At 41.2% G+C, this 60,948-nt stretch overlaps 1 protein-coding gene and 1 non-coding gene across 5 annotated transcripts; both read left to right on the plus strand.

The window, feature by feature from the left end:
- Positions 1–7,988: 7,988 nt before the first annotated feature.
- Positions 7,989–56,340, plus strand: LOC133091248 (zinc finger protein 791-like). 4 transcript variants are annotated; one of them, XM_061190317.1, is made up of 5 exons: positions 8,040–8,109; positions 11,960–12,004; positions 53,612–53,738; positions 53,924–53,984; positions 54,385–56,340. In XM_061190317.1, exons 2-5 carry the CDS (start codon positions 11,987–11,989, stop codon positions 56,036–56,038), a joined length of 1,860 nt encoding a protein of 619 aa, XP_061046300.1. In that variant the 5' UTR covers positions 8,040–8,109; positions 11,960–11,986; the 3' UTR covers positions 56,039–56,340. The 4 variants fall into 4 exon arrangements, with proteins under 4 accessions (XP_061046299.1, XP_061046300.1, XP_061046302.1 ...); XM_061190316.1 differs by lacking the exon at positions 11,960–12,004 and having other exon boundaries at positions 7,989–8,109; XM_061190319.1 differs by lacking the exons at positions 8,040–8,109; positions 11,960–12,004 and adding an exon at positions 19,130–19,213.
- On the plus strand, positions 15,201–15,307 carry LOC133091563 (U6 spliceosomal RNA). The gene has a single exon (XR_009700907.1). It is a non-coding gene; the product is annotated as a U6 spliceosomal RNA (small nuclear RNA).
- Positions 56,341–60,948: the final 4,608 nt, after the last annotated feature.

Raw genomic sequence — 60,948 nt, forward strand, 5'->3', positions numbered from 1 at the left:
AATGCAGGGGACACGGGTTTGAGCCCTGGTCTGGGAAGATCCCACATGCCGCAGAGCGGCTGGGCCTGTGAGCCACAATTACTGAGCCTGCGCGTCTGGAGCCTGTGCTCCACAACAAGAGAGGCCGCGACAGTGAGAGGCCCGCGCACCGCGATGAAGAGTGGCCCCCGCTTGCCACAACTAGAGAAAGCCCTCGCACAGAAACGAAGACCCAACACAGCCATAAATAAATAAATAAAATGAATAAATAATTAATAAAAAAAAAATTTTATAAGGATTCATTCATTAGTTATGGGCTAGGCTACCATGAAGCAACTGTATCCATTACACTAGGCTACCATAAAGCAATCATATTGCCATTTCTTCATTATCAGTGCATGAATCATTATACTTATAATTCTGAATTTCTTTTTAACATTATCTTTTCATTTTTGGTGTCATAGTAGTAATACATATAACATCACAGCGTTTTGTCTCATATAAGACAATATTGATGGAGGTACTGATAGACAATTCATCTTGTAAACAGAAGACATAAACTTATGGTATTGATAAATACAGTACAGTACTGTAAATGTATTTTCCTTATGATTTTCTTAATAATATTTTCTTTTCTCTTGCTTACTTTCTTGTAATAATACAGTATACAGTACATATTACATACAAAATATGTGCTAATCAGCTGTTTATGTTATGTGTAAGGCTTCTGGTCAACAGTAGTCTATTAATAAAGTTTTGGGAAAGTCAATATTTATATGTAGATTTTTGACTGCCTGGGGACAGCACCTCTAACCCCTGCATTGTTCAAGGGTCAGCTGTATTTGACAACCTCCAACACCCTCTCATGATAAAAACCCTCAGCAAACCAGGTATTGATAGAAATTTCCTTCACATGAAAATGAGCATCGATGAAAAAAATCACAGCTGATATTATATTTAATTGGTGAAAAACTGGATACTTTCCCCTGAATATCAGAAAGGAAACAATGATATCTGCTCTTATCATTTCTATTTGACAATACCCTGGGGGTTTTAGCCAGGACAATTGTGCAATGAATAAATGAATGAAAAGGAAATAAAATGAATCCAGGTTGGATACGAGAAAGTAATACTGTCTCTACATGTAGATGATGTATCCTGTAAATAGAAAACTCTAAGGAATCCACTTTTTTAAAAAAAAACTATTAGAAATGATAATCGAGTTTGGCAAGGTTGTAGGGTACAAGATCAATATATTAAAATATATTCTATTTCTAATCACTTGCAGCAAAAAATCTGAAAATGAAATTTAAAAAACAAATCAATTCACAAGAGCATAAAAATGAATAAAATAGGGGAGAGGGATAAATTGGGAGATTGGGATTGACATTTACATGCTACTATGTATAAAATAGATGGCTAATAAGAGCCTACTGTATAGCACAGGAAACTCTGCTCAATACTCTGTGATGGCCTATATGGGAAAATAATCTAAAAAAAGAGTGGATATATGTATATGTATAACTGATTCACTTTGCTGTACACCTGAAACTAACACAACATTGTAAATCAACTGTACCGCAATAAAAATGAATAAAATAGTTAGGACTAAATTTAACAAAAGAGATACCAAGCAAAAACTCCAAAATCCACAAAACATTGTTGAGCAAAATTAAAGATCTAATTACACGGTATAACCTCCCATGTACGTACATTGGAAGAAAATATTTTGAGATGGCAGTACTCCTCCAAATGATCCACAGATTCAGTGCAATCTCTGTCAGAATCCCAACTGACTTCTTTATAGACATTGTTAAACTTTCAAAAATTCAGATAGAATTGCAAGGTATCCAGAATAGCCAAAACAATGAAAGCAAAAATCAAGTAGGAGGACTCAACATTTCCTTATTTCAAAACTTTCTGCTGAACAATGGTAATGAAGGTAGTGTGGTAATGACACAGGGATGGACATATAAATCATTGGAATAGAATGAGATTTCATAAATAAACCCATCCGTCTGTGGTCAACTGGTTTTCAAACACAATGCCAAGAATGGAAAAAGAATATTATTCTTAAAAGTTGGCACTGGGACGAGTGGTTAGCCACATGCAAAAGAATGAAGTGGACGTTTACATCACACCACATACAGTAATTTACCAAAATGGATCAAAGACCTAAACATAAGAGGTTAAACCTTAATACTCTTAGAAAAAATGTAGGGACTTCCCTGGAGGTCCAGTGGTTAAGACTCTGCACTTCCACTGCAGGGGGCACAGGTTCAATTCTTGGTCCGTGAACTAAGATCCTTGCATGCCCAGTGGCGCGGCCAAAATATATATGTATATGGAGGAACATATTCATGACCTTGGATTTGGCACAAAATTATTCAAGATGACACCAAAAAAAAAAATGACAACTTGAATTTAATCAAAATTATTAACTTTTGTACTTCAGAGTATACTATCAAAAAAGTGAAAACACACATTGGGACCCAAGTTTACTGTTGTGGGAATATAGAATGGTGCAGCCACTTTATTTATTTTTTATTTATTTATTTATTTACTTATTTATTTTTGGCTGCATTGGGTCTTCCTTGCTGCGCCTAGGCTTTCTTTAGTTGCGGCGAGCGGGGGCTACTCTTCGTTGCGATGTGTGGTCTTCACATTGTGGTGGCTTCTCTTGTTGTGGAGCCCAGGCTCTAGGCACGCGGGCTTCAGTAGTTGCGGCACTCGGGTTCAGTAGTTCTGGCGCACAGGCTTAGTTGCTCCGCAGCATGTGGGATCTTCCCGGACCAGGGCTCGAACCCGTGTCCCCTGCATTGGCAGGTGGATTCTTAACCACTGTGCCACCAGGGAAGCCCGGTGCAGCCACTTTAGAAAACAGTATGGCATGGGAATTCCCTGGTGGTCCAGTGGTTAGGACTCCGCGCTTTCACTGCTCGGGGCCTGGTTCGATCCCTGGTGGAAGAACTAAGATCCTGCAAGCTGGGCGATGCGATCAAAACACACACACACACAAACACACACACACACACATACACACAAAACCCCCACAAAAACAAACAAACAAAAAAAACAGTATGGCAGTTCCTCAAAAATTATATTCAAAGTTACCATGTGATCCAGCAATACTGCTTCTGGGTATATACTCCCAGGACTCAGATATTTCTACACCCATGTTCACAGGAGTGTTATTCATGAGCCAAAAGGTGGTAGCAACTCATGTGTCCATCAAAAATGAATGGATAACAAAATTTAGTATATACATAGAGTGGAATTTTATTCAGATTTAGAAAGAAAGGAAATTCTAACATATGCTATAACATGGGTGAAATGAGAACATCATGCTAAGTGAAATAAGCCAGTCAAAAATGGACAACTACTATATGAATCCACTTGTATGAAGTACCTAGAATAGTGAAATTCATAGAGACAGAAAGTAGAATGGTGGTTGGTAGGGCCTGGAGGAAAGGGAAGTGGGGAGATGTTGTTTAATATGTATAGATTTTCAGTTTTGAAAGATGAAAACACTTCTGAGATTGATTTCCCAATGTCAGTGTACTTCTCACTACTGAACTGGACATTTAAGATGTAAACGTCATAGTATGTGTTAAAAGTTAAAATTTTAAAGCAAGAGAGGGAAAACACAGCCCACAGAATGGAAGAAAGTTTTGCAAATAAAATATCTAAGGGATTTGTATTGAAGGTATATAAAGAACACTAATAACTCAATAATAAGTCAACTAACCCAATTTTAAAATATGAAAGAATGTCATTGCAACAAAAAGAATAAAATATCTAGGAATAAACCTACCTAAGGAGACAAAAGACCTGTATGCAGAAAATTATAAGACAGTGATGAAAGAAATTAAAGATGATACAAATAGATGGAGAGATATACCATGTTCTTGGATTGGAAGAATCAACATTGTGAAAATGACTCTACTACCCAAAGCAATCTACAGATTCAATGCAATCCCTATCAAACTACCACTGGCATTTTTCACATAACTAGAACAAAAAATTTCACAATTTGTATGGAAACACAAAAGACCCCGAATAGCCAAAGCAATCTTGAGAACGAAAAAGGGAGCTGGAGGAATCAGGCTCCCTGACTTCAGACTATATTACAAAGCTACAGTAATCAAGACAGTTTGGTACTGGCACAAAAACAGAAATATAGATCAATGGAACAGGATAGAAAGCCCAGAGATAAACCCACACACATATGGTCACCTTATCTTTGATAAAGGAGGCAAGCATATACAGTGGAGAAAAGACAGCCTCTTCAATAAGTGGTGCTGGGAAAATTGGACAGATACATGTAAAAGTATGAAATTAGAACACTCCCTGACACCATACACAAAAATAAACTCAAAATGGATTAAAGACCTAAGTGTAAGGCCAGACACTATCAAACTCTTAGAGGAAAACATAGGCAGAACACTCTATGACATAAATCACAGCAAGATTCTTTTTGACCCACCTCCTAGAGAAATGGAAATAAAAACACAAATAAACAAATGGGACCTAATGAAACTTAAAAGCTTTTGCACAGCAAAGGAAACCATAAACAAGACCAAAAGACAACCCTCAGAATGGGAGAAAATATTTGCAAATGAAGCAACTGACAAAGGATTAATCTCCAAGATTTACAAGCAGCTCATGCAGCTCAATAACAAAAAAACAAACAACCCAATCCAAAAATGGGCAGAAGACCTAAATAGACATTTCTCCAAAGAAGATATACAGATTGCCAACAGACACATGAAAGAATGCTCAACATCATTAATCATTAGAGAAATGCAAATCAAAACTACAATGAGATATCATCTCACACCGGTCAGATTGGCCATCATCAAAAAATCTAGAAACAGTAAATGCTGGAGAGGGTGTGGAGGAAAGGGAACACTCTTGCACTGTTGGTGGGAATGTAAATTGATACAGCCACTATGGAGAACAGTATGGAGGTTCCTTAAAAAACTAAAAATAGAACTACCATACGACCCAGCAATCCCACTACTGGGCATATACCCTGAGAAAACCATAGTTCAAAAAGAGTCATGTACCAAAATGTTCATTGCAGCTCTATTTACAATAGCCAGGACATGGAAGCAACCTAAGTGTCCATCATCGGATGAATGGATAAAGAAGATGTGGCACATATATACAATGGAATATTACTCAGCCATAAAAAGAAATGAAATGGAGGTATTTGTAATGAGGTGGATGGAGTTAGAGTCTGTCATACAGAGTGAAGTAAGTCAGAAAGAGAAAAACAAATATAGTATACTAACACATATATATGGAATCTAAGGGAAAAAAAAAAAAGACCATGAAGAACCTAGTGGCAAGATGGGAATAAAGACACAGACCTACTAGAGAATGGACTTGAGGATATGGGGAGGGGGAGGGGTGAGATGTGACAGGGTGAGAGAGTGTCATGGACATATATACACTACCAAATGTACAATAGATAGCTAGTGGGAAGCAGCCGCATAGCACAGGGAGATCAGCTCGGTGCTTTGTGACCACCTAGAGGGGTGGGATGGGGAGGGTGGGAGGGAGGGAGATGCAAGAGGGAAGAGATATGGGAACATATGTATATGTATAACTGATTCACTTTGTTATAAAGCGGAAACTAACACACCATTGTAAAGCAATTATACTTCAATAAAGATGTCTAAAAAAATATGAAAGACTGTAAATAGACATTTTTAAAGGAAAATGTACAAATGGTCAAGAACACATTAAAAGATGCTTGCACTAGCCATCAAAGAAATTCAAATCAAAACCCCAACGAGAGGGACTTCCCTGGTGGCGCAGTGGTTAAGACTCCATGCTCCCAATGCAGGGGGCTGGGGTTCGATCCCTGGTCAGGGAACCCACATGCATGCCACAACTAAGGAGCCCACCTGCCGCAAATAAGAGCCGGTGCAACCAAATAAATAAATATATTTTAAAAAATGAGATACCACTTCACAACCACTAGGATAGCTAGAGTTAAAAAAGTGAGATAATAAAAGTTTTGTGGATGATATGAAAATTGGAACCCTCAACCACTGCCGGTGGGAATATAAAATGGTGCAACAACTTTGGAAAACAAATCTGGCAATTCCTCGGAAATTAAACCTAGAATTACCATAGGACCCATCAATTCATTCCTAGATATATGCCCAATAGAAATGAAAATATGTCCAAACAAAAACTTGTACACAAAAGTTTATTGCAACATTATTCATAATAGCCAAAAGGTGGAAACAAACTAAATGTCCATTAAGGAATGAGTAAATAAAGACAATGTGTTTTATGCATACAGTGGAATATTTTTCAGCCATAAAGATGAATGAGGTATCCATACATGCTACCACATAGATGTTCCTTGAAAAAGTTATGCTAAGCAACTGAAGTTAATTACAAAGACAATTCTTCATATGATTCCATTTGTATATAACTCCAGAACAGGGAAATCTATAGAAACAGAAAGATTAGAGGTTGCCTACAACTCTGGCTTGGAGGAGGAAGATGGGAAGATAGGGAAGCGATATCTAAAGGGTACCGGGGTTTCTTTTAGAGGTGACAAAAATGTTCAAAAATTGTGGTGCTGATTGAACATATCTGTGAATGTACTGAAAACCATTGACTTGTACACATTAAAGGGATGCAGTGTATGGTATGTGTATTTTACCTTAATAAAACTATTCAGATAAATAAATGCATTAGAAGTTTTGAACCAATGTGTTAAGAATATTACGTTTTCAAGTATATCCCACATTTCCAAAACTTACTGTTTTTTTTTTAATATATAATGTTCTTTGTCAATTATACCTCGTTTTGTTTTTTTTTTTTAATTTATTTTTGGCTGCATTGGGTCTTCTTTGCTGCCTGCGGGCTTTCTCTAGTTGCAGCGCACGGACTTCTCACTGCGGTGTCTTCTCTTGTTGTGGAGAACGCGCTCTAGGCGCTCGGTTTTCACTAGTTGTGGCAGGTAGTCTTCAGTAGTTGTGGCGCAGGGGCTTAGTTGCTCCGCGGCACCAGGGATCGAACCCGTGTCCCCTGCATTGGCATGTGGATTCTTAACCACTGTGCCACCAGGGAAGTCCCCAAAACTTGTTTTTTGTTATATTGGTAAAAATAGTAACTAGGGGCTTCCCTAGTTGCACGCAGCACCGAAGACCCAATGCAGCCAAAAATAAACAAATAAATAAATTTATTTAAAAAAATAGTAACTGGATTGCCTTAGGGATATCATAGCCATTTAATTTCAAAATTTCTAGGCACACACTCTGAAACTAAAATAAATTTCCTTCTAGCGTAAAATGTATACCTGAGAGTATTGTTGAACACATCTCACAAATTATGATTGGTGGGAGAAGAGTCCCTGTTCCCAGGCAAGGGCTGCAGGGTTCAAACTTCCCACCAGAGTCAAGTGCTTGGGAGGCCAGGGGATTCTCTAGCTAAAATACCACATGTGTGGAGAGGGAAAAGTGACGGCCTCAACGCTGTCAACAAAGATAAAAATGGAGCCAGACTCTTTATTACACATGGTGAGGTCATTTTTCAGTGTGTCTGTAAACAAGGGTCACAGTACCCTGAGTGGCCTCACAGCCTGTGCCAAGTATTGCCCCGTGGAGGACCGCAAACCCTCTTTTCCCAGTTGGCCTGACCAGGGCGCCCCTCTTGCTTTGGATAAGGACGTCGGTTGTTCCGGAATCTGACTCTGGAATTCCCTGAGCACACCTGTGTCCCCACATTCTGAAAGATCTGAGGAAGACGCCACTGTCCCTCTAGGGCCAGTGACAAGTGTGGTTTAAAGGCAAACGTCGCTGGAAGGGACAAGTTCCCGCCCACTTGTGGAAACTAGTTCTGCTCAATCATGTGACCTCCTGACCCGTTGTCACTCAGCAGAAAGGGGGGGGCGGGTGCTTGCGAACTGTCCAATCAGGGGCGCAGCAGGGGAAAGTGGGTGGGACACGCTCTGCAAACTGCGTGGACGCTTGTGGCCACGCTTTGCGTGGAATCTCGTCTGCGTTTACGCGCCTCAGGTGTGTCCGCTGAAGCTTCAATATGTGCTGCAGGGGCCGCGGGAGTCTGTGGGAAGACGCCGGAGGAGCCCAAAGCCGGGAAATGGTGAGTGTGCTGGGCTAGGTGTCCCAGGACAGGGAGGAGGGACAGTCTGAACCGGCCGTGGCGGGACGTGGGCCTCCCGGCGCGGTAAACTCAGGAGTCTGCGGACCCAAAATCGCAGGGGACGCCGTTCAGACCTCATTCCCTCCGGCTGTCGCAGTGGGGCGGCTGGGTCGGCAGCCGGGACCCCGGGCGTCCTGTCCCGTCACTGCAGGCGGTGACTTAAGCCTGGAGCCTCTCTGGGCAGCTCTGCGCCCGCAGCCCCGCGACTCCTCTAGAATGTGTGGTAACCACGGGGAGGGTTATCAGGGCACAGTCGTGACTCCGTCTCCGTGGTTCGTGCGTGGGAGGAGCTGTGGTCTGTGGGGTCCCAGTTTCTCCTTTCTTCCCAGGGGGCACTCGTTTTCTCCTGAGTTTTCCAAATGTTTGGAGAGCAGGGTCTCAAATCCAGGATCCAGACTAATTCCCAGATTAGCTCTTCCTAAAACTGGCAATAAATCCCTAAATTTCCACATCCCTCCCTCATTCCCACAGCCAACTTTTCGTCTTCAATTCAGAGCATCATTATCAACTCTTTGTTCTCCCTGGTGTATTTCAAACAGACCCAATATTTTAATTGTTTATCCTTTTTCTTTGTTTAAAAAAAAATTATTTATATTTGGCTGTGTTGGGTCTTCGTTGCTGCACGCGGGCTTCCTCTAGTTGCGGCGAGCGGGGGCTACTCTTCCTTGCGGCGCACGGGCTTCTCATTGCAGTGGCTTCTCTTGTTGCGGAGCATGGGCTCTAGGCGCACGGGCTTCAGTAGTTGTGGCTCACAGGCTCAGTAGTTGTCGCTCGCCGGCTCTAGAGCACAGGCTCAGTAGTTGTGGTGCACGGGCTTAGTTGCTCCGCGACATGTGGGATCTTCCCGGACCAGGGCTCGAACCCGTGTCCACTGCATTGGCAGGCGGATTCTTAACCACTGCGCCACCAGGGAAGTCCCAATCCTTATTCTAAAGAGTCATGGGTGGCTCTTCTTTAAGGATTTATATTTGCTGTGGATATTTTCCATGAGAGGAAATCTGAGAATAAGCACCTGGAACTGAAACCAACCACCTGGAACTGAAACCATGTAACTCAGATTGGGACTTGAACCCACTGTCTTTTAACTGAGATCTCACACCTGGTCTCAGGACTTAATGAAGCTCAGGTTCTTGATGTCTCATCGCAGAAAGAATTCAGTGAGAGACAAAGTGATAGGTAAGAAGTGGAGACAGACACTCCACAGACAGAGTGTGGGCCATCTCAGAAGGTGAGAGTGGCACCAGGGTGTGGGGTTGGCCGTTTTTATAGGGGTGGATAATTTCATAGGCTAATGAGTGGGAGGGGTATTCCAGCTATTTTGGAGAAGGGGTGGGGATTTCCACGAATTGGGCCACCGCCCACTTTTTGACCTTTATGCTCGGCCTTGGAACTGTCATGGCACCTGTGAGTGTGTTACAATGAGTGTATACTGAGGCTCAAGGTCTAGTGGAAGTCAACTTGTCTGCCATCTTGGACCTATTCTGTTCTAATCAGTTTATGTCGTGTCCTCAGGCTATGTCATTCTTTTAAAGGTTGTGCCGTGACCCCTTCCCTCCTGTTTCAGAACTACATTGTATGAAATCCTTGTGCCTCTCCTCGAGGGTCTTTCCTGGGCACAGACATCCTATGGGTAGTCCTTTGGGTAGAGTTTCCTCTTTGGAAACGTTCCTGGGTGTTCTCTCCTGTCAGCACTTCCCCTCCCTGGGTTTGTCACCCTGGAAAGATTTATTCATGTATGTGAGCCTCAGTTATTCAAAAAATTAGAATTTATGTAAGCAGTGGAGCTTGAACGATAGCATTTTCCAAAGAGGCAAGAAATAGGTGAGTTTCAGAAAAAAGAAAATATTCTTGTATTACATTGCGTTAAAAATTCTTGTTTCTTTTTTCTTCCCTCCCTGAGCAGGTGTAGTAATATCCTGAGGTCTGTTCTTTTTGTTTTGGGTTTTTTTGTGGGGGCGGGGGATTGTTCAAATGCAATTCCAGGGTTTAGGCTTGAGGTGTTCAAGTACAGTTTTTAAAATTTTTTTATTGAAATATAGTTGATTTACAATGTGTTAGCTTCAGATGTACAGTCAAATGATTCAGTCATATATATACATATATATGTGTATATTTATATGTGAATGTATGTATATATACTTTTTAGATGCTTTTCCATTACAGGTTATTGATATTGAGTATAGTTCCCTGTGCTATACAGTAGGTCCTTGTTAGTTATCTGTTTTATATATAGTAGTGTGTATATTTTAATCCCAAACTCCTAATTTACCCCCCCCAATTATGTTTTTATAAAACAATTTCTTGCTGTGGAAATAATAATTAATTAATATCATTATTTTCTGAGATAGATACTTATGCGTTTTCTTGTTGAACTAGAAAAATGCCTTATAATTTTCTTCCCTCCTTTCTACATAAACACGAGGTTTGTGTGATTTTGCTGGATTCTTCAATCACTGGGGTCATTTAAAATAGCATCGTGTGGTCCAAAGCAATGTGACTGGGAGCAGAGGCCTGAGGTCAGTGACTCAAGGTGAGGCCCCCTTGGGGCTGCAAAGGGAAGTACTTGAAGGCCCAGCTGGTTCTTCCTGGAGAGCCCAGCAGGTGTCCTACCTGCTCACACCCACCATGGAAGGAGCCTTTAAGCTGAGAGAAGCTACAGAGCCCTGGAAAGTGGGGGATACAAGTGCACATGGCAGAAAGGGTTTGGGGGGAGATGGGATGGTGATGCCCCTTTTGAGGTTGTAACCGTGGTTCCCCCGGGTCTGTTTCTAGGTATAGGCTGGAGTTGTTGGGGTTTTTTAAAATATAAATTTATTTATTTATTTATTTATTTATTTTTGGCTGAGTTGGGTCTTTGTTGCTGCACGCGGGCTTTTCTCTAGTTGCGGCAAGCGGGGGCTACTCTTCGTTGTGGTGCACGAGCTTCTCATTGCGGTGGCTTCTCTTGTTGTGGAACACGGGCTCTAGGCGCATGGGCTTCAGTAGTTGTGGCTTGTGGGGTCTAGAGTGCAGGCTCAGTAGTTGTGGCGCGTGGGCTTAGTTGTTCCACGGCATGTGGGATCTTCCCGGGCCAGGGCTCAAACCCGTGTCCCCTGCATTGGCAGGCGGATTCTTTTTTTTTTTTTTTTTTTTTTTTTTGGCAGGCGGATTCTTAACCACTGCGCCACCAGGGAAGCCCTAGGTTGGAGTTTTGCATCCACAGTGTAGCTGCGCTCAGAGTGTAATTTGTTTACATTGAGAAAGCCTGTGACAGGAGTTCTGTGTCATGACCCCTAACGGTCATGAATTTGGGAGTTCTTTTGGGTCAGAATCTTAAATTGAATTCTGCTGAGAGTTTTCTCACTGTGGGAATGGAAGCCTGAAAAAGGGAGTGGTTCCATTATTCCCCAGGGAGAGGAGGGCGTGTGGTGCTCCCAGAGTCCATCCCTGTGGCTGCTCAGGTGCCCCCACCCTCCTTTACCAGGGACTGACCTGGTCCATTGGTTCTATCTCAACCAGGAGAGCCTAGTGTGTGTTAAACTTTCATACAGGCTCCTTCTGTCCTGTGGGACGCTGGCTGCTTGTCTGTGCTGATTCCAATATTTGTGTCTCTTTCCTCTGCATTCTTTTATCCATTGAATAGTGCAGCCCTTTGGCTGTAGTTTCCCTTAGCACTTTGTAATTAATTCCCTGTGTGGGAAATAACATTTTTAGTTTCTTGGGCTTAAAGAAAAATCTAAGTTGATTGAGAGATATGATGTCGGTAAGGCAAGAAAATTGTGGAACTAAATAGAATTTTTGTTCCTTTTAGGGAAGAGAACCTCAAGATGTGAGATGAATGTGTTTACGTTTTCAGGTACGTGTTCCATTTTACATCAGTGTTTGTGTATGTCCTTAGAGAATATTGAAATTTAAAAGGCTAAAGCAGGGAACTCCCTGGCAGTCCAGTGGTTAGGACTCGGGGCTTTCATTGCTGGTTCAGTCCCTGGTCGAGGAACTAAGATCCCGCAAGCCGTGCAGCACAGCCAAAAAAAAAGCTAAAGCAATTGATGTGAGGACAGCTAATCAAAGCTTACATAAATCTTTGAAAATTCTACTGCATTTAAAGAACTAAACCCAAACCCCTGTTGCATTATAATGTTATATTGATTTCTGAAAATACCACCCTCCCCCATGTGAGATATAGGGAAGGGACAAACTAGGATGCACCTTGTCATTTTAGTTAGCAAGGGATTTGAAAATTATGGTTTATACTTTTGTAACCATTCGTGTTCAAAGGAATTAAATCTTAACAATAGTTTCCTATGTACAAAAGTTAAAATTAAAGAAAGACTATTAAATAGTAACACAGGGTGTATATACTTTGCTTATTTTCAATAAATCTGTGAGATACAAAAGCCTAACTTAAGCAAAGTCACTGCCCACCTATCCTGGTCCCCTCCAGCATTGTTACTCCAGCCACTGCAAATACACAGTTTTAATCATTTCTTGAGATTCCTGTTAATGTTTCTTTATATAAAAACAAGCCATTGTGAATTCATGTTTTTCATACCCAAGTTTGTCCTTATAATGAGTAGTCAGACTCCACATTTTTAAAACTTGATTAAAGTATAGTTGGTATACAATGTTGTGTTAATTTCTGCTGTACAGCAAAGTGATTCAGTTATACATATATACATTCTTTTTCATATTCTTTTCCGTTATGGTTTATCACAGGATATTGAATATAGTTCCCTGTGTTACACAGTAGGACCTTGTTGTTTATCCGTTCTATATATCACAGCTTGCGTCTGCTCATCCCACACTCCCAGTCCTTCCCTCCCCCAGCCCCTCTCCCCCTTGGCAACCACAAGTCTGTTCTCTGTGTTTGTACAGACTCCACGTTTTTTGATGTTTACCGACAGCTTACGCCTCCCTTCTCTCTTCCCCTTGTGTCCACGCCCGGAAAAGCCAATAACAAAGTCTGTAGTCCTCTGGCATTAATTTCACATTCTAGCCACACAAGCCCCTGTCTGTGTGCAGAACTCTTATCCTGGCCCAACCCCCAACAAAGATTCTTTGCTTGACCAGAGAATCTTTGGTTCTGGCCCTAAACCTTCTCCCGGGCCTATCTGTGTAGTTCCTCGTGAAATCCAGTTTTACCAGAAACCCTGCTGCATCAGTTAAACCAGAACTCCCCAGCTCCCCATGTCTGATCGCCTTCTGTATCTGATTGGGTTCCTACACTCCCGCCATTGCTCAGGTGATGTGTGATCACCCTGGCCTGACTTCAGTAAGAATCCTGTTAGGTCAGTTTATCCAGACCCACTAATCCCTGGTTTTTCTTTTAGTAATTTTCCATCCACTGACCCCACCCCCCCCGGCACCTTGCTCTCTGGCCATGAATTCCCACTTCCACATGCTGTATTCAGAGTTGAGCCTAGTCTCCTTTCTCCCCGGCTGTGAAATCCCATCATAGTGGTCTCTGTACCTGTCCCAGGGGTTCTGGATAAAATCTGCTTTACCTCTTTGACAAGTGTCACTGAATATTTTTTCTTTAAGGTCCCCTAGCCATGATAAAAATCCAGGCCAGGCTCCTTTCCTTGCTTTCTGAAACCATTTCAGAGCTGCTTGAGAGGCCAGCCCTGCCCTCCCGCCAAGACCTCAATTACGTGGGTCATAGACTTTTTTTTTTTTTTTTTGGCCTCACCGGGTGGCATGCGGGATCCTAGTTCCCTGACCAGGGATCGAATCTATGCCACCTGCATTGGGAGAGCGGAGCCTTAACCACTGGACCACCAGGGAAGTCCCAGTCATAGGCTTTTTCCTACCCTGAGTGTGTGTGTGTGTTTGCATGACACACCAACATCAGTCTCAACATGGAAATCACACCTCTGCAGGTGGCAAGAACAATTGGTGTGGTGAGCAGCATGGCCAGACATGACCACCACCCATGGGTCTGTCTTCTCTTGCTCTGACTTGCTCACCTGCTGTGTTGTCTGATGGCGGCCGGTGCTATGGGCTGCTAGGTGCCAGGGACCTCGTGCTGTGAGCTGTGCTGCCTGTGTTGCATTGTTGACCATACCAAGCCTCAGTTTTAGATTCAGCCGACAGAGTTGGCAGTTTCAAGAATTCCTAGGCTTTGGGGAGCAGCAGTATGGGATGGGCGCCCTCCTTGTATTAGTCCTGGGTTGATAGCTTTGCCAGGATTTATCTGTGTGTTAGAGTGAAGCTGTGACAGAGGCAGGCTTGGCCCCGACATACCCCAGTGAGGGGTGAGAGAGAGAGACTATGCCCTGTGCAAGAGGTGGCTCCATTGAGTGTTGCTTTTGAAAGAACAGTCATTTAAAAAGACAGAAAAAAAGAAGAGAGGGGGAAAGGCAGCCAATAGATGGCAGGCTGAATCCGCCCTCCTAATACCAGGGGGCGCACCAGGACCCTTAAGTACCTCGCTGCTGCCCCTGTCTCTACTGCAACAAAGCTCCTGACCCTCAGAGTTACAGGGGGCAACACCCATGGCATCCTTGTGGCACAGCCAAGGGATTAGTTCAAACTGACTTAAACCTGGGGTCCTTAAACCCTATAAAGCAACCCGTTGTCCTGGAGGAGACCCCTATTCCTCATGGCACTAATGTGAGGCCCACTGGAGGGAAAAATTTTATAAATACCAGGGTAGAGAGGTCACCCTCTCCCCCGAAGTATATACAGTGACCGAAAAACTAAAACAGGGAAGGACAGGAGAGAGGAAATAAGTGAAAAAATACTGAAACAAAGGTCCACAATTTAACCCAACTGGAAATCTAAAATACAGTAAAAGAATTTACACAACAGAAAAGATAAAGGGGCACTGTTTGGTTTCTGGGGCCTCTACAACATAGTTTCTGAATTAATTTTGTCATCTGCTATATTGCATTGATTCACAAACCTTCATGCACATAATACTGGGTCTCAAGTTACAGTTATATTAGGATCCCACTAAACTTAAGCAAGGTAAGATAATCTCTAAGATTATCTAAGATGATCTAAGATGCCCAATAATCTTAGAGGAGTTACTGAATATAAAATAGGGGACAGTGCTCGCTTCGGAAGCACATATACTAAAATTGGAATGATACTGAGAAGATTAACATGGCGCCTGCGCAGGGATGACACGCAAATTCATGAAGCATTCCATATTTAAAAAAAAAAAAAATTATCAAAGCTATAAGACCCACTGATAGACAGTAAACTTTACTATGTTAATAAAAACTACATGTGCTATATCGCACATTTTAAAAATATTTTGATAACTATATTTCTACATAATTTGTTTCCTTTATAATTCTATGTATTTTTTGCAATAAAAACATTATTCCAAAAATATAAATATAAAAAAAATAAAATAGGAGACAAATAAGCATGTCTCACCTTAACCATCAGCCAACTTGCCTAAAGACCCCATGGTCATAGGATTCATTTGTCCTAAAGTATCCTATAGTGAACAGGAAAGCTCTGAACTAATGATTCACAAAATAATTTTTTTTAAATAAATGTATTTATTTATTTATTTTTGACTGCGTTGGGTCTTCGTTGCTGCACGTGGGCTTTCTCTAGTTGCAGCGAGTGGGGACTACTCTTCGTTGTGGTGTGCGGGCTTCTCATTGCAGTGACTTCTCTCGTTGCAGAGCATGGACTCTAGGCACACAGGCTTTGGTAGTTGTGGCACACGGACTCAGTAGTTGTGGCTCTTGGGCTCTAGAGCGCAGGCTCAGTAGTTGTGGCACATGGGCTTAGTTGCTCCATGGCATGTGAGATCTTCCCAGATCAGGGCTGGAACCCGTGTCCCCTGCATTGGCAGGCAGATTCTTAACCACTGCACCACCAGGGAAGTCCTTAAATAATGTTTTTGCCAATTCCAAATTGGCTTGACAAAATGGGACCCCACAGATTTATCCCCCAGGTAAATAATATAATATGTGCCAAAGTAAATTAAACAGGGCTTTGAAGGATTGAAAACCGTTACAAAAAATTATTTCGTGAAGAGGTGATTACTCGCAGCGCTTCTCCTTTACACAGCTGAATTTGGCCTGTTCTAAAACATGAAAAGAAGGAATGGCACTTGGTACAACCACTATGGAAAACATTATGGAGGTTCCGTAAAAAACTAAAAGTACAACTAACATATGATCCAGCAACCCCATTCCTGGGCATATATCTGGAGAAAATCATAATTCGAAAAGATACATGCATCCCAGTGTTCATTGCAGCACTATTTACAGTAGCCAAGCCATGGAAGCAATCTAAATGTCTATCAACAGAGGAATGGATAAAGATGTGGTACATACATACAGTGGAATATTACTCAGCCATAAAAAAAGAATGAAATAATGCCATTTGCAGCAACATGGATGGACCTAGAGATTGTCATACTAAGTGAAGTAAGTCAGACAGAGAAAGACAAATATAATTTAATTTTTAAAAATGATACAAATGGAATCTAATTTTTTTTAAAATGATACAAATGATACAAACAGAAACAGACTTACAGATATTGAAAACAAACTTAGGGTTACCAAAGGGGAAACGTTAGGGGGAGGGATAAATCAGGAGCTTGGGATTCACATACACACACTACTATATGTTAAGACAGATAACCAACAAGGACCTACTGTATAGCACAGGGAACTCTACTCAATACTGTGTGATGACCTATATGAGAAAAGAATCTGAAAAAGAATGAATATATCATATGTATAATTGAATCAACTTGCTATACACCTGAAACTAACACAACGTTGTAAATCAACTATACTCCAATAAAATTAAAAAAAAAAAAAAGGAATGAATGACACCTCACAGTGGATTACCTTGAGTTTGTGGTCTCACCACACAAACCCCTGTACCCAGTCCCCAACATTATGGAAATTACTGACTCTATCCAATCAGCAGCTGGTAAATATCCTGCTCTCACAGATTTGGTTAAGTCTGTTGTGTTCAGTGCCTGTTTCAACAGTCTCTCAGCTTCAATTGGCCTTCACCTCTTAAGGGATGTGATACACTTTTACCTGGTTAACCTTGGGGAACCTGAACACCATTGTCACTGCACACAGTCTCTGCGGGCAGGATGTGAGCTGTATCGACCTTGCTCTGGGAGCACAGGTATGACATTACATTAATGACATTCTCCTCTGAGGAAGTTCATTTGGGGACATACAAATACTGAAAAAAGGAGCTCATGGAAAGTGGATGGGTCATTAGCCCATCCATAAATAAGGCCCTGACACTGGTTAAATTCCTAAAAATTACATGGTAAACAAGGGGCTGTTCCCTCCCTGACACCATGAAGAAATAGCTGTTGTCCCTCTTAGCACTCACAGCATCTCCTAGGTTGTTTTTGTGTTTGGAAGGCAACATATTCTTTCCTTACAAACTTTACTTCTATGCAAGGAACTCCCCTCCTTGGCCCACACTTTATGCCATTAGAGCTGTAATTACCACCAGGTACTGGGCTGTCCTGAAAACAGAGGCTCTCCCAGGACCTGAGCATGTGGCCCTCCACCCAGCTGTCCATTGTGCCTTCAGTCCTGGAAACAGCCCCCCATGAGCTCAGCACGGCTACTGAGACCTCCTTGAGACATGATGGAGCGCAACCTGAGCCCTCTGGCATAGCCTGCCTGCAGGAGGGGGCACCCTCCCCCTCAGTCGCTTTCTAGATGCCACAGTTCTGGAAGAGGTCTCTTCACCATTCACTATGATGTTGCCTATAGGCTTGTCATGTATGGTTTTTATTATGTTGAGGTATATTCGTTCTATACCTAATTTGTTTAGAGTTTTTATCACGAAAGGATGTTAAATTTTGTCAAATGCTTTTTCTGCATCTGTTGAGGTGATCATATAATTTTTTTCCTTTATTTAGTTAATTTGGTGTAACACATTTATTGATTTGCATATGTGGAACCATCCTTGCATCCCAGGGATAAATCCAACTTGATCATGTTGTATAAGCCTTCTAGTATGCTGTGAATTTGGTTTCTTTTATTTTGTAGAGGATTTTTACATCTATGTTCATCACGGGTATTGGCTTGTTATTTTCTATTCTTGTAGTGTCCTTGTCTGGCTTTGGTATCGGTAATGCTGACCTCATAAAATGAGTTTGGAAGTGTTCCCTTCTCTCCAAGTTGTTGCAAGAGTTTGAGAAGAATTGGTATTAATTCTTCTTTAAATCTTTGGTAGAATTCAGCAGTGAAGCCATCTGGTCCTGCACTTTTCTCTGTTGGGAGGCTTTTGATTACTGATTCAACCCCCTTACTCCTTATTTAGCGGTTCAGATTTTCTGTTTTCGTGATCCAGTCACAGTAGGTTGTATGTTTATAAGAATTTATCTAATACCTCTACATCAGGGATCCCCAGCCCCCGGGCCACGAACCAATATCGGTCCGTGGCCTGTTAGGAACCCGGGCCGCACAGCAGGAGGTGAGCGGCGGGCAAGCGAGCGAAGCTTCATCTGTATTTACAGCCGCTCCGCATCGCTCGCATTACAGCCTGAGCTCCGCCTCCTGTCAGCATTATGGTGAGTTGTATAATTATTTCATTATATATCACAATGTAATAATAATAGAAATAAAGTGCACAATAAATGTAATGCGCTTGAATCATCCTGAAACCATCCCCCCCTGCCCCCAGTCCGTGGAAAAATTGTCTTCCATGAAACCGGTCCCTGGTGCCAAAAAGGTTGGGAACCGCTGCTCTAGGTTATCCAATTTATTAGCATATAACTGTTCATAGTAATTTTTTATGATCCCTTATATTCCTGTTGTACCCCATATAATTTATCCTGTTTCATTTCTGATTTTATTAATTTGAATCTTTTCTCATTTTTCTTAGTCTAGCTAATGGTTTGTCTATCTTTTCAAACAACCAATTCTTAGTTACTTTGACTAGTTTTATACTTTCATGTGTTTTCACGTTACTAATTAGCATCCTTTCATTTCAGTTTGAGGAAATCCCTGTAGCATTTCTTGTAAAGCAGGTGTAGTGGTGGTGAACTCCCTCAGCTTTTGTTTGTTTGCGAAGTCTTTGTTTCCTTCATTTCTGAAGGACAGCTTTGGTGAGTAAAGCTTTCTCGGTTGGCAGTTTCTTTCTTTCAGCTCTTTGCATATGTCATGCCACTCTCTTATGGCCTCACGGTTTCTGCTGAGAAATTTGTTGATAGTCTGTTGGGGTTCCCTTTATGTGATGTATCACTTTCCTCCTGTTACTTTCAAAATTCTCTTTCTTTGATTTTTAATAATTTGATTATAATGCATCTTTATGAAGTCTTCTTTGGGTTTAACCTGTTTAGGGATATTTGAGCTTTAGGTATCTGGATGTCCATATCTTTCCCAATATTTGGGAAGTTTCTAGTCATCATTTCTTTAAATAGGCTTTTTACCCTTCTCCCTCTCTTCTCCTTATATGCATTCCATAATGTGTATATTATTTCTTTTGCTGGTGTCCCCTAATTCCCATAAGCTTTCTTCATTCCTTTTCATCCTTTTTTCTTCCTCTTTTCTCCTCTAACCGAATAATTTCAAATGAACAGTCTTAAGTTCACAGATTCTTTTATCTGATTCATCAAGTCAATTCTCGAAGCTGTATTTCATTTTTCAATTCATTTATTGTATTCTTCAGCACCAGAATTTCTGTTTGGTTCTTTGTGATTTCTATCTATCAATCGAACACCTACCTCCTTTTGTTCATGTATTGTTTATTTTGTTGAGTTGACTGTATGTATTCTTATGAAGCTCCCTGAGCTTCCTTTGAACAATTATCTTAAATTCTTCATTAGGCAATTTCTAGACCTCCATTTCTGTGGAATAGGTTACCAGAAAATTATTGAGTTTACTTGTTGTCATTTTTCTGTGTGTGTGTGTGTGTGTGTGTTCCTTGAGGTTTTGCATTGCTGTGTTCACACGTGAAGGAGCAGTCAATTCCTCCACTGACTGGTTTCGGGAAAGAAACACTTTTCACCAGTCAGCCCAGCTGGGAATTCTGTGATTCTGTCAGACCTTATCTATGAATGCACCCGCCTCACACCTCTTGTTCCCTCTTTAGCAGGGATTCTTAAGATTGTATGCCTTCGTTTGTTTTTTTGTTTTTCTTGTCTGCACTCCTCGGCATGCAGGATCTTAGTTCCCCAGCCAGGGATTGAACCTGTGCCCCCTGCAGTGGAAGCTTGGAGTCCTAACCCCTGGACCACCAGGGAATTCCCTGTATGCCTTCTTTTGATCCCTCACAACCAAGCGGGGTACTGAGAGCCTCCCATTTGTTTTCCTGAGATACACTGAGTTGAGCCAGCTGAATGCATGTGCTTACAAGACAGGGGAGAGGCTTTCCCTCGCTGTCTGGAGCACATACGTGGAGCTGGCTATGGGGTGGGAGGGTGGGGGAGTCAGGTGTGCAGAACATTGGGTGTGCCCATGCACCAGACAGGAGTGTCTGCAGACATCACATCCCAAGTGGCTGAAATGCAAGCCTCCTGATGGAGTCTGTGAGGGACTAGTCAGATCTGCAGCCATTTGTTATGTTCTGGGCCTTGATTTCTGTGGGTCCTTGCAACTCTTCCCTGCTCCCAGCCCTCCAGCTGCCCTGACTCCCTTAGTATTCTTGGTGAGATGAGAAATCACTGAGCCTCTTGGGCAGCATCACACCACTGGGGAAGCCAAGTGCTCAGTCACTACACTCTCCCTTTCCCATGGGAGGAATCCTGGGCCAAGGAGAACTCTTAGCATTGAGCTGTGCCACCTTTGGGGAGGAGTGAGACTGTTCTTCTTACCTTTCTTGTGGTGTCTGTTCTCAGACTTTTTTGCTCCACTGGTGTGCTGGAGCTTCTCCACTGGGCTCCCTGACTTCCACAAAGGTACTCTCATCCTTGACTGGTTGTCAGAATCAGTGCACTGTGGGGAGATGACAGTAGAAAATTCCTCTTCCACCATCCTGCTGATGTCACTCTCTTATGGACCCAAGTGTTATTTAAAAGCGTGTTGTTCAATCTCCAAGTATTTGGGAGTTTTCCAACTATCTCTCTGTTATTGATTTCTAGATTAATACCGTTGTGGTCTGTAAGCATATCTTGTAGGATCTCTCTTTTTTCAAATTCAAGGTGAATTTTGTGTCCCAGAATGTGGTCTGTCTTGGTGAATGTTCCATATGATCTGGAGAAGAATGTATATTCTGCTGTGTTTGGATGAAGTATTGCATGGGTTTCAATTAAATCCACTTGTTGGATCGTGCTGTTTAATTTAACTATGTCCTTTCTGCTGGAACCCTTTAATTACTGATGAGGGCATGTGAAGTCTCCAACTATAATGGTGAATTCGTCTATTTCTCCTTGCTGTTCTAGTACTTTTTTCCTCGTATATTTTGCCCTGTGTTGTTATGCATGTAGACATTAAGTATTGCTATGTCCTCTTGGAAAATTGACACTTCGGGTTTTTTGTTTTGGTTTTTTTTTGGCGGGGTGGGGGTGGGCACACCAAACAGCTTGTGGGATCTTAGTTCCCTGACCAGGGATTGAACCCGGGGCCACAGCAGTGGAAGCGCCGTGTCCTAACCACTAGACCACCAGGGAATTCCCGACACTTTGAACGTTATGTAATGTTCCTCGTTATCAGTGTGAGTTTTCCTTGCTCTGAAGTCTGCTTTGTCTGAAATTAATATAGCTATGCCATGTCATTTGCAGCAACATGGATGGACCTAGAGATTATCATACTAAGCGAAGTAATTCAGAAAGAGACAAATACCATGTGATATCACTTATATGTGGAATCTAAAATATGACACAAATGAACATATGAAACAAAAACAGACCCACAGATACAGAGAACAGACTGTGGTTGCCAGGGGGGTCGGTGGGAAGGAAGGATTGGGAGTTTGGGATTAGCAGATGCAAAGTATTATATATAGGATAGATAAACAACAAGGTCCTACTGTATAGCACAGGAAACTATATTCAAAATCCTGTAATAAACCATAATGGAAAAGAATATGTATGTATAACTGAGTCACTTTGCTGTACAGCAGAAATTAAACACAACACTGTAAATCGACTATACTTCAATAAAATTAAAAGAAATATATATGTGGCTATGCCAGTTTTCTTTTGTTTAGTGTTGGCATGGTATATCCTTCTCCACCCTTTACTTTTTTTTTTTTTTTTTTTTTTTTTTTGGTTGCACCGGATCTTAGCTGTGGCATGCTTGATCTTTAGTTGCAGCATGCGGGCTCTTAGCTGTGCCACACGGGCTTCTTCTCTGCAGCACAGCATGCGGGATCTAGTTCCCCGACCAGGGATCGAACCCGGGCCCCCTGCACTGGGAGCACAGAGTCTTACCCACTGGACGACCAGGGAGGATCTTGAAGAAGGTCCTTACTTTTAATTTATCTGTGTCTTTATATCTAAACTGATTCTTGCAGACAACATGTAATTGTTATTTTGTTATTCACTTGAGAATTTCTGTCTTTCATTTCTTGTATTTAGACCATTGATGTTTAAGGTAATTATTGATAGAGTGGATCAATAGCTACCGTATTTCTACTCTTTTCTATTTGTTACCTTTGTTCTTTGTTTCTTCATTCTCTTCCACCTTTCTTCTGTCTTCTCTACCTTTTATTGAGCATTTTATGTAGTTCCATTTTTTTCTCCTCTTTTAGCTTACTATTATACGTTTTTCAGTAGTTGCCCATGAGTTTGCAATATACATTTACAACTAACCTTGTCCTCTCTGAAGTAACAGTATACCATCACTTCAGTGGATGTGCAGTTTTCTCATAACTGAGTATTCCAATTCCTCCTCCCTGCCCTTGTACCATTGCTATCATTCATTTCATTTATCCATAAGCTATAATTACTGAATATATAGTTGCTGTTATGATTTTGAACAAAGTGTTTTCTGTCAGAATACATAAAAATAACAGAAATAAATCATGTTATTTTATCTTCATTTATTCCTTCTCTAACACTCTTCCTTTCTTATCATTACCTTCTTCCTGACAAATTTCTTTTTTTTTTTAATATTTATTTATTTATTTGGCTGCACTGGGTCTTAGTTGCGGCATGTGGGATCTTTGTTGCCGCGTGCGGGATCTTCATTATGACATGCGGGATCTTTAGTTGCAGCATGCAGGATCTTAGTTGCAGCATGCAGGATCTAGTTCCCAGACCAGGGATCGAACCCCGGGCCCCCTGCATTGGGAGCATGGAGTTCTTAACCACTGGACCCCCAGGGAAGTCCCTGACAAATTTCTTTTAACAGTTTTTGCAAAGCAGATGTGCTGATAACAAATTCCCTTGATCTTTGTTTGTCTCAGAATGTCTTGATTTCTCTCTCACTTTGGAAGGATAATTTTGCTTGACACAGAATTCTAGTTGGGTGGTTTTTCTTTCAGCACTTTATTTCACGAAACTCTCTTCCTGCTTACATGGTTTCTGAAAAGAAGTTTGATTTCATTCTTATCCTCATTTTTCTATACGTAATATTTTCTCACTCTACCTTCTTTTAAGATGTTCTCTTTGTCTTTGATTTTTCTCAAGTTTGAATATGGTATTTCTAGGTGTGCATTTTTCAGTTTTTAATCTCATTTCTCTGAGCTTTCTGGATCTGTGGTTTGGTGACTGTCATTAATTTTGGGAAAATCTTAGTCCCCATAAGCCTCACTTATTTCTTCTGTTCCCTTCTATCTTTCTTCTCTTTCATGTATTCCCATTATGTGTATGTTACACTTTTTATAATTGTCTCAAAGTTCATGGATTTCTGTTCCCTTTTTTGTTCATCTCTTTGCATTTTAGTTTTGGAAGGTTCTCTTGACATTTCCTCAAACTCAGTGATTCTTTCCTCACACGTTTCCATTGTATTGATGTGCCCTCACCCCCACCCTGCCAAAGGAATGATTCATTTCTGTGCTTTTGTTCTTTTTGTTTTTTTTGTTTTTTTAATTTTTTTATTTATTTATTTATTTTGGCTGTGTTGGGTCTTTGTTGCTGCACGCGGGCTTTCTTTAGTTGCAGCGAGCAGGGGCTACTCTTCATTGCAGCGCGCGGGTTTCTCACTGTGGTGGCTTCTCTTGTTGCAGAGCATGGGCTCTAGGCATGTGGGCTGCAGTAGTTGTGGCACTTGGGCTCAGTAGTTTTGGCTCGTGGGCTCTAGAGCGCAGGCTCAGTAGTTGTGGCGCACAAGCTTAGTTGCTCCACGGCATGTGGGATCTTCCTGGACCAGGGCTTGAACCCGTGTCCCCTGCATTGGCAGGCGGATTCTTAACCACTGCGCCACCAGGGAAGGCCCTGTGCTTTTGTTTTTTATTTCTTGTATTTCCCTTTTGGTTCTTTCTCAGGTGTTTCCATATTTGCGTACGTGACCTATCTGTACTTGCACATCACCCACTGTTTCTTTGGGTTTTTTTAAAATTATTTTGGCCATGCCCTGCAGCATGTGGGATCTTAGCTCCCCGGCCAGGGATCAAACCTGCGCCCCCTGCATTGGAAGCTTGGAGTCTTAACCACCAGACCACCAGGGAAGTCCCTCATCCACTATTTCTGTTCGAGTCCTTAGCATATTCATCATGGTTGCTTCAAATTTCTGGTCTGATAATTCCAGCATACCCACTACATCTGAATCAGGTTCTTTTCCTTGTCCTATTGTCATCGAATCAGGGCCCGCTGCTCGCAGCTTACAAAATCAAATTCACAAATGTTGATAGAAAGGAAAGTTGTCTTTAATCAGAGTGCCGGCAATCTGGGAAGATGGTGAACCCAAAAAACCACCTCCCAAGGGCCTGCTCGGCCATGAAAGTTTTAAAGGGAAAAAGGGAAGTAATCTTAGTTAATCATTGAAATAGGGGGTCACAGTCGTCACTGCCCCCCACTGCATGCAGGCTCGTCGACTTGTGATCTTCCTCCAGATGTTAATCACACAGTTTGGTCACACAGTTTGTTCACGAGGTTACTGAAAGGGAAGCTAGGGAAGAGATCTGGTCATCTGTTAATTACTTATTCTACTTACTCATTTCTACTTCTTTGAACCGACAGGCTAGGCAAGGTGTTGTGTAATGAAAAGATTTGAAAGGTGTGCTTGGGCGGGAGATGAGGAGCGCATGGGGGCGCCTGGTTTAAAAGTTAGTTACATTACAACTTTGCTAAAGTGACAAGGAAAGGGACTTCCTGCCGAGGGCAGTTTCCTGCAAAGACCTGCTTACACTGTCTCCTGAAGATGTGTTTTTTAAGTCTTCTTGTGCCTTTGGATTTTTTTGTTGAATACTGGACATGATGTAGTGTGAAAAGGAGCTGAGGTAAATAGACCTTAGTGTGAGGTTTTATGTTTATCTGACTGGCCTTAGGCTGTGTTGACTATTTGTTGTAGCTGTCAGGGGTAAAATATCCTCAGGTGTCCTTGCTTTTGTCTCCCGTGTCACCTTTGGGGTACTGTAGAGACTTGTAAATAAGTTCTGAAACATACCATTCTTTCCGTGTTTCCCACTGTGATGAAACAGGAGTCTTCTTGGTGTAGTGGCATGTTGTGGGTGGAGAGGAAATGTTCTGTCATCCCATGATTTGATCTCAGTATTTTAATGAGCGTGTGTCCCTGGGCTGTGACCTTGTGTGGTATGATAAGAAAAATGTTTGGTCTTTGTCCACAGTTCTTATCAAAGATCTCCTAAGGCCCTTGGACTTTCTGAGTGATGAGAGCATCTTATGTTGTAATGAGGCAACTGCTTCCAGGCCCTTAAGATGGCTTTAGGGTATGGGTTGGTCACCAGGAAGACCAAGCTTTGATTAGAGGCTTAGAATGTTCAGCCCCGTTCCCAACCTCTGGGGAGGAAAGAGGGACTGGAGATTGAGTTATTCACCAATGGTCGACATGAGGAAACTTCATCGAAACCTCTAAACCTCGGGATTCAGAGAAATCTCAGTTAGTGAACACATCACCATGCTGGGAGGCTGTCATGCCAGGAGAGGGCATGGAAGCTCCCTACCCCCCGACCACCACTTTGCCCTGTGCACCCTTTCCATTTGGCTGTTCCTGACTTGTATCTTTTACAGTAAACTGGTAATAATAAGCAGTGCTTTTCTTCATTCTGATAGCTGTTCTAGCCAATTAACGAAGATGAGGTATTGTCCAGGAAACCTCTGAATTTGTAGTGGGCCATGCAGAAATGTGTATAACCTGCCCGCTGCCCTGTTTGCAGCGCGCATCTGACATGGGGGCAGTCTTACAGGATTGAACCTGTAAACTGTGGAGTCTGATGTTAACTCTGGTTAGTTTGTGTTAGACTTGAATTGAATTGCAGGACACCCAGTTGGTGCTGGAGAGTTGGCATAGTTTTGGAAAACATACCAAGTATTTGCTGAGAGGTCAGGCAGAAAGGCTAGAGGGGACTCAAGTTGCCTATTTCCCACCCCTCATGTCATTTAGGCACTGGTGGAATCCCAGTTGGTTAGCCTCTAATGAAGCAGATTCTTCTGAGAACAGGACTTGTTAAGAAGAGTGGAATATTGTGGGCATATTTCAGAATGGCTATTTTTCAGTCTCTCTGCAATTTTGGAGACAGCACTTTGCCCTGTGACCTCAGTTCTTTGATAGATCTAAGAAGAGTCATTGATTTTTTCAGTTTGTTTGCTTTTTACAAAAAGTTTGTTGAGGATGGGACTGTTACCTTTTAAGCTCCTTATCTGCCAGATCAGAGGTCTCTGACTCCATCTTGTAATGTTTGACTGCTGATATGTTGGGAAAACTCAGTATTTTTCCTGAGTAGAGAAAACCCAGTTCTTCCTGCCTGTGTTTCTCTTTTACTTTTACCCAGAACACTTCACTCCTGACACTTTTGGTTACCAAATATGTGAGGGCTTTCCCCCCACAATAAGTAAATTCTCTGTGACACCAGTGGGGTGTCCTACAACTTAACTGAATCCTAACACTGTCTGCCTGGAGACAGCATCAGATTACACAGGTTAAGGGCTAAGTCCCACAAGGCAGCCACTCCCGCCCCCAACTTCAGATGCCAATCACAAGGAGTAGGTCCCCAGGTTACTCACAACTTCTGTCTGACTTGGCTACAAATCAGGGGTTCCCACAACCCCCTCCTTGGGTTCTGTTTGCTAGAGCGGCTCACAGAACTCAGAGAAACACTTAACTTACATTTCCCAGTTTATTTCCCAGTTTATTAAAGGGTATGATAAAGGATACAAGTGAAGAGCCAGATGAAGTGATACAAAGGGTGGTGAGGTCTGGGAGGGTCGGTGTGAAGTTGGGGTGCATCATCCTCCCCCATGTGGATGTCCTCACCAACCTGGAAGCTCTCTGAACCCCATACCCTTGGGATACCCTTGGGATTTTACGGAGGTTTCCTCACGTAGGTGTGATTGATTATTAACTTCATTTCCAGGCCCTATTCCCTCTCTGGAGGATGGGGTGTTGGGCTGAAAATTCCAAGCTCCTGGTCGTGGCTTGCTCTTTCTGGTGACCAGCCCTCACCCAGCAGCTACCCAGGAGCCCACCCAGAGTCACTTCAGCGGAACAAGAGATGCTCCTAGTACTCTTATCCTTTAGGAATTTACAAGCTTTTAGGAGCTGGATGCCAGGAACCAGGGGCAGAGACCAGTATATGTATTTTCCATTATTTGACAGTTGACAACGTTAAAGTCTTACCCCTCCTTCTTCCCTTTGTGCCTCACATCTGTACAAGGTGATAAGAAAGGCTGTGTGTGAACCTCCACCTTAGCCCACCCCCTAACCTCAGTTTAAAAAACCCAGACCAGGCTCCCTTCCTTGTTCTCAATCCATTTCCCACCTGCTTGAGAGGCCCACCCTGCTCTCCCCAGAGACCTCAGTTACAGAAGTAATTAACCCTTTCATATATTCTTGGTAGGTGTGTGTTAGTCTCCACTACTCAACCAACACTTGGGGGGGGGGGGTGGTGGTCGAGGTTCCACCTGTCTCCGAAGGTTATAGAAAATGTAACATGGTATATACATTGCAATACACTGCACTTATTTGCTCTATTGATAAATCCTCCAGATCTTTTCATAGCAATACCCTTTGTTTTTAAAGACTGCATATGATGATGCATTTATGGAACCCATTCTTTCTCAACAGACACTTGGCTTCTTACTGATTTTTCTGCCAAAACCGCGACTGAAAACTCACATTGCCACATTATAGGACAAACTAACATACACAAATTATGTTTGTTTCCAAACTTAATTACTGCTTGAAATTTTTATCAGCAAATATATTCAGAAAAGAATATACAAAATGTTTTGTGTCAAGATTTAGTGATAATGAAACATCTTTGGAATCTTCATGAAGATTCATAAATGGCCTGTGGGCAGTGGTCAGAGTGTCCTGACGTTCCCATCCCTCACTCATCTCGGTCCTGCCCCATGCATGACGGTGGTTGTGATTCTTTGTTTATCCTTCATACCGTCGCCATCTGTCATTTTTCACTCAGCAGTGGTCTTTCAGTTTTGCCTCCTTTGACCTTTCAACAAACAAGTATTAAAGGAATTACACTGAAAAGGTTTGCATGTGGTTTCTCTTTCTCAGTGTTTCACACATGCTAGTGTCTGAGGCTTCAGGCCTGGCCTAGGACTGCGGGGTTCATCCTCCCACCAGAGCCAAGTGCCCCTGAGGCCGGCGGGCTTTTAAAGCACCAAATGAGTGGGGGTAGGTAGGGATGTATGGGCGTCTCTCAAAGGAAATGGTCAAAGATAAAAGTGGAGCCAGACTCATTTCATATGGTGAGGTCACTTTTAAGTCTCCATGTCTGTGAAGAAGTGTCACAGTTCCGTGAGGGCCTCGCGGCCTTATGGTTCAGTGCAGTGTCCGTGGTGGAGACAGTTCTGGCCCACTGCCAGGACAAGGTCGGTGCAAAGACGAGAACTCCGGCCTCCTGTCACTCAGGCACGGGGGGGCGGGGCCTTGCGAACTGTCCAATCAGGGGAGTCGCTGGTTACGTACGTGTGGGCGCCAGTGGGCGACGCTCCAGTGACGCGCGTGGGTGGCGCGGACTACTCGCTCATTCCCATTTGCTCCCGCCGCGCAGCACGTCCCCTCTCGATGCCCTTAAAGGGCTCCGGTGGCTCCGCGGCATCCTCTGTCGCTGAGACCTGCACTTGCCGCGGTAGTTGTGGGGTGGACGACAGGGAAGCCGAGAAACCGAAAAATGGTGAGTTGGGGAGCCTGATGTTGGGAGACGGGGGCGGAGGGACCGGTTGGAACTGGCCGTGGTGGGACCCGGGCCTCCCAGCGGTCAACTCCGGACCTGCGGACCCGAGTCCACAGCCGGCGCGGCAGTCAGCGTGGGGGCTCGGCCGGCAGTCGGGACCCAGGGCGGCCTCTCCGCTCACTGCTGCGGCCGTGTCTACTCCAGATTGTGTGGTGTCCACAGGGAGGGTGATCAGGGGACAATCGTGACTCAGTATCCGGGGTTCCTGCGTTGGAGGAGCTGTGGTCTTTGGGGTCCCCAGTCCCTCCTTTCTCCCCGGGGTGGGGGGACTCTTTTCCCCATCACTTTCCCAAATTTTGAGAAACAGGGTCACAAATCGAGGACCCTGTTCTTGCACCCTAGCTCTTCCCAGGGCAGGCAATAAATGCCTAGATTTCCAGATCTTTCCCTACGTTTCCAAACGCCATCTTCCCCTCTCCAGTTCATAGCTTCATTATTAACTATTTGTCTTCCGCGGTGCATTTCAGACTACGCAGTATTTTAATTGTATCATTTCTCCACAGAGCCATGAATGGCTCTTTTTAAAGATTCATTTTTTTGTCTATGTATATTTTCCATGAGAAGAAAGCAGAGACTAACCACCTGGAACTACATTGTATAAGTCTTGTGCTTCCCCCCCGGACCTTTCTTGGGCACAGACATCCTGTTTGAGCCCTGTGGGTGGAGGTTCCTCTTTGGAGCTTTTTATCAAAGTTCCAGGTCAGCCTTGCCCCTCCCTGAGTTTGTGACTTTATTCACTTTAAGTCTCGGTTTTTGATAACTGTAAATGTATTTAATCAATAAATCTTGAAAGAGAGTATAAGATATTTCCAAAGGGGAAGAAAGAGGTGAATTTCAGAAAAAATAAAACAAAATATTCCATTATACCATTCCATTAGTTAAAATTTTTCTTTTTTTTGGTCTCATGAGTGACTGCATGTAACGTTCGAGATCTGTTTTTTTCTTTTCTTCAATTATGATTATTTCCAAACAGTTCCTTGCCATGGAAATAATAATTAACTGACATTTATTTTCTGAAAGGAATAGACATTTGTGTGTTTTGTTCTTGAACTAGAAAAATGCCTTACAATTTTCTTCCTTCCTTTACACATAAATTCTGGTTTACAGTGGTTGTGCTGGATTATTCAAACACTGGGTGTGTGTCATTTAAAATACCAGTGGTGTCCAAGGCAACAACAGTGGGGAACCGAGACCTGTGGTCAGTATTTCTAAGCTAAGGCCCCCTTAAGCCTGCAAAGGGAAGTACTCAGAGGACCAGTTGTTCTTGCTGGGGAGCCTCCCCCTGCAAGTGTCCTACCTGCTTGCACCCACTGTGGAAGGAGTCTTTATAGTAAGAGAAGATACAGATCCCTGGAAAGCTGGGGATGCACCAGCTGGGGATGGTGGGTGGGGGATGGGGAGTGATCCCCTTTCTGAAGCTATAACTGTGATTTTCTTGGTGCCTGTTTTGAGATACAGGTTTGAGTTGCATCTGCAGTGTAGGTGCACTCAGAGTAATATGAATACATTGAGAAAGTCTGTGAAGGTCAGGTGTTCTGTCTCCTGGACAAGAGTTTATGAATTTCGGAGTACATTTCATTTAGAACTTTAAATTGAATCTGGCCAAGAGTTTTCTCACTTGTAAGAATTGAAGCCTGACAAGGGAGCATTTGCATTATGTTGGAGCCTCCAGAGTTTATTTCTATGGCTGCTCAGGTGTCCTTACCCTCCATCACCAGGGACTGACACACTCTAGGGGTTGTATCCCCACAGGGGGAGTCTGGACCTCTGGAAATCTGGGTTTTCTTCTGAACTGTAGGGAAACAGGTTGCTTATCTCACTGATTGAAATATTTGCATTTCTTTCCTTGTATATGTTTATATATTGAATATTGCAGCTCTTAACTCTAGTTTCCCTTAATAGTTTGTGATATAATTTACTGTGTGAGTGTATAATATTTATAGGTCTCAGGCTTTAAATGTATGTTGATCGAGAGACATAGTGGGAGTACGGCCAGGAATTCTGGAACCAGAGTTTTTGTTCCTTTTAGGCAAGAGATTCTCAAGATATGAGATGGGTGTATTTGAGTTCTCAGATGGTTTTTACATTTGTAAGTCAGTTTTTGTATGTGCATGTCCTTAGAGAGCTTTGAAATTTTAAGTGCTATAATACTGAAGCAAATGAATTCCTTTAATTGATATGAGGAAAACTATTCAAAACTTACCTAAGTCATTGAAAATCCTAGTATAATTAATGGTTTAGACCCAAATTCCTAGTGCATTACACATTACTTATTTCTGAAATAACCCCCAGAGTGAGATATAAGGAGAAACTATGATGCCTCTCTTGTAATTTTAGTTAGAAGGAGATATGAGACTTTTCATTTTTTATGCTTTAAACTTTTATAAGTGTTAATGTTTAAAGGAGTAAATCTTAGAATGGTTTCCACCATAGAAAAGTAAAAAATAAGTTTAAAATTAAAAAATTAAAAGCAAGCTAATTAAAAGTAAAGGCTGTTAAATAGAAAAATATGGTTTATGCAGATTACTCATTTAATCTTAAATAATCATGCGAAGGTTAGGAAAAAGCTGTTAAGATAAGAAGGTCTAAAGTAGACTCACTCCAGAACACCCTGACCCCTCAAGTGCTCTTGGTTCAGCCACCCCCAAATAAACAGTATTGATCATTTCTTGAGCATCTTGATTTGGTGTTTCTTTATCAAAAAGGAAGCAATTGCAAATGCATATTTTTCTTTCTTTTTTTTTTTTTGGCCACACCACACGGCTTGCGGGATCTTAGCTCCCCAACAGGGATTGAACCTGTGCCCCCCTGCAGTGGAAGCGTGAAGTCTTAACCTCTGGACTGCCAGGGAAGTCCCCAGACTCCACATTTTTTGATGTTTGCTCACAGTTAAAGCCTCACCAATCTGTTAAATAACAAGAATTCAACTAAATAAATGTTAAAGGTCTTATTGGCTTTATTAAGTGAATGGTGGTGAATTGACAGCATCGCATCTAGCAAGTAGAGAGGTGTCCAAGATGGAAGGCTTAGATGGGCAGAGGGGGAAGGGGGAAGGAAAGAGTGGATTATCTCATCTTTCTTTGAGGGATAGAAAAAAACCTATGCGGGGACTTCCCTGGTGGTCCAGTGGTTAAGACTCAGTGCTCCCAATGCAGTGGCCCCGGGCTCGATCCCTGGTCAGGGAACTAGATCCCACATGCCACAACTAAGAGTTCACATGCCACAACGAAGATCCGGCATGCTGCAACTAAGACCCAGCGCAGCCAAATAAATATTTTTTTTTAAAAAAAGGAAAAACCTGTGTGGCAGATTACCTCGCTGGTGTTGACCAGAAAATTCCAGATTGGTTAAGATGACATTCCTGGGGGAGGTCGTATTTGCAGTTAGGTTAGGTATTAAGTCTTGGTTTGGTGACATGGGCTTAGCACAAATGACTCCATTTGGGGCCTACTGTTTCTTTTTAACACCTCCCTCTTCCCCTTGTGCCCTGACCTGGACAAGCTGATGAGAAGTCTGGGTGGCCTCCCTTCTAGAGGTGGCAGGGGGTTCCAGCCACACAGGCTCCTGCCCTTGGGCAAGAATTTTTGCCTCGGTCCCACCTTCCACCCACAGTGAACACCCAGGCCAGGATCCTCTTCTTGGTTTGTGAAGCCATTTCAGAGCTGCTTGAGAGGCCAGGCCTGCTCTCCCCCAAGACCTCTCTTCTGTGAGTCGTAACCCTTACCCTCTCGGTGGGTGTGTACTACACCGGTGACAGCCTCAGCTGCACCTCTGCAGGTGACCATAGCAGCTGGCCCTGTAAGCAGCATGGCCAGGCATGATCACCACCTGTCTGTCTTCTCCTGCTCTGACTCGCTCACCTGCTCTGCTGTCTGATGGCGGCCGGCGCTGTGGGCTGCTGGGTGCTGGGGAGCTCGAGCTGTGAGCTGTGCTGCCCTGTGTTGCATTGTTGACCCCACCAGGACTCAGTTCTGTGTTCAGCCGACCAGAATTGTCAGTTTTAAGAACTCCTAGGCATTTGGGAGCAGCAGTATGGGATTGGAGCTCTCCTTAAATTAGTCTTGGGTCAGTGTGTTTACTGGGATTTATCTGTGTGTTAGAGTGAAGCTGTGCTAGTGCCTGGGTTGGACCCAACATGTAAGGCACAGGTGGGAAAGAGACGATAGCCTGTGCAAGAGCTGGGCTAGTTGGGTGGTAGTTCCTGACAGAGCAGTTACTGGAGAGAAAAGAGAGGGGGAAAGGCAGTCATTAGATGGTGGCTGAGTCCCCACTCGTAATTCCGGAGAGTCCCCCAGGACCCTTGAGTTCTGCTGCTGCCTTTATTGCAACAGAGATCCTGACCTTCAGGGTTACAGGGGACAACACCATGGCACCCATGTGGCACAACCAAGGGATTCCTTCAAACCTGATTTAAGCCCAAGTGCCTTATACTTTATAAAGCAGCCAGATATCATAGAGGAGGCCTCTGACCCTGATAGCACTGATGTGTGAGGCTCTCCAGAAGTAGAGTTTATAAATACCAGAGGATACCCCCTCCCCCGAAGTATTCAATATATCCAGTGACCAAAAAAAAGCAAAAGAGGGGGGGGACAAGAGGGAGAGGACAAATGAAAAAAATAATGAAACAAAGGTCCACAATTTGACCCAACTGGAAATCCAAAATATACAGAAAGAATTTACACAACGAAAAAGATCAAAGGGCACTACTTGGCTTTGGTGCCTCAACAACATAGTTTATGAAGTAATTTTGCCATCTGCTGTGCTGCACTAATTCTCAAACTTTCATGCAAATAATAAATACTAGGGCTCAAATTACAGTTATACCTGGGATCCCACTAAAGTTAAGCAAGGTACCCCTGATAAATTTAGGGGAGTTACTAGATATCATATAGAAGACTAATAGGTGTATTTCGCCTTAACTTTGAGAACTGTGATCTTACCTAAATTCCCCGTGGTCTTATCACCCACTGTCCTAAAATATCCACACCCAGCAAGGAAGGTCTGATCCAGTGAATTATAAATGAAATTTTAATTTAGTCTTTGCCACTTTCAAATTATATTGATAAATGAGACCCCACTTACCTTACCGCCTAGTTAAATATGGCCCAGTGTAAATTAAACAGGGTTTTGAAGGATTGAAAAACACTGTACAAATCTGTTTAGTGAGGAAGTGATTAACCCCCTGTGCTTCTCTTTTTAATAGCCTTATTTGGTCTCTTCTCAACCCTGGAAAAAATGAATGACACCTCACACTGGATTACGGCAACCTTGAGGCTGTGATTTCACCAAATAAGCCCCAATTCCCAGCCCCCAACATTATGGAAATTACTGGCTCCACCCACTCAGCAACGTAAATATCCTGCTCCCACAGATTTGGCTAAGTCTGTTCTGTTCAGTGTCTATTTCAGCAGCTTCTCAGCTGCAGTTGGCCTTCACCTCAAAGGGGCATGGTACACCTTTACCTAGTTACCCTCAGGGAACCTCAACACCACTGTGAGCACACACAGTCTCTGCAGGCAGGATCTGAACTGTAGCCACCTTGCTCCAGAAGCACAGGTGTGACATTACACCAATGACATCCTCTTTCTGAGGACATCAGAACATAAAAATATTGACAAAAAGAGCTCCTAAAAAGTAGACAGGCCATTGCTGGTATATGATGTGAGGTTCCTGGCACCTAGCTTAAATTCCTAACAATTATTTGGTAACCTGGGGCCCACTCTCCCTGACACAGTGAAGAAATAACTGTTGTCCCTCTCAGCACCCACAACCGTGTCTAGATTCTTCTGGTGTTCTGGAGGCATCTGATTCCTTGTTTACGAATTTTACTTGAGCCTATTTATACTATTACTTGTAAATTGGCCCACCTTGAATATTCCCCCTACAAAAAAAACAAAAAGGCTCTGGACTCAGGTCAAAATGCCAGACAACAGGCACTTCCCTTAGTGTCATCAGACACTGATTCACAGTAGAGGCTTCAGTGACCTCGTCTCCTGCCTCTGGAGTTGCCATCAGTAACTGCCCTAGGCTTCACACTATATGCCACTTGAGCTGCAGTTATCCCTTCTGACAGAGCTGTGCTAAAAACAGATAGCCCTGAGCATGTGACCCTTCACCCAGATTCCCACTATGATTTGGGACCTGTGAACAGCACCCCAAGAGCTCAGCTCAGCTATGGAGACCCCCTTCAGGCAAGATACAGCTAAACCTGGGCCCCCTGCCATAACCTACTTGCGGGAGGGGTGGCCTCCCCTCTCTTCAGTCCCTTTCTGAAGAAGGTCACCCCCTTCCCAGACCCCTAGGCTCCTTGGGGAGCTCCTTAGGATTCTCTGAGTGAAAAGCAATGGGAGTTTTAGACATTAGAGACAACATCTCCACATTCATACATGGTCCAGCTCAGGCAGAGTTGCTGCTTTTCATCCCTTGTTTGGGACATCCTGATGAAGGATGGGACTCAAGAGTGCACAACTGACCAAACATCAGGCTGTCATCTTAGCACTGACCAGCAATTGGCTTCATCAGCATGTGTTTACAGACCCCTGGATGACTGTCTAAGGGTTGCCCCTTTGTGGTAAAAGAATTCTGAGAATCTCTTGCCTAACAGATACCCACGATATAAATCAAGGTAGGGATTTCCCTGGTGGTCCAGTGGTTAAGACTCTGTGCTTCCACTGCAGAGGGCACCGGTTCAATCCCTGGTCAGCAGACTAAGATCCCACATGCCGAGCAGCCACACATACAAAAATTAAGGTAACACTCATCTGTCCATGTCGGAGTTGGAGGTGCTGCTAATAGTAACCAGGGCACTCATTTCACTTCTCAGAATATCCAGTGCTGCGCTGTGGAACACAGCATTCAGTGTAGTTTAACCCTCTCTTATAAGTCTCAGAGTCCAGGCCTCATAAGAGCACCAAAATGGCTCACTGAAATAACTTCATATCAGTTGACTGAAAGATGACCTCTTTCAGCCATCAGTCATCCGAGATGAGTATTAAGGCATGTGACTTCATCTTTTTTTTTTTTCTCTAATAACACTTTACCTTTCTCTATAGCAGCTTTAGGTTTATAGAAAACTTGATTACAAAGTACAGAGTTCCGACTTAACCCCTCTGCCTTCATATCATATAGTTTGCCCTGTATTTTTTTTTTGGCCGTGCCACAGGGCATGCGGGATCTTAGTTTCCCCACCAGGGATCGGACCCGCGCCCCCTGCAGTGGAAGCAGGGAGTCCTAACCACTGGACCCCCAGGGAGGTCCCTGCCCTATTTTTTGTATCTAGTATTACTGTGGTACATTTGTTACATTTGATGAACCAATACTGATGCATTAAAGTCTGCAATTTACAATAGCGTTGACTCTTATGTTAGACAGTCTGTGGGCTTTGGCAACATAAAATGAGTTGTGTCCATCATTTCTGTATCATGTATTCTACTTTCATGCTCTAAAAGGTCCCTGTGCTCCACCTATTTATTCATTCCTCCCTCCCACCCGAAATCCCTGGCAGCTGAAGGTCTTACTCATAGTTTTTTCCTTTCGAGAACTATGGTTAGAATAATACAGTGTGTAGCCTTGTCATATTGGCTGCTTTCACTTAGCAATATGATTTAAGGTTTCTCCATGTCTTTTTGGTTTGATACCTCATGTCCTTTTAACATTGAAAAATATGTCATTGTATTGATGTTCCAGTGATTATTTTTCCATTCACTTGTTGAAGGATATCTTGTTTACCTCTAAGTCTTGGCAATCACGAGTAAAGCTTTTATAAAAATTCATGCACAGGTTTTTTTTTTTATGAACATAAGTTTTCAACTAATGTGGCAAAATTCAAAGAAGCCTGATTGTTGGATTGTATAGTTAAGAATAGGTTTAGTATTTTAAGAAACTGCCTGTTTTCCAAAGTAGACATACCGTTTTCCATTCCCACCAGCATTGAGAATGGAACAGGGTTCCTGTTGCTCTACACTGTCTGTCCTTTGGTGTTCGTTCTCAATTTTTTGAATTTTAGTATTCTAATAAGTATCTAGTAATAATCTCATTCTTCTTTTATTTGCAATCCTAATGACATATGATGTGGAGCGTCTTTTCTTATGCTTATTTACCATCCATGTGTCTTATTTGGTGAGGTGCGTGTTCTGATATTTTGTCCATTTTTAATAGTGTTGCCTGTCTTATTGTTGAGTTTCGAGTTCTTTGGATATTTCAAATAGCAGTCCTTTATCAGATAAGTGCTTTGCAGAGATTTTCTCCCAGTCTGTGGCTTATTTTCAGTCTCTTAACCCTGTCTTTCATAGAGCAAGTTGTCATTTTAGTGAAGTCAGTTTACTAATATTTTTCTTTCATCAATCCTACTTTTGGTGTGTTGAATCAAAAAACTCATCACCAAACCCAAGGTCATATAGATTTTCTCCTGTTACCGTTTCTCCTTCAGTATTTTAAAAACTTGAAGTATAGTTGATTTACAGTGTTGTGTCAATTTCTGCTATACAGCAAAGTGATTCAGCTGTACACATATATACATTTTTAATACTCTTTTCCATTATGGTTTATCATGGGATATTGAATATAGTTCTTCGTGCTGTACAGTAGGACCTTGTTCATCCATTCTATGTATAAAAGCTTCCATCTGCTAACCCCAGCCTCCCACTCCATCCCTCCCCCACCCCCTCGGCAGCCGCCAGTCTGTTCTCTATGTCCATGATTCTGTTTCTGTTTCATAGATAGGTTCACTTTCTCCTGTGTTATCTTCTAGGAGTTCTGTAGTTTTGCATTTTACATAAGATCTGTGGTCCATTTGGGGTTAATTTTTGCAAAAGGTGTAGGATCTGTGTCTAGACGTTCTTTTTTTCAATGTGGATATCTAGTTTTCCTGGCACTATTTGTTGAAAAGACTGTCATTTCTTCATTAAATTGCCTTTGATCCTTTGTCAGAGATGAATTGACTATATTTGTTTGGATCTATAGGAAATCATTGACTTTGTATGTTAACTATCCTTCAGTCTTACTGTACTCTCTTATTAGTTCAGGGGTTTTCTTTGTTGTTGTTGATTCTTTTTCTCCATAATCATGTCATACATGACAAAAGACAGTTTTATTTCTTACTTCCCATTCTGTATACCTTACATGTCCTTTTATTCTGTAAGCTTAAACTTCCAGTACAGTGTTGACTAGGACTGGTGAGAGAGAGGACATCATTGCCTCCTGATCTTACCAGGAAAGCATCTAGCTTCTCACCATAAAGTGTGATGTTAACTGCAGGTTTTTTGTAGATGGTCTTTCTCAAGAAGAAGAAGTTCCTCTCTATTCCTAGTGTGCTATCATAAATGGATTTTGGATTTTGTCAAATGCTTTTACATTTTCATTTTCTCCTGTTTCATTCCTCATATTAATAATTTGGCTTTTCTTCTTTCTTTTGTTTTTTTTTTTTTTGGCCGTGCTGTGTGGCTTGCAGGATCTTAGTTCCCCAACCAGGGATTGAACTCAAACCCTCAGCAGTGAAAGCACAGAGTCTTAACCACTGGACCACCAGGGAATTCCCATGTCTTTTCTCTTTTTTTCTCGGCTTATATAGACATTTCTGAATTTCATCTCTTCAAAAAACAGATGTGTTTTGTTGATTTTTCTCAATGATTTCTTGTACTTTCATTGATTCTCAAATTGTTACATCTCTTCCTGTGCTTACTTTGGGCTTAATTTCCTCTTCTTTTTCTACTTTTTAAGGCTAAAGGCTCTTTCTTCAAGTGTATGCCTTCAATGCCATAAATTTCCCTCTACGCCCACTCTATTTTTGCTGCATTCCACAAGTTTCGGTAAATTGTACATTCATTTTTATTTAATCAAGGTAATTTTTAATTGCTGTTGAAACTTTTTCTTTGATCCATGGGTTATTTAAAAGTGTGTTGTTTAATCTCGAAGTATTTGAATGTTTTTAAATATCTTTCTATTATTGATTTCCAGGTTAATGCCTTTGTGTTCTGAGAGTATATTTTGTATTATTTCCCTTGTTTAAGATTAGTTAATATGTGTTTTATGTCCCAGAATGTGTTGTTTTGGCCACGCCACACGGCTTGCAGGATCTTAGTTCCCCAACCAGGGAACAAACCCGGGCCCACGGCAGTGAAAGCACCCACTGGACCACCAGGGAATTCCCCCAGAATGTGTTCTATCCTTATGAATTTCCTATGTTAACTTGAGAAGGATGTGTATTCTGCTATTTGATGAAGTAATCCACAGTTTTCAGTTATGTCCAGTTGTTTGAGGGCACTGTTCAATTCAGCTCTGTGGCTTTCCTGAATTTCTTCCTGCTGGTTCTCGTAATCATTAGAGGGGTGTTGAAGTCCGACTATAATAGTGGAGTCGTCTGTTTTTCCTTGTAATTCTATCCATTTTTCCCTGGTGTATTTTGCCACTGTGTTGTTGCTGTGCACGTAAGCACTAAGGATTGCTTTGTCTTCTTGGAGACTTGACCCCTTTATCTTCATGCATTGCCCCTCTTTAAATTTATTTATTTATTTATTTATTTATTTTTGGCTGCGTTGGGTCTTCGTTGCTGCACGCGGGCTTTCTCTAGTTGCAGTGAGCGGGGGCTACTCTTCATTGCCATGCATGGGCTCCTCACTACCGTGGCTTCTCTTGTTGCAGAGCACGGGCTCTAGGTGCGTGGGCCTCAGTAGTTGTGGCACACAGGCTCAGTAGTTGTGGCTCGAGGGATCTAGAGCGCAGGCTCAGTAGTTGTGGCACACAGGCTTAGTTGCTTTGTGGCATGTGGGATCTTCCCGGACCAGGGCTCGAACCCATGTCCCCTGCATTGGCAGGCGGATTCTTAACCACTGTGCCACCAGGTAAGTCCGCATTGCCCCTCTTTATCTCTGTGCTTTGTCAGAAGGTAATACGGATATTCTACTTATCTTTTAATGTTAACATGATAACATCTTTTTCCATCCCTTAGTCTTAATCCATCTGTCTTTATTGTGAATGTGGCTTTATTACAGACAACATATAATTTTTTAAATCCACTATGATAGTATGTGGCTTCAATTGTTATATTTTTAGACCATTGACTTTTTTTTAGGTATAGTTGATTTACAATATTAGTTTCAGGCATACAACCTAAGAATTCAAAATTTTTATAGATTATACTCCATATAAAGTTATTACAAAATATTGGCTATATTCCTTGTGCTATACAATATACAATACAATATAATATACGCTTGTAGCTTATTTATTTTATACATAGTAGTTTGTACCCCTTAATCTCCCACCCGTCTTTCCCCTTCCCACTTCGCTCTCCCCATTTGTAACTGCTAGTTTGTTCTATTTGTGAGTCTGTTTTTGTTTTGTTATATTCATTTGTTTCTTTTAGATTCCCCATATAAGTGAAATTATACAGCATTTGTCTTTCTCTGTTGACTTATTTTACTGAGCATAATACCCTTCATCTATCCATGTTGTTGCAAATTGCAAAATGACATTCTTTTTTCTAGCCGAGAAGTATTTCATTGTACATATTATGCACCACATCTTCTTTATCCATTCATCTGTCGAGGGACACTTAGGTTGCCTCCATATCTTGCCTATTGTAAATAATGCTGCTGTGAACATTGGGGTGTGTGTATCTGTTTGAAATAGTGTTCATCTTCTTCAGATATATACCCAGGAGTGGAATTGCTGGATCATATGGTAGTTCTATTTTCAGTTTTTTGAGCAATCTCAGTATTGTTTTCTATATTAGTTGGCACTGATTTACATTCCTAGCAACAGTGTACAAGGGTTCCCTTTTCTCCACATCCTCACCAACATTTGTTATTTGTGGTCTTTTTGATGGTAGATGTTCAGACAGGTGTGAGGTGATACCTCGTTGTTTTGACTTGCATTTCTCTGATGCAGTGATGTTGAGCATCTTTTCATATGCTAGTTGACCATCTGTAAGTCTTCTTTGGAAAAATGTCTACTCAGGTCTTCTATCCATTTTTTAATCAGGTTATTTTTTTTTTTTTTGATACTGAGTTATATGAGCTGTTTATATCTTTTGGATATTAACCCCGTATCAGTCATATCATTTGCAAATATTTTCTCCCATTCAATGTGCTGTCTTCTCATTTTGTCGATGGTTTATTTACTTATTTTTTTTTTTTAATTTTTATTTATTTATTTATTTATTTATTTTTTATTTTTGGCTGTGTTGGGTCTTCGTTTCTGTGCAAGGGCTTTCTCCAGTTGCGGCAAGCGGGGGCCACTCTTCATCGCGGTGCGCGGGCCTCTCACTGTCGTGGCCTCTCTTGTTGAGGAGCACAGGCTCCAGACGCGCAGGCTCAGTAGTTGTGGCTCACGGGCCTAGTTGCTCCGCGGCATGTGGGATCTTCCCAGACCAGGGCTCGAACCCGTGTCCCCTGCATCGGCAGGCAGATTCTCAACCACTGCGCCACCAGGGAAGCCCTTACTTATTTTTTAACCACAGAAAGTTGATTGGTACATACCTTTCCATACTTTCTCCTGTATTTATTTTAAATTTTTTCTTTTTATTGATATTTTATTGACATACAAAATACTTTAAATGTATTAACCAAGTTTTTTTTTAACAGAATTTTTATAATTTTTTATTTTATATTGGAGTACAGTATAGTTGATTAACAATGTTGTGTTAGTTTCAGATGTACAGCAAAGTGATTCAGTTATATATATACATGTATCTATTCTTTTTCAAATTCTTTTCCCATTTGGGTTGTTACAGAATATTGAGCAGAGTCCCCTGTGCTATGCAGTAGGTCCTTGTTGGTTATCTATTTTAAATATGGTAGTGTGTATCTTTCAATCCCAAACTCCCAATTTATTCCTTCCTCCCACCACCTGTCCCCTTTGGTAACCATAAGTTTGTTTTCTAAGTCTGTGAGCCTATTTCTGTTTTGTAAATAAGTTCATTTGTATCATGTGTTTTTAGATTCCCCATGTAAGCAATATTATATGATATTTGTCTTTCTCTGTCTGACTTCACTTAGTATGATAATCTCCAGGCCCGTCAATGGTTTCTTTAGATATGCAAAACCTTTTAAGTTTAATTAGGTCCCATTTGTTTCTTTTTGCTTTTGTTTCCTTTGACCCCACCCCCTTACTCCCTGCTCCCATATTTTTTCCTATGCATCTCTTCCATTTGGCTGTTCCTGAGTTGTATTCTTCATCATAAACCAGTAATAGTAAAGCCAAGTGTCTTCCTGAGTTCTCAGAATTGTTCTAGCAAATTACCAAACCTGAGGGAGTGTCAAGGGGATCTATGACTTTGTAGGCAGCTGGGTAGAAATGTCAGTAGCCCAGGCACCCTGTTTGTGGCCAGCAGCTGAAGTGGGGGCGGTCTTGTGGGAGTGAGTGTTTATTAATCTGTGAGGTCCAACACTAACTCCAGGTAGCATTCATATTGACTCAAACTGGTAGACACATATTTGATGACAGAGTTGGAGCAGTGGTGTTAAAAAGACACCACATATTTGACGTAAGGAGGGGAAACCACTGTCACAAGTGCTTCTGTCCCCTACTCCCACCTTTGGAGAGCAGGGAGGCTAGAGGAGACTCAAGTGGGTGTTTCCACCACACAACGCACGCACGCCCCAGATCAGTTGCACTGTTACAAAATAGATTTATTTTGAGGACAGTTCTTGTTAAGAACAGAGTATTCTGGACATGGCTACTTTTTTGTCTCGCTGATTTTGGAGACAGCAGTTTCCCCATGACCTAAATTCTCTGATGGGTCTATTGTTAATTTTTAGTTTGTTGGTTTTTTCCTATGAGGGTGCTAATGCCAGCTTCTAAGCTCCTTACATGCCAGATCAGGAACCGGAAGTCTCTGACCTCAGTTTTTATTTTTGTCTGCTGACAGCTTTATACTTTCATTCCTCCTTATTCCTCTTTGTACCCCACATCTGTACAAAGCGCTAAGAAAGCCTGAGTGTTCCTTCCTTTGATGCTGGCAAGAGAGTAATAAGTCCATGGAAGTTCCTGCTCATGTGCGCAAACTGTCACCCTAGCCCACCCCCTAATCTCAATGAAAAAACCCAAGCCAGGCTCCTTACCTTGCTCTCCGAAGGCATTTCCCACCTGCTTGAGAGGCCCGCCCTGCCCTCCGCAGACACTTCCATTATAGAAGTCAAAAACTTCATACCCTCTTGGCATTGAGTGTGCTGTCATCAGCCTACACATCTGAGCCAAATCTCAGATGGGGTCCACAAGAAAAGGGAACATGGTCTGTATATTGCAACACACTTTGCTTAATTATTCTATTAAGGGACTTCCTGGCGGCGAAGTGGTTAAGAATCCGCCTGCCAATGCAGAGGACACGGGTTCGAGCCCTGGTCTGGGAAGATCCCACATGCCACGGAGCAACTAAGTCCGTGTGCCACAACTATTGAGCATGCGCTCTAGAGCCTGCGAGCCACAACTACTGAAGCCCGTGCACCTAGAGCCCGTGCTCTGCAACAAGAGAAGCCACCACAGTGAGAAGCCTGCACACCACAACAAAGAGTAGCCTCTGCTTGTCGCAACTAGAGAAAGCCTGCGCACAGCGACGAAGACCCGACGCAGCCAAAAAATAAATTATTTAAAAAAATTATTCTATTGAAAAATCCTCCACATCTTTTTATACCAGTTATGTCACCCTTTTTTTTTTTAAATTTAATTAACTTATTATTTTTGGCTGCGTCGGGTCTTAGTTGCGGCATGCGGGATCTTTCATTGTGGCGTGCAGGGATTTTCGTTTAGGTGTGTGGGCTTCTCTGTAGTTGTGGCGTGTGGGCTCCAGAGCGCGTGGGCTCTGTAGTTGTGGCACACAGGTTTAGTTGCCCTGCGGCGTGTGGGATCTTACTTTCCTGACCAGGGATCGAACCTGCATACCCTGCATTGGAAGGCGGATTCTTTACTACTGGACAACCAGGGAAGTCCCTTCACCCTTTATTTTTAAAAAGTGAATATGAGGGTGAGATTAGGTAACCAGTTCTTTCAAAATGGACACTTGTCTTGCTATCAGTTTTTGCTACCAGAATCTGTGAATTAAAACTCAGGTTGCCACATCACAGGGCAAACATAGTAAAATTATGTTCTTTTCCAAACTTCATTAATTCCTTATTTTTTTTGTTATCACATATATTCAAAAAAGAATGTACAAAATGTTTTTTTTATATAAATTTATTTTATTTTTTTTTTATTTTTGGCTGCGTTGGGTCTTCGTTGCTGTGTGCGGGCTTTCTCTGGTTGTGGCGAGCAGGGGCTAGTCTTCATTGTGGTGCACGGGCTTCTCATTGTGGTGGGTTCTCTTGTTGCGGAGCACGGGCTCTAGGCGCCCGGGTTTCAGTAGTTGTGACACGTAGGCTTTAGAGCGCAGGCTCATTAGTTGTGGTTTTCGGGCTCTAGAGCGCAGGCTCAGTAGTTGTGGCTCATGGGCTTAGTTGCTTCACAGCATGTGGGATCTTCCCGGACCAGGGCTCGAACCCGTGTCCCCTGCATTGGCAGGCGGATTCTTAACCACTGCGCCACCAGGGAAGCCCGTACAAAATGTTTTATTGGAAGATCTAGTAATAATAACAATATAAACATCTTTGTAATCATCAAGATTCATAAGTGGGCCTTTGGGCAGTTTTTCGAGTCTCATGATGTTCTGCTCCCTTACTCATCTCCGTGCTGCCCCATAGATGATCTCTGTTGATTGTTTAGTTATTCATACCTTTACCATCTATTCTTTTCACTACGCAGTGTTGTTTTAGTTTTGTCTGTTTTGACCTTTCAGTAAATGAGTACTAATGAAATTACAGTCAAAATGTTTTTTGGTTGGTTCTTTGCAGAAGTATGTTTCATACACACCTAGGGTCTGAGGCTACAGGCTAGTCAAGGTACTCATCCATTGCAGTGGTTATAGGGTTGGGCTTTTTCCAGTTAAAATTTTTTTTTTGGGCTGTGTCACACAACTTATGGGATCTTACTTCCCTGACTAGGGATTGAACCTGGGCCCTTGGCAGTGAAATCACGGAGTCCTAACCACTTGACCTCCAGGGAATTCTCTCCAGTTTAATTTTTAATCTCGTTAAAAATACATTTTCTATATTCTTGCATTAGTCTCCAAGTACATAAATCCTCTGGACATTGGAGAAAAATTGCTAAGCTGTAGATGGTGATCGAGTTCAAATTTACAGGAAATGGCAGTGGAGTGCATCAGTTGATGCTTTCTCCATTCGTGCATAATTTACATATTTGTTACCTATGGTCATCAACACTTGGGATTACTAAATTGACTAAATTTTTGTCCTAATCAGTGTGAAATGTAATCTGCTTGACGTGTTGCTTCATTACTTCCTATTACCAATCAGATAGGTATTTTTTCATACATGATCTCTCATTTTCTGTTAAACATGTTTTGGTTATTTTCCCTTTTTTTTTTTCCCTTAACTATTGTGTCCGTTCATCTTACTTCGCACACTAACCCTTTAACATTGCATGTATTTTCTTCCACTTGTTTGTCTTATAACACCCTTAGTTTTAATATGTTTGAATTGGTCAGGCTCTTGCTTTAGGGCTTCTTCTCTTTTTTTGTTGTTTTGTTTTGGGGGGGGTTTTTTTGTTTTAATTATTTTTTTTTCTTATTAGTCATCCATTTTATACACATCAGTGTATATATGTCATCCCAGTCTCCCAGTTCATCACACCACAACCCCCATCACTTGCTGCTTTCCCCCCTACGTGCCCATACGTTTTTTCTCTACTTCTGTGTCTCAATTTCTACTTAGCAAACCGGTTCATCTGTACCATTTTCTAGGTTCCACATATATGCGTTAATATACGATATTTGTTTTTCTCTTTCTGACTTACTTCACTCTGTATGACAGTCTCTTAGATGCATCCACGTCTCAACAAATGACCCAATTTCGTTCGTTTTTATGGCTGAGTAATATTCCATTGTATATATGTACCACATCTTCCTTATCCATTCGTCTGTCGATGGGCATTTAGGTTGCTTCCTTGACCTGGCTATTGTAAATAGTGCTGCAATGAACACTGGGGTGCATGTGTCTTTTTGAATTATGGTTTTCTCTGGGTATATGCCCAGTAGTGGGATTGCTGGGTCATATGGTAATTCTATTTTTAGTTCTTTAAGGAACCTCCATATTGTTCTTCATCGTGGCTGTATCAATTTACATTCCCACCAACAGTGCAAGAGGGTTCCCTTTTCTCCACACCCTCTCCAGCATTTGTTGTTTGTAGATTTTCTGATGATGCCCATTCTTACTGGTGTGAGGTGATACCTAATTGTAGTTTTGATTTGCATTTCTCTAATAATTAGTGATGTTTAACAGCTTTTCATGTGCTTCTTGACCATCTGTATGTCTTCTTTGGAGAAATGTCTACTTAGGTCTTCTGCCCATTTTTGGATTGGGTTTTTTTTTTTAACATTGAGCTGCATGAGCTGTTTATATATTTTGGAGATTAATCCTTTGTCCGTTGATTCGTTTGCAAATATTTTGTCCCATTCTGAGGGTTGTCTTTTCGTCTTGTTTATGGTTTCCTTTGCTGTGCAAAAGCTTTGAAGTTTCATTAGGTCCCATTTGTTTATTTTTGTTATTTCCATTACTTTAGGAGGTGGATCAAAAAAGATCTTGCTGTGATTTATGTCAAAGAGTGTTCTTCCTATGTTTTCCTCTAAGAGTTTTGTAGTGTCCGGTCTTATATTTAGGTCTCTAATCCATTTTGAGTTTATTTTTGTGTATGGTGTTAGGGAGTGTTCTAATTTCATTCTCTTACATGTACCTGTCCAGTTTTCCCAGCACCACTTATTGAAGAGGCTGTCTTTTCTCCATTGTATATCCTTGTCTCCTTTGTCATAGATTAGTTGACCACAGGTGCGTGGGTTTATCTCTGGGCTTTCTATCCTGTTCCATTGATCTATATTTCTGTTTTTGTGCCAGTACCATATTGTCTTGATGACTGTAGCTTTGTAGTATAGTCTGAAGCCAGGGAGTCTGATTCCTCCAGCTCCGTTTTTTTCCCTCAAGACTGCTTTGGCTATTTGGGGTCTTTTGTGTGTCCATAGAAATTTGAAGATTTTTTGTTCTAGTTCTGTATAAAATGGCAGTGGTAATTTGATAGGGATTGCATTGAATCTGTAGATTGCTTTGGGTAGTATAGGCATTTTCACAATGTTGAGTCTTCCAATCCAAGAACATGGTATGTCTCTCCGTCTGTTGGTATCATCTTTAATTTCTTTCATCAGTGTCTTATAGTTTTTTGCATACAGGTCTTTTGTCTCGTTAGAGAGGTTTATTCCTAGGCATTTTATTCTTTTTGTTGCAATGGTAAATGGGAGTGTTTCCTTAATTTCTCTTTCAGATTTTTCATCATTAGTGTATAGGAATGCAAGAGATTTCTGTGCATTAATTTTGTATCCTGCAACTTTACCACATTGATTGATTAGCTCTAGTAGTTTTCTGGTGGCACCTTTAGGATTCTCTATGTATAGTATCATGTCATCTGCAAACAGTGACAGTTTTACTTCTTCTTTTCCAATTTGTATTCCTTTTATTTCTTTTTCTTCTCTGAGTGCCATGGCTAGGACTTCCAAAACTATGTTGAATAATAGTGGTGAGAGTGGACATCCTTGTCTTGTTCCTGATCTTAGAGGAAATGCTTTCAGTTTTTCACCATTAAGAATGATGTTTGCTGTGGGTTTGTCATATATGGCCTTTATTATGTTGAAGTAGGTTCTATGCCCACTTTCTGGAGAGTTTTTATCATAAATGGGTGTTGAATTTTGTCAGAAGCTTTTTCTGCATCTATTGAGATGATCATACGGTTTTTATTCTTCCATTTGTTAATATGGTGCATCACATTGATTGATTTGCGTATATTGAAGAATCCTTGCATCTCTGGGATAAATCCCACTTGATCATGGTGTATGATCCTTTTTAATGTGTTGTTGGATTCTGTTTGCTAGTATTTTGTTGAGGATTTTTGCATCTATATTCATCAGTGATATTGGTCTGTAATTTTCTTTTTTTATAGTATCTTTGTCTGGTTTTGGTATCAGGGTGATGGTGGCCTCATAGAATGAGTTTGGGAGTGTTCCTTCCTCTGCAGTTTTTTGGAAGAGTTTGAGAAGGATGGGTGTTAGCCCTTCTCTAAATGTTTGATAGAATTCACCTGTGAAGCCATCTGGTCCTGGACTCTTGTTTGTTGGAAGATTTTTAATCACAGTTTCAATTTCATTACTTGTGATTGGTCTGTTCATATTTTCTGTTTCTTCCTGGTTCGGTCTTGGAAGGTTATACCTTTCTAAGAATGTGTCCATTTCTTCCAGGTTGTCCATTTTATAGGCATAGAGTTGCTTGTTTCTTAGGATGGTTTGTATTTCTGCAGAGTCTGTTTTAACTTCTTTTTCCTTTCTAATTTTATTGATTTGAGTCCTCTCCCTCTTTTTCTTGATGAGTCTGGCTAATGGTTTATCAATTTTGTTTATCTTCTCAAAGAACCAGGTTTTAGTTTTATTGATCTTTGCTATTGTTTTCTTTGTTCCTATTTCATTGATTTCTGCTCTGATCTTTATGATTTCTTTCCTTTTGCTAACTTTGGGTTTTGTTTGTTCTTCTTTCTCTAGTTCCTTTAGGTGTAAGGTTAGATTGTTTATTTGAGATTTTTCTTGTTTCTTGAGGTAGGCTTGTATAGCTATAAACTTCCCTCTTAGAATTGCTTTTGCTGCATCCCATAGGTTTTGGATCGTCGTGTTTTCATTGTCATTTGTCTCTAGGTATTTTTTGATTTCCTCTTTGATTTCTTCACTGATCTCTTGGTTATTTAATAACGTATTGTTTAGCCTCCATGTGTTTGTGTTTTTTACATTTTTTTCCCTGTAATTGATTTCTAATCTCATAGTGTTGTGGTCAGAAAAGATGCTTGATATGATTTCAATTTTCTTAAATTTACTGAGGCTTCATTTGTGACCCAAGATGTGATCCTGGAGAATGTTCCATGCGCACTTGAGAAGAAAGTGTAATCTGCTGTTTTGGGTGGAATGCCCTATAAATATCAATTAAATCTATCTGGTCTATTGTGCCATTTAAAGCTTGTGTTTCCTTATTAATTTTCTGTTTGGATGATCTGTCCATTGGTGTAAGTGTGGTGTTAAAGTCCCCCACTATTACTCTGTTACTGTCGATTTCCTCTTTTAGAGCTGTTAGCAGTTGCCTTATGTATTGAGGTGCTCGTATGTTGGGTGAATATATATTTATAATTGTTGTATCTTTTTCTTGGATTGATCCCTTGATCATTACGTAGTGTCCTTCCTTGTCTCTTGTAACATTCTTTATTTTAAAGTCTATTTTATCTGATAATGAGTATTGCTACTCCAGCTTTCTTTTGATTTCCATTTGCATGAAATATCTTTTTCCATCCTCTCACTTTCAGTCTGTATGTGTCCCTAGGTCTGAAGTGGGTCTCTTGTAGACAGCATATATATGGGTCATGTTTTTGTATCCATTCAGCAAGCCTGTGTCTTTTGGCTGGAGCATTTAATCCATTCACGTTTAAGGTAATTATCGATATGTATGTTCCTATTACCATTTTCTTAATTGTTTTGGGTTTGCTATTGTAGGTCCTTTTCTTCTCTTGTGTTTCCCACTTAGAGAAGTTCCTTTAGCATTTGTTGTAGAGCTGGTTTGGTGGTGCTGAGTTCTTTTAGCTTTTGCTTGTCTGTAAAGCTTTTGATTTCTCCATCAAATCTGAATGAGATCCTTGCTGGGTAGAGTAATCTTGGTTGTAGGTTATTCCGTTTCATCACTTTTATCATGCCACTCCCTTCTGGCTTGTAGAGTTTCTGCTGAGAAATCAGCTGTTAACCTTATGGGAGTTCCCTTGTATGTTATTTGTCGTTTTTCCCTTGCTGCTTTCAATAATTTTTCTTTGTCTTTAATTTTTGCCAATTTGATTACTATGTGTCTTGGCATGTTTCTCCTTGGGTTTATCCTGTATGGGACTCTCTGTGCTTCCTGGGCTTGGGTGGCTATTTCCTTTCCCATGTTAGGGAAGTTTTTGACTACAATCTCTTCAAATATTTTCTCAGGTCCTTTCTCTCTCTTTTCTCCTTCTGGGACCCCTATAATGTGAATGTTGTTGAGTTGAATGTTGTCCCAGAGGTCTCTTAGGCTGTCTTCATTTCTTTTCATTCTTTTTTCTTTAGTCTGTTCCACAGCAGTGAATTCCACCATTCTGTCTTCCAGGTCACTTACCCGTTCTTCTGCCTCAGGTATTCTGCTATTGATTCCTTCCAGTGTATTTTCCATTTCAGTTACTGTATTGTTCATCTCTGTTTGTTTGTTCTTTAATTCTTCTAGATCTTTGTTAAACATTTCTTGCATCTTCTTGATCTTTGCCTCCATTCTTTTTCCGATCTCCTGGATCATCTTCACTATCATTATTCTGAATTCTTTTTCTGGAAGATAGCCTATCTCCATTTCATTTAGTTGTTTTTCTGGGGTTTTATCTTGTTCCTTCATCTGGTACATAGCCCTCTGCCTTTTCATCTTGTCTGTCTTTCTGTGAATGTGGTTTTTGTTCCACAGGCTGCAGGATTGTAGTTCTTCTTGCTTCTAGGGCTTACTCTTCTTAAATGAGAAAATTCTCCCTATTTTTGGATCAATGAAGCATTTACTTTTGACCTCTAGAAGTGTCCCAGTTTTTTCTTTCATGTTTAAATCTATAATGAATTGGCTATTGCCCGTGGAATACAGGGGAATACAATGTCTTTCCCAGTTAGATAACATTTTGTTAGAGATATATTTTGGGAGAGGTGACATCTTAGTGATGATGGGTTATTTCTAAAAACATCTTTTGTGTTTTCATTTATCTCATTCTCCTTTAATGTTACCCAACAAAAATTAAAAATTTTTCCCATGAGGATCATTAAATATCTCGTTCATTCTTCTTTAGTACCTAATTAAATTTGTTCTGGGGGGAGCCAGATGCAAACTTCCAGATGGTCTTTCCTAGTGTAATTACATAGTAAGGGCTCAAGCCTACAAGCAGCAGGTTGTGACAACACATGTGAAATAATTGTCTTCCAGAGAAGCTCATTAGAGCCTCAATACCCAGAGTGGTTTTGGGGAGCAGATCACATAGGAACTCTCTGCCTAAGCATAACGAAAGTTCAGACGCTCATAATGAAAAGCGTTTATAATGTACCATAAGCAGTTTAGACACACTGAGCCACTCTTATCAGGTTAGTGGGGTCACTCATAAATCCCAGTTCCCAGATACCAACGAAGGACAAACATGGTGAGCAGGCATTCCTAAGAATCAGCCATCTCAGACCTGCTAGTAACTCTCTTCTGCACACTTCATAGTAGGACATTGTTAGGAGCAAGTGCTACAGATCCACCATAGAAAGTGTAATTAGAGCTGATGCAAGCAGCTCAAGCAGGAAGTGGTTACTTCCTCACAAATTTAACAGCATCATGAACATGTGGAAATTATATATTTTTACTATGATCACTTCAAGTCTTACTGTTCTCTAATGGTAGGGTCCAGAGCACATTAGAAAAATTAGAGAAATGCTATACAAATAAAAGAAATATTTCCATTTTAAGACCATCAATTCCTGTGAGAAAAACTTCTCAAGAACTGGGGATTTCTTTTTCTGTTCCTTAACTGAATGGATAAATTCTACCATTGTAATTACTGTGTGGAAACCTTTTCTCTGTCCCCTGCATGTGGACATCAGTAGGTTAGTGATCTTTTACAGAGACCAGCATTTAGGGAAGTTATGTGGTTGAGGGATTCCTATGCCCAGACGTTGCGCTGTCATGTTCCTGTGCACCACATGGAGGCATGGAAATGAGAGAAGTGGAAAGGCAGCCTCTCAAGTGGCTGGTTGAGAATCATTGCCTCCTGTAATTGGAGAAGGGAAGTTTTATGTTTTTTAGAGGAAAGCACCGCTCGACCCTTTGTGTTTTATAATGATGGGCACATTCACCATCAAACCATTGTGGTCTTCAGTGGACTCTGGTGCAAATTGCAATTCTTATTCAGTTCCCCAAGGTCAGCAAAGTTCAGGGTACACTTATGGTTTTGCCGGAAAATGCTCTTCTGGCATTTATCTTCTCAGTATATGCACATATATGTGGTAAAGATGGTGAGAAGCCACTCTGAGGCCCATGAATATAGGGATTTTGTGGAGGTCTAAGTTGTCATGCTTTCTTTCTCATGCCTGAGTACTAACTTCGGAATAGCTTCCTAGCCCCATGAAATAGGACAGAGATAAAAAGGAGTAACTGATCTGTCAAATATTTTTACAGGCAAGTTAAAGTTAATACTTTTCCACAAGATTATTTTTATTCAGCCAGTTGCATCTGACTACTTCTGATAGCCTGGAGTACTTCAGGACAATATGGCCAGCTGGGCCTAGTGATAAGCTGGATTTCCACAGGTCTCCTGTCCTTGTCATGTTTGGTAATGGGAATGGAAGAAAAAGCTTCCGGTTCACTGTTTTTTTCCATTAAAACCTCATGCAAGGGGCTTCCCTGGTGGCACAGTGCTTAAGAATCCACCTGCCAACGCAGGGGACATGTGTTCAAGCCCCGGTCCGGGAAGATCCCACATGCCTCAGAGCAGCTAAGCCCATGCACCACAACTACTGAGTCTGCACTCTAGAGCCCGCGAGCCACAACTACTGAAGCCCGCACACCTAGAGCCTCGTGCTCTGCAACAGGAGAAACCACCGCAACGAGAAGCCCGCACATCACAACGAAGAGTAGCCCCCACTTGCCACAACTAGAGAAAGCCCGCGTGCAGCAACGAAGACCCAACACAGCCAAAAATTAAATAAATAAATTTATTTAAAAAAACCTCATGCAAATGTGACCCTGTGTTTCATGGAGTGCTATGTGATAGATATGGTGGGTATTAAAGGAGATGAATTTTTCTTACGAGGAGTTGATGATCTGGAAATATTTCTTTCATTTGGAGTTCACATTTCTCCAGTGTGCTCTAGATCCTACTGTTAGAGAATGATAAGACTTAAGTGATCATAGTAAAAATGATTTCCATGTGTTCATGATGCTGTTAAATTTGTGAAGAAGTGGTTATATAGAGAATAAGGATTTTAATGATCAAGTCATAGAATAAATATTTTAATAACAGCATCATATGTGAACTTCTTGTGAATGGACTACAGATTCCCAGTACTGTCCATCTCACCCATCTTCCTGTACACATATTTGTGATGTTTTAGGACCCAGTGGCCTTTGAGGATGTGGCTGTGAACTTTACCTTGGAGGAGTGGGCTCTGCTCGGGCCTTCACAGAAGAAACTCTACAGAGATGTGATGCGGGAAACCTTGAGGAACCTGGCGTCAGTAGGTAAGGATGATGACATTCCTTCACTTAATCAGAGAACAAGTGTTTCCTGCCCATCAGTGTTGTTCTAAGATGTGGAATGGGGAAAGGGAATACTTTGGTAAGTAGATCGTAGTTTGAGGTCATCATAGACCTGTGAAATAATAATTTTCTTATAATTTACTGATCTTTTTGGTTCTGCATTTCAGGGGAAAAATGGGAAGACCATAACACTGAAGATCAGTACAAAAACCAGGGAAGAAATCTGAGGTGAGTTGCACTCACAGTTGAAAGCAGTGTCCCACAAGAGAATCTTATGTCATGAAATTTAAAAACAAGTAGACACAAAAGGGCCCAGCTTCAAATTTATTGATTCTCAGAAAATTTTTACCAAAAAATGTTTTCTTAAGTGTGTCATGGATGTTCATTCTTTCCCAAATAGTTTACTTTGAAACATATTCAGAGACTGCATATATGAATATCACTATGATAATAGCAGTGGTTGACCTTTCTTGCAGAGCATTCAGTATATTCACTTTCAAACAATTTACATGGTGCAGAAAAACCTAACACTTTCCTAATAAATGATAAAAATGTAATACAAATATTTACTATAAAATCATTAACAAAGAAATCATTAACAGTGTGTTTCTAATTTTTTTTTTAACAGAAGTCATACATTACGGAGACGCTGTGAAAGTGAAGAAGGTAGTCAATGTGGTGAAAACATCAGCCTTATTCCAAATCTTAATCTGAACAAGAAAAATTCTACTGCAGTAAAACCATGGGAGTGCAGCGTGTGTGGAAAAGTCTTCATGAGTCGTTCATCCTTTAATAGGCACGTTAGATCTCACACTGCACCCAAACCATCCAGGTATCAGGAATATGGAAAGAAGCCTTATAAATGTAAGGTATGTGGGAAAGCCTTCAGTTATCTCCAGCCTTTTCAAAAACATGAAAGTAATCATGGTATAGAGAAATCCTATAAATGTAAGGAATGTGGGAAATCCTTTAGATATCGCCAATCTGTTCGAAAACATGAACGGACTCACACTGGAGAGAAACCCTATCAATGTAAACAATGTGGGAAAGCCTTTCGATATCATCAAACCTTTCAAACACATGAAAGAACTCACACAGGGGAGAAACCCTATGAATGTAAGCAATGTGGTAAAGCCCTCAGTTGTCCAAGTTCCTTTCGAAGTCATGAAAGGACTCATACTGGAGAAAAACCCTATGAATGTAAAAAGTGTAGTAAAGCCTTCAGTTGTCCCAGTTCTCTTCGAAAACATGAGAGAACTCATACGGGAGAGAAACCTTACGACTGTAAGGAATGTGGGAAAGCCTTCATTTCTCTTGGAAGCTTTCAAAGACACATGATAACACATACTGGAGTTGGACCTTATAAATGTAAGGAATGTGGAAAAGCATTCAACTGTCCCAGTTCATATAGAATACATGAACGATCTCACACTGGAGAAAAACCCTATGAATGTAAACAATGTGGTAGAGCCTTCAGTTGTTCCAGTTCCTTTCGAACACATGAAAGAACTCACACTGGAGAGAAACCTTATCAATGTAAGGAATGTGGAAAAGCCTTCCATTGGCTCACCACTTTTCAAGTCCATGTGAGAACTCACACTGGCGAAAAACCCTATATATGTAAGCAGTGTGGTAAAGCCCTCAGTTGTCCCACTTCATTTCGAAGACATGAACGGACTCACACTGCAGAGAAACCCTATGAATGTAAGCAATGTGGGAAAACCTTCAGTTCTCCTCTAGGTTTGCAAATACATGAAAGAACTCACACTGGAGAGAAACCCTATAAATGTGAGAAATGTGGGAAAGCATTTGTTTCTCTCACAAGCTTTCGAAGACACATGATGACGCACACTGGAGATGGACCTTATAAATGTAAGGAATGTGGGAAAGCATTTAATTGTCCCAGTTCATTTCGAATACATGAAAGAACCCACACAGGAGAGAAACCCTATGAATGTAAAATATGTGGTAAAGCCTTCAGTTGTTCCAGTTATGTTCAAGTACATGAAAGAACTCATACTGGAGAGAAACCCTATGAATGTAAGGAATGTGGGAAAGCCTTCATTTACCGCACAACCTTTCGAGGTCACATGAGAGTGCACACTGGTGAGAAACCGTATAAATGTAAAGACTGTGGGAAAGCCTTTAGTCGACCCAGTTCATACAGAAGCCATGAAAGAATTCACACTGGAGAGAAACTTCTTGAATGTAAGCATTGTGGGAAAGCCTTTAATTGGCCCACATCCTTACATAAACATGTCATGAGAATGCACACTGGATAAATTATAACTGATAAATACAAGAGAGTTTCCTATCAACAAATATTGGGCTGGCCAAAAAGTTCATTCGGGTTTTTCCATAACATCTTATGGAAGAATGAACTTTCTGGCCAACCCAATACATTCAGTCATGTGAAAACTCTACTGGAGAGAAATGCTATAACATGGAGAAAAATGTTATAACATGTAAATAATATGGGAAAGCCTGATGTAGATTAATTCACATATAATGCTCCAGAAAAATGAAATAAATGTTTTAAAAGTTTAAAATATATCATCTTTATCAGTGGCTTATTCTGAAACTCAAGTCTCTAATTATGGATTCTACTTGTTAATTTTTCAAATGAACACTGAGTTGAAACAATTCTGTAAATAAGTACTCTTTAAGCAATAGTACATAAGCTTAGTAGGTAGTATTTTTCCTTAAATCAATTTATAGAATTTTTGTCTTTCCATTTTGAAATCTGTTGGATCCATGGGTGAACTGGAATATAATTGTAATGTGCCAATATTATATAATGTGCCAAAATATATAATTTCTAAGTTGTCCTGTAAGTAAAGGGGGCATAGAATAATGACACTCTGGTAGTTATTGGGATTTTCCTATTGGCTTCATGTGGCAGGTACTGGATATTTCTTACCCATTGTAAATATGCCTCTTTTATTAGAAAAGCTTTTTTCTTTTGTCAGAAGAGCCTTCTTCCATTTTCCTTGCTAATTAATAGTCGGCATAAATTTGTAAGTATGTGAAGTTTATCACAGAGTATAATCTCATTTGACTTAGTATTTACATCTTTTCTCTTTACTCTTTGTCATTCCATCTGACTGTGATTTGGGTAAGAGACTTTAAGAGACCCATGTTGACATCAACTGCATACTTAAAGCAACCTTACATTGTTTGCAAGTGCTGTTATTTTAGATTTAAATTCGTAGCTACAGTATCTTTGCACTGAAGCAACATTTTTCCCCCACCAATGCATTAAAAAATCCTCCTACATTATTCTGATGTCACCAGTTAGGATCTCTTTTACCCATAATGCAATTAGAATAATTATATCACTGAAGTCAAGTAGTGGTATTACCATCCCTTCATTCATATTGAGCACCTACTATGTGCCTGTGCTGTAAATACAACAGTGAACATAACTGATGTGGTTACTGCTCTCACATTGCAAGTCTGTGAGATTAAATATAAACATCACATTTCTAGCTACTTTTTAAAGTGTTATTAACATTTAAACTGATTCATTTTTGTAATAACATTGTACGTTAATGGACCAATAAGTCTTTACATTTGCAAAAAGAAAAGAGACCTGTTACAGGACACTAAAATGTAGAATTGGAGATGCTCTCCTGGAATGTGTTATGTCAACATGGGTAATATGTTGTGACCTACATTTTCTAGAACCTGTTATGTTCATGGTTCCATGTTAGAATTCACCACTAGCCTCCCTTGCATGACACTTGGAAGGCAAAGTGAAGAAGGCCTTAGTTCTTGAGCCACACAGGAGTTTCACATATACCTGGTTCTAGCCCATTTTCCTGATTCTTTGCCCTGCCAGTCCAAAGTAGCCTCATTACCACCAGCTACATGACTTCCATTTTCTCAGACCTGTTGGTTTCCACAGATGCCTCCACAAGTTCCACAGCAAAGATCCCTCACAGTTTGGATTTTCCTGCAAGTCCTCATGTGTCCACCAGGCAACAAATTTAGACTGCTGTGGTTGAGAACGTTTTGTGAAGCAGTGACTCACCTCTTCTCTATATTGTATTTGTATAAGGTCTAATTTGTGTAGTAAACACATTGTTCTGTTGATATTGCTAGTGACTGTGTGTTCCTGATTCCACTACAGCAGCTACAGTGGTGCAGTCAGAAGAAACCACGTGGTCCTGTAGTGAGTTCCTCTACTGCACTGTGCAGTGACTTCTGTTGTGGCCCAATCCTTCCATGTGAGAATTAGCACCTTCCTCTTATCGGATAGATTGTGGATATTTCCAATTACTCACAATTGAACATAATTCCTCAGTACATTTTCAGTTATGACTGATTGTATGTGATTGAAAACAATGTTCTTTTTTTTGTCAAATGCTTCTATAGGTTTTTCTTAGAAATGTTTTATTAACTCTTTCAAAAAAACTTGTATACTAACAAATATTAATCTTTTCCATTTCCTAATAGGATATATTGAAACATCCCATTGCAATTGTGGATTTTTAGATCAACTTTGTGGTTTTTTTCAAGATAATCATTATACATTTTGATTCAGTATTACCATGTATATTCTTCCTCAGGCAAATTTTTTTTTTCATAGTTACAATTTTTGTCATGAAACTGATTTCTCATTTGTTCTTAATTAAAAACTTCAATCATGGTTTTGTTAGTGCCTTCTTGCCAAAAACTGCCAGGTTCACACTTGTATTCAAATAGAGGGGTGTGGGGGAGGGATAAATTGGGAGACGGGTTGACGTATACACACTACTGTATATAAAATAGATAACTAATGAGAACCTACTGTATAGCACAGGGAACTCTATTCAGTACTCTGTAATGGCCTATATGGGAAAAGAATCTAAAGAGTAAATGTATGTATAACTCACTCACTTCGCTGTACACCTAAAACTGACACAACATTGTACATAACTATACTCCAATAAAAATTTTTTTTGAAAAATGGATCAGAAAAAGCAATGTAAAAACAACAACAACAAATAGAGGGGCATAATGAATCATCATAATAAGGATGAACACAAACCATAAATGATAATGGGTCATATCAGTAAGAGACTGTCCAAAAGGTCTTCTTACAGGATTTGGACTTGTGTTAGGTATTACCTCCTTTTCCAATCAACTGAGGCTTTATGAGTTTAGGTAGATTGTTGAGAACACAAACCTGCCAAGGGACAAAGACAGGTTACTATTCCAAGCAAGGCTTTGTTGCTCAGAAGCTACTCTTGATGCTAATTTTTCAGCATCCCTCTTCTACTAGGCACTGTAGACTCAAATCATACACAATTTAGCATAAATAGGGCTAAATAAATAGCTATTTAGCATAAATAGCACTCTGGATATATAGGTGTGAAACAAGTTCTTCAAGTCCTGGCTCTTTCTTACATTTTTGTGGGAAGAGGTGATTAATAAATAGCACAATCTGGTTTTATAAGATGGAAATAAGAGCTTTGAAGAAAGTAAACAATGCTATGAGGTAATAGGGAGACTGGAATTGTGTGTCTGTGGCGGGTCAGGGCCTCATGAGTGAGGATGTCATCACTGATCATTTTTTATTTACACCATCTTGCATCTTAAACACTATTTGAGGAACTGCTTGGGTGCAGATGTAAAAAGTGGGAAGCAATACAGACATTCCTGCATTCCTGGGATTAACCATAATGGTTTCCCATAAAGATGTAGACATGGTTCATCTTCATCTTTGCCACAGTTGAAAGTTTTATTGCATGTAATAGTAATCATGAGTTTGGACATGGATTATCCAAGACTTGAGACTCTCCATTCCCATTACTTTGGGTCATGAGTATTTTTGGTGTTTATGTTTGTATTTAACATCATTTGAAAAGATTTAAATTGTCTTTTAGGGACTTCCCTGGCAGTCCAGTGGTTAAGACTCTGAGCTTCCAATGCAGGGGATGCACGTTCGATCCCTGGTCAGGGAACTAAGATTCCCACATGATGTGGGGCACGGCCAAAAAATTTAAAAAATAAATTGCCTTTTATATTTCCATTATAATTTTGCTGCTACACAGAAGGAGTGACTCCATGAAGCCTTTCTGGTCCTCCAAGTTTGAGGAAGGGTTCTGGTCATCTGCACACTTGTAGCCAGTCATGGGTTTTCCTGTGAGTGATATCTGTGCAAGTCCAACATGAAACACTAAAAAGAGCTACGGATGTTTAGGGGGCAGTCATCCAAGGAATAACTGAAGTGAGCTGCAGACAGAGGGGTATCCTCTTCAGTAATAACCCAAGTTAGTGGGAAAGGAGGTACGTTTGACATCCTCAAAATAGGAAGTTTTTAATGCCTTTTATAAGAAGAGAACTGGAAGCTTTTTGTTTCAATGGTCCACAGAGTTACAAAGCCCATTTTGCTGTTCACAGGTGTTATTCCCATAGTTTTAGGCCTCCAGCACATGTTATGGAAAGGGGGGGGGGGGGCTTCCCTGGTGGCGCAGTGGTTAAGAATCCGCCTGCCAACGCAGGGGACACGGGTTCGAGCCCTGGTCGGGGAAGATCCCACATGCCGCAGAGCAACTAAGCCCGTGCGCCACAACTACTGAGCCTGTGCTCTAGAGCCCGCGAGCCACAACTACTGAAGCCCGCGCACCTAGAGCCCATGCTCCACAACAAGAGAAGCCACCGCAATGAGAAGCCTGCTCCCTGCAATGAAGAGTAGCTCCCGCTCGCTGCAACTAGAGAAAAAGCCCGCGTGCAGCAACGAAGACCCAATGCAGCCAAAAATAAATAAAAATTTTAAAACTAAATTTATTAAAAAAAATAAAAGGGAGGGGGACGGATTACCAGCTTTGTGTTTCATTAAAGAGCAAAAAAAATCTAAACTTCCTCCATGTTTTCAGTACTAACATGTCTTCTCTGCATGGTATAGATGATGTGATTTCATAATTATTTGTCTCTCAGTTGCTCCGCCCCTTCCCCAAGTATTCCTCCCATCTTTTTTTTTTTTTGGCCACACCATGCAGCATGTGGGATCTTGGTTCCCCGACCACGGATCCAACCCATGCCACCTGAAGTGGAAGTACAGAGTCTTTTTTGGCCTCCTGTGTTACAAATGAAAGTTAGACACAGGGAGAACAGAGTCTTACCAAACTCAGAGCTCATAATAATGGAATCTCTCAGTTTAAAGGCCTAGTGTGTGCCACCACCTCTACTAGGAACTGTCAAAATT

This window comes from Eubalaena glacialis, chromosome 4 (assembly GCF_028564815.1).
Source record: "Eubalaena glacialis isolate mEubGla1 chromosome 4, mEubGla1.1.hap2.+ XY, whole genome shotgun sequence".
NCBI classification, from domain to species: Eukaryota; Metazoa; Chordata; class Mammalia; order Artiodactyla; family Balaenidae; genus Eubalaena; species Eubalaena glacialis.

Bases quoted from the DNA above. Each gene is read 5' to 3' on its own strand.
- LOC133091248 (XM_061190316.1), top strand. From the start codon at position 8,047: ATGTGCTGCAGGGGCCGCGGGAGTCTGTGGGAAGACGCCGGAGGAGCC. The intron at 8,110-53,611 runs GTGAGTGTGCTG...GTGATGTTTTAG, and splicing joins GAGCCCAAAGCCGGGAAATG to GACCCAGTGGCCTTTGAGGA. The intron at 53,739-53,923 runs GTAAGGATGATG...TCTGCATTTCAG, and splicing joins GAGGAACCTGGCGTCAGTAG to GGGAAAAATGGGAAGACCAT.